At 43.9% G+C, this 70,573-nt stretch overlaps 3 protein-coding genes across 6 annotated transcripts; 1 reads left to right on the plus strand and 2 right to left on the minus strand.

Annotated features, from left to right (window-relative positions):
* Positions 1 to 1,479: 1,479 nt before the first annotated feature.
* Positions 1,480 to 30,972, minus strand: C1QTNF2 (C1q and TNF related 2). 2 transcript variants are annotated; one of them, XM_081091785.1, is made up of 3 exons: positions 30,555 to 30,972; positions 3,606 to 3,858; positions 1,480 to 2,259 (listed from the first exon to the last, which is right to left on the minus strand). In XM_081091785.1, the coding sequence occupies exons 2-3, from the start codon at positions 3,847 to 3,849 to the stop codon at positions 1,646 to 1,648; spliced, it is 858 nt and encodes a 285-aa protein (XP_080947911.1). In that variant the 5' UTR covers positions 3,850 to 3,858; positions 30,555 to 30,972; the 3' UTR covers positions 1,480 to 1,645. The 2 variants fall into 2 exon arrangements, with proteins under 2 accessions (XP_080947911.1, XP_080947912.1); XM_081091786.1 differs by lacking the exon at positions 30,555 to 30,972 and adding an exon at positions 14,424 to 14,517.
* Positions 30,973 to 32,775: 1,803 nt separating this feature from the next.
* SLU7 (SLU7 homolog, splicing factor) lies at positions 32,776 to 51,345 on the minus strand. Of its 2 annotated transcripts, none has more exons than XM_081091788.1 (16): positions 51,193 to 51,345; positions 44,356 to 44,541; positions 43,562 to 43,715; positions 43,168 to 43,248; positions 42,699 to 42,863; positions 41,736 to 41,804; positions 39,876 to 39,923; positions 39,533 to 39,664; positions 39,182 to 39,279; positions 38,778 to 38,845; positions 38,525 to 38,664; positions 37,505 to 37,666; positions 36,105 to 36,209; positions 35,874 to 35,945; positions 35,643 to 35,759; positions 32,776 to 34,722 (listed from the first exon to the last, which is right to left on the minus strand). In XM_081091788.1, exons 2-16 carry the CDS (start codon positions 44,523 to 44,525, stop codon positions 34,543 to 34,545), a joined length of 1,761 nt encoding a protein of 586 aa, XP_080947914.1. In that variant the 5' UTR covers positions 44,526 to 44,541; positions 51,193 to 51,345; the 3' UTR covers positions 32,776 to 34,542. The 2 variants fall into 2 exon arrangements, with proteins under 2 accessions (XP_080947914.1, XP_080947913.1); XM_081091787.1 differs by lacking the exon at positions 51,193 to 51,345 and adding an exon at positions 46,721 to 46,834.
* PTTG1 (PTTG1 regulator of sister chromatid separation, securin) lies at positions 50,551 to 58,455 on the plus strand. 2 transcript variants are annotated; one of them, XM_081091789.1, is made up of 6 exons: positions 50,551 to 50,651; positions 51,224 to 51,324; positions 51,825 to 52,009; positions 53,220 to 53,313; positions 56,610 to 56,768; positions 57,508 to 58,455. In XM_081091789.1, exons 2-6 carry the CDS (start codon positions 51,234 to 51,236, stop codon positions 57,585 to 57,587), a joined length of 609 nt encoding a protein of 202 aa, XP_080947915.1. In that variant the 5' UTR covers positions 50,551 to 50,651; positions 51,224 to 51,233; the 3' UTR covers positions 57,588 to 58,455. The 2 variants fall into 2 exon arrangements, with proteins under 2 accessions (XP_080947915.1, XP_080947916.1); XM_081091790.1 differs by having other exon boundaries at positions 50,564 to 50,651; positions 51,207 to 51,324.
* Positions 58,456 to 70,573: the final 12,118 nt, after the last annotated feature.

The raw sequence follows: 70,573 nt of genomic DNA on the forward strand, positions 1-70,573 counted from the left end.
TTTGGGTCCCAGGCCCCTTCCTGGGTTTCTCAGATGCATCCTAACCCCATACTTTGTGTGGTCCAGTGAGAACCGAGTTATTTAAAATAAACCCCATTGTATTTATGAAGGGGGCCGCCCCTTCCTCGATCATCCCAGGCAAGGTTCCCTGTTCCTGGGTCCCCACTGGCTCCTCCTTTCCTGCCAGAGGTCCGTGAGAGCCATCGGCAGGGAGCTGTGGCTCCATCGGAAAGTTCTCTCCAGCAAGTGACCTGTGGGCCCTCTCCCCACCTGCCACATTGTACTGTGGTTCCTTGTCCCTGGCTCCCTGCACACTGGAACCCCGGGGGCTGGAGCAAGACTCGTTTACACGCTACCACCGTCTCAGAGCTGCAGTTCTCGGGCACGCGGGGATAGCCTGGTGTATCGCCCTGGTTGACAGGTGGGCCTGCAGGTGACCTCTAACTAATAATCAAGTGCTTCAGGGTGAGACAGACTTGACTCATGCACAGAGCAGATTCAAATTTACCCCTGCATTAATGTCATGCTCTCTCCCGCATCCCGACAAGCTTTCTTGAGCGGAATGAACTCTGCCATAGCCTGTGAGGTTTTGTATAATCCTCCAGCCTCTCACCTCATGCCTCCATCTCCTTTGTCGCTTCACTCCATCCCTCTGGACTTCAGCTATGCCAAGTTCTCCCCAATGTCAGGATCTTTACACGTGCAGCTCCTTCTGCCAGAAGACCCCTTCCCCCAGCTCTCTGCATGGCTCCCTCTCCTGTTTCCATGCTCAGCTTAAAAAGTAGCCCAGCCGGTGTGGCTCAGTGGTTGAGCATCAGCCTACGAATCAGGAGTTCATAGTTCAATTCCTGGTCAGGGCACATACCCAGGTTGTGGGCTCAATCCCTAGCAGGGTGCATGCCGGAGGCAGCCGATCGATGATCCTCTCCCATCACTGATGTTTCTATCTCTCCCTCTCCCTGCCTTTCTGAAATCAATAAAAATATATATATTTTAAAAATTAACCTTTTCCTAAAAAAAAGAAAGAAAGAACCTCTTCCTGGAACTGACTGGAAGCCTTGGGTAGCTGGGCGGCTGGAACCTTGGGCAGCTGTAGATTTTGTTCCTAATCTACACAGAGCTTACAAAGTGTGCACATATATAAAAATTCATTAGCTGTCCATTTAAGATGTGTAGACTTTATTGCATGTAAGTAAACCTAACAAGATGAAATCCAAAACAAACTTCCACCTCTTCCCTGTCTCCTGTTATTCCAATTACCCTTGGCCATGGCGTGTGCATTTCCATCCTGGCACAATAATGACATTACTTGCTTGTTTATGTGTAAATTGTACCTCCCACTAGAATGTAAGCCCCATGAGGCCAGAGCCTCTGTCTGTCTTGTTCACTGTGGTACCTTCCAGAGTATAGCATGGTGCCTGTCACACAGTAGGTACTAAAAGAAAAAAGAAAAAATCAGAGAATGGAGAAATGGGAGGATGAATAAAAAAGCTTGGGTTTAATGATGGAGAAAAAGGGGGCAGAGAAGGCCGGCCTGAGTCCAGAAGCCCCCGACTCCCGGCCCCAGCAGACAGTTTAGGGGTCTCGCTCGGTAAGCGCCAGACCAGGAGTGTGTGCCCTCCCTGGAGACGGAGCGCCGGTCTGTCTACACCTCATTGGGGTCGTCCTGGTCGGCGTAGATGAGAAAGCCTGTGAAGAGGCTGTCGGTCCAGTAAGGGTCGTAGAAGAGCCCGTTCTGCTCTGAGTAGAAGATCTGCAGCCAGACCTCGTCCCCCTGCTTGAGAGCCAGGATGGTGGAGCCCGAGGCCACGTCGTGGTTGCCCGTGTTGGCGTCGAAGGTCCGGATGCGGTACTGGCCGTTGTGCACCAGGCCGATGGCCAGGTGCTTGTTGGCCAGCGTGATGTCGTAGGTGAAGTAGTAGATGCCCGGCACGCTGCAGATGAACTTGCCGCTGGATGCGTTGTAGTGGCCGCCCTCGTTCATCAGGATCTTGTCGAACTTGATGGGCAGCCGCTCCCGTGGGTAGCTCTTGGTCACCGCCACCGAGAAGGCTGACCTGGCCTGGCCACTGCCGCAGCTGCAGGGGCCCGGGAGGCCCGGCTCCCCCTTCTTGCCCTTGGGCCCCTTCTTGCCCGGTGTGCCGTGCTTCCCTGGGGCACCACTCACCCCTTTGGGGCCGCGAGGGCCAGCCTTCCCAATGGCCCCGGCTTTGCCCTTTGGTCCTGGCTTTCCCCGGTTGCCTGTCCGGCCAGGTGGACCTGGAAGACAGAGCAGCTGGTGTGATGAAGGGGATTAGAGAACTAGCAGAGGCTGCGGGCCCTGGCGCTGCATCTTTGGAGCACAGGCCTTTGGTAATGGGAAGAACAAGAGGGCAATGGAGCCGCCTGGAAATGGTTGCAAATCTGATGGCGGAACCTGGGGCACGTGTCCCAGTCCCATCTGGAAGCCAGGAACGGTAATGCTTACCTTCCAGAATCATTGAGGATCAGGGCAAAACTAACATAATTTGCAGCCTTTCCTTTTTCTTGTCTTTCTTTCTTTTTTAAAAAATATATTTTATTGATTTTTTTACAGAGAGGAAGGGAGAGGGATAGAGAGTTAGAAACATTGATGAGAGAGAAACATCGATCAGCTGCCTCCCGCACACCCCCTATTGGGGATGTGCCCGCAACCCAGGTACATGCCCTTGACCGGAATCGAACCTGGGACCCTTCAGTCCGCAGGCCGACGCTCTATCCACTGAGCAAAACCAGTCGGGGCTCTTTCTTTCTTTTTAAAAAATAAATTTTGTTGATTTTGGAGAGGAAGGGAAAGGGAGATAGAAACATCAGTGATGAGAGAGAAGCATGGATCGGTTGCCTCCTGCACGCCCCCTACTGGGGATTGAGCCCATAACCCAGGCATGTGCTCTAACCGGGAACTGAACCATAACCTCTGGGTTCATAGGTCAAGGCTCAACCACTGAGCACGCCAGCCGGGCCACACCTTTTCTTTTCCTGCCTTCTAAGGAAGAGTCTGGTTTGTCGGGCAGAACAATCCTTCGATGGGCTGTGCTGGTCACGAGTTGAGAAGAGAATTGGAAGAAGCCTTTGACCTCAAAACACTGATCTTAGTGTGATCCCTGCCTAGTGCCCAGATCCCTGCACACATGTGCAAGGGTGGTTAGTACAGTGCTGCTGCTTCCAACAGCAAACACTGGGAACAACGTCTAATTGCCCGTTCAAAGGAAAATGATTAAAAAATGATGGTCCATCCATAAAGTGCAATTCTATGCAGGAGTTTTTGAAAACGAGGCAGATTTATGTGCACTATACGAAAACTTCTCTAAAATATCCTGTGAAGAGGAAAGAGAAGGCGGCAGAACCGTGTTTTGTTCAAAGGAAACCACAACGCTCTTTCTATACTCATTTAAGTGCTTAGAGGAGTGCCTGGCCCACAGTAAGCACACGCTAAATACACTCAGCATGCCCTGCAGAATGTTTCCTGTGGAACGCCTTTCGGTCCTTAAGACTCATGTTTCATAAAATGTGCATTTCTCTCAAAACAACATTTTTGGCCAATGATTACATAGAAAATCTTATATTCATGTCCCCTAAACTCTTACCTTCCTCTCCACTGTCCCCCCGGTCCCCGTCCTGGCCATCCTGGCCGTCTTTACCGGGAAAGCCCATCCTTCCCACCATTCCTGAGGGCCCTGGGGCTCCTGGGGGGCCGGGGGGACCCTGGGGGCCAGGTAGGCTGCAGACAAGTTGAGGGGAGCCCTTCTGGAAATCCTTGCGAGCGAAGGCATCAAGCAGAGGGTCGGCCGCACAAGGGAGCGCACAGGCCAAGAGCATCCAGGGGATCATGGTGGTCACCTGTAGGAGGCAAGAGAGCTGTGAGCAGGTGAGTCCCACTGAGCGGACTGGGGGTCAGTCGGAAAGGCACCCGGGGGGGAGGAGGAGGAGGAGGAGGAAGCTGGGAGAAACTATATTTCTGACTCCTGCTCTCTCCTACGTCACATACAAGTAGCTGGACAATGTCTTGAGTATATATATGGATGAGCTGAATCATGGGCCCAGAATACACCTTGGAGGGGTCTTGGGGTGCAGCACTCATCATCACACCATCGAACTCTGGAGTAGCCGGACTTATGGCCCAGTGACAGCTGGCTGGGGGGAGCTGTGCACAGAGAGAAATGATCCATGGTTTCCTTCAAATATGTGGCACAGCCCGGCCGGTGTGGCTCAGTGATTGAGCGTCGACCTTTGAACCAGGAGGTCATGATTTGCTTCTCAGTTGGGGCACATGCCCAGGTTGCGGACTTGATCCTTGGTGGGATGTGTGCAGGAAGCAGCCAGTTAATGATTCTCTCTCATCATTGATGTTTCTATCTCTCTCTCCCTCTCCTTTCCTCTCTGAAATCAATCAAAATATATTATAAAATAAAGTTGCAGTATGATGTAGCTGGGGTCACGCATGCTCCTCACGGGTGGCATCAGTGATAGCAGGGGTGGTAGGCAGATGGGGCGAATGCTGGGGAAGTGTTACACTCATGATGTGCTGTTGGAAAACGGTGCCCTAGACACTGCCCAGGCCCCAGGATCCCCTCTCCTTCCCTTGCTGACTTGCTGAGAATCTAGGGAAGCGAGTCGGGGTGACTTATTAGCTGGGACACATCTGGGCCCCCCCGAAGAGAAACTGAATTCTTCAAGCAGGTTTGAACTGGGTTAGGAAGTTGTAATTTTTGGACAAGGAAGAGGGGAAGGAAGCAGTGGGAGCCAGTCTCCCAGGCACGCTGAGAGTTCTGTGAACAGCTGGATGAAGACAGGCAGGAGAGAGGGGAGCCATGGGCTTCAGTTCCCATCCTCCCCCCCCCCCTCTCTCTCTCTCTCTCTCTCTCTCTCTCTCTCATCCACTCTCAGTCACACATTCTGGGCAAGGGGGAGGAGGGCCTGCTGCCCTGCCCATGCCAGCCTCTGTGAACAATAGGGACAATGCTCAGTGAGAGCGGGGCCAGGGCAGGCCCCAGTGTCTGGTGGGCGGAGGAGAGGGCTCTGGAACAGGCAGGGAGCGAGGGATTTCTCAGAGCTGGAGCCTGGAGGTTCCCACCGGTGCCAGGAACTGTTTTGGAAATAAAGGCGGGGTGACTAGATTCTGGTTCCAAACCTACAGGGAGGGAGAGGAGAGTCTCCTTGGCCCCAGGGCACCTCCAAGAAAAACAAGGCTCCAAATAGCCCGCTCCCAGCCTGTGCGCCCCCCCCCCCCCCGGTCTGACCCCCCAGTCTTCTCTCCACACTGAAGGGGTGAGAAAACCTGGGTGGTGTGCCATGGCCCCAAGGAATCCAGACAGGTTAACTCTTCCAGGGCCTCTTAACGAAATTCACAATCACAAACTTGGGGAGGGCCCCAAGGAACGGTCTCATCCCACCTCTTCAGTTACAGACCGGGGAGCTGAGACAGAGGCACTGAGGGACTCTCTTTACCTGAATTCTCTTTTTAAAAAAAAAATAAAAAATCTATTTTTATTGATTTCAGAGAAGAAGATAGCGGGAGAGAGATATAGAAACATCAATGCTGAGAGAATCATTGATTGGCTGCCTCCTGCTGGCCCCACACTGGGGATCGAGCCCACAACCCAGGCATGTGCCCTTGACCGGAATCGAACCTGGGACCCTTCAGTCCGCAGGCTGACGCTCTCTCCACTGAGCCAAACCGGCCAGGGCAACCTGAATTCTCTTATGTGAAGTTTATAATAAATCCTACGGAAGTGGAAAACGGATTGTTCCGTTTTTCAGAGGGAGAAACAGAGGCTCTGAGAACTCCAACGATTTGCCCGCAGTCACACAATCGGAGCAGTGGGGACAGCGCTCGGACCCGTGTCCGAGGGGCTCTGAAGACCACCCTTCAGCCACTGCACCTTGCTCCCTTCTCCCGGTGTTCCTTTCCTGTTTTATAGAAGAGGAAAGTGAAGCTCAGAGAGGCCAAGTTGGCCATGTTTGCGCAACCCGTTCATGGCAGGAGTTATATTTGAACTTGGGTTTGGCTGACCCTAATGTCCACATGCTTTCCATTATGTCAGCGTTTCTTTGATTTTTTTTCCTCCTGAATTTCCCAAATTACAGAAGAGACCTTGAAGTGTGTGGCAAAGCTACACAGAGCAATGGAGAGATTTCTTTGATATGGTGTATTTTACCATTTCACACACACTTCACACACACACACACACACACACACACACACACACACACACTTTGGAAATGTAAGCGTGATGCTTTTCCTCCCTCAGGATCCGATGCTTGGAGAGAACCTCCTGTTCTGTGAGAGATCCGCACCGGCTCTGGGCGTAGCCAAGATGATGGGAGGGGGGTGGGCCGCCTCCTGGGCTCTGACTCTCTGCCATCAGCCTCTTCGGAGTGTTAGCGAGGTAGTTCCAGGGGCTGAACCAAGAGCACGTCCGGAGGCCATCAGCTCAGTCCATGCCTGGACCTGGCAAGGACCGCCCCCTGCTCAACCTTCTGGCCCTTTAAATACAGTTCCTCATGTTGTGACCCAACCATAAAATTATTTTCGTTGCTACTTCATAACTGTAATGTTGCTACTGTTATGAATCGTAATGTAAATATCTGATATGCAGGATGGTCCTAGGCGACCCCTGTGAAAGGGTCGTTCCACCGCCAAAGGGGTCACGACCCACAGGTTGAGAACCGCTGCCCTGCTCTCTTGCTCCGCCACCGCACTCTCCCAGCTGAAGCGGAGGGATCCTTGAAAAGCACAGCTCAGCCTCATCACTTCCTGCATGATCTTCCTCCACTGGCTGCGGCTGCAAAGAGCAGTATCATAACCCCTGAGGATGTGGCCCAGAGGCCCTAAATGACCCCCGCCCCAACCCCAGCTCCTCCCCGCTCCCCGCTCCTCCAGACACCCCTTCTCCATCAGACCAAGCCCCATCCTGCTCCTCTTTACAAAACTCTGGGCCCCACCCTTTGGCATGCCGGCTCTTTATCCCTTGTTTCCGCTTAAATAGCACTTCTTCCAAGGCCTGCTAACAGCTCTCCCTTTGGACCCCAGCTCCCTGCCGGTGTCTTTTCAGCCCTGCAAGCTCACCCCTATTGGTTGTAGTTGCCTGTTCACCTGCTAACCGGGCCTGTTGCCTCTCCCATGTGCCTCCCATGATAACGGAAGCCCCTTGGGAGCCGGGACCGCAGCTAACCTGCTCTATCCCGGGGCTTCCAACTGTCTTGCACACAGTGGGTGTTCAAGAAATACTTGCTTGATTAGTGAGTATTTGAGAACATCCACAGCCAAGGGAAAACAAGGCAGTGGCCTAAATCAAAAAGGGCACCCAGACTGTTGGATTTAAATAAGTTTCCTCCCTTCCCGTTTTGTGTGTGTGTTTCTAACCCAAACCAGATCTAACCCCTTCTTCCTTTTGCCCTCCCACAGCACAGGGCCCCCACCCCGACTCCAGGCAGGGGTGTGCAAATATTTTACATATAGCAGGTGCTCCATAAATATCCATTCAACTGATGACAGAAAACTATTGGTCCTTCCTCATCTTTTAAAAATTATCTCAGTTCCTAAAGGTCCTTTCTGGTGTGAGTTGAGTAGGGGAGGCTGCATGACAGCCTTCCTGCTGCAGGAAAAAAATGTTCCACGTTCAAACCCCAAACACAGAATCATGGGGTGCTAAGCTTGGATGGAGTTCTTCAGTCTGGTTGTAATTTGCCTGGTCCCTTAACTCATCTCTCCATCAAGTAGCTAATGATTCATAAATACACAAGTTCTGGGAAAACGTTAGGCACAAAGGGCCCCAGCCTGAACTGTCAGGGAATCAGCCTTCCTCCTTCTCCCATTTCCCCCACCCTCAGGGCACCCTACCCCCTCATCCTCCACGCCCCCCCCCCAAGGGCCTTCCCAAGGGCCCTCCATCCAGACTGTGACGTGAGAAGGATGTCTCTTTTGTTGACTCTGTCTACCAGAACATGGTCTGCCAGTAGAAACTCTGGGGACCCTCGTCTGGGCCTTGAGCAAGGCCTGAGTTCTGAATAATCTCACCTTGCAGATCAGAGGAGGTAAGTCATGCACAAATATAATTGACCTGTTGGTTATCAGGCTGTGACACATGGGTAGGTAGAAACGAGCCCATGAGAAACCAGCCACTAAGTGTCCTCAACTGTCCAATAGAAATTATACCTCCCTCGTGGAGTTGGAATAGGAATAATGAGACAATGTCCCCACAGCTTCTTGCTCGGTGTGTGAAGCAGTAAATGCTCAGCAGTTGGAGAGAACTCTGCCTAAAATGCCCCCTGTTGCTAATCTCCCCTGTGCAAAGCCCTCAGAGAGCTGCCTGCCTCATCCTTCAAGCCTCAGGTCTAATAACCTCTCCCCGGAGAGTCTTGCCCTGCTGATTTGCTCAGACCACCCTGGTTGTCCTTTCAAAGCACGTGGCTCCAGGGTGGTTATAGATTTCTTTGCTTCTTGACTCGCTAACTGCCTGGGTCTTTCCCCTGGAGAGGAAGGTCCAGAAAGCAGAGGCCCTGCCCGTCTTGCTCTGTGTGATGTCACCAGAGTCTAGCACAGTGCCTGCCCCGAACGCAGCAAGTGCTCAACTCATAGTGGTTCCAGCCTTGAATGAAATGGTCACTCACATAAAAGAGCAACAGGATCCAAAGGTTTCAGTAAACGTGTGGATAGCAAAGCCACACTTGGCTACGGAGGGAAGCCCAGGGAGATGACTGGACTTGGATTGGGAAGACGGGGTCCGTGTCCTAGCTCCGTAACTCATGGGTCACGTGACTGTAGAAAAGTCATTTCCTCTTATCTGGGCTTCCATCTCCTCACCTACAAAGTGGAAGTAATAACACTCATCCGGTCTGCCTTACAGGGATGTTCTGAGAATCCAACCAGATAATGGACGTTGAAAGCAAAACATGACACAAAAGTTAGAGCCCTGTTTAAAATTGCAATTGCCGCCAACTGCAGCCCTGACCTCACAGTAGGGGCCCCTGGAATATTTCACAGGGAGGCCTAGTTCTGATGAGGAGAGGATACCTGAATCTGACCCAACTGGGCAACGGAAGGGCTGGTGGTTGGAATGGGGTGGGGCCTGCTTGCAGATGAAATGCTCCAAAAATTGGCTTTAATGGGAGTGCAAATTCTATAATGACAAACACCCCATGCCCTCCCTGAATTCCAGAAGCAAATTGGAAACAGCCCTGTCTAGCTTCATTTGAAGAGTTGAGACCCTCACCCACGGATATTCTTTCCGCCCGGAGGAGAGAGGAGCTGCTGCAGCGGCTCACACAGCACTCACCCACGCCCCCTCTCCTGGGTCCCCACGTCTCTTCCTGGAAACACTCCAGCATCCAGAGTCAAAATACAGACCATTAGAAGTCATGGGATCCGCTTGTCAAAAGGCCCCAGAAAAATATTTGTTTTCTCTCTTTCTACCCCTATTTCTGGCTCAGTCTAGACAAGGGGTCCAAGGCCAAACCATGATCTAGTGAGGTCTCAGGAGCCAAGATCTTGTGGGGTTTGTCTCAGTGGCACTTCGGAGAGCACGCCAGCAGTCAGTCTGGTGGCCACTGTATTATCACCCCAGATCCTTAGAAACCAGCCAACGTGGCTTGTGATGCAGAGGACGTGGAGCACACCCCTTTGTGCCCTGTGCCCTGTGCAGTGAGGCCCAGAGTCTGGCTTCGGGTGGCTGAGGCCGAAGCCATCAAGCTTTGGACCTGCCCAGCACTGCAGTGAGCGAGAAGAAGGAAGCTGATGGGCCAGATGTGAGCTGTGGAGGGGGAGGCCCGAGGCGGTTCAGAGCCCTGTGTCCAGCTTCTCCAAGCGGCAGACCAGAGGGCTGGGGACCGTGTTTGAACAGTGCTGTCCAACAGGCATATGACAGGAGGTCACATGTCATTTTAAACGACCTTGTTGGCACATTAAAAAGGTTTTTTAAAAGCAGGTGAAATAAATTTTAATAATATATGTTGGTTAGACTAATATATCTCAAACATCATCATTTCAACATGTGATCAATGTAAAAATTATTAATGAGGTATCTCACATTCTTTAATTGGCACTTGGTCTTAGAAACCTGGTGTGTATTTTACACCTGCAGCACATCTTAATCCAGACTGGCCACATTACTTTTTTATTATTATTTTTAAATTTTTTTGTTAAATCCTCACCCAAGGATATTTTTTCCATTGATTTTCAGAGACAGAGTAGAAGGGAGAGGGAGAGACAGAGGGAGAGAGAAACGTTAATGTGAGAGAAACACATCGATTGGTTGCCTCCCACATGCACCCAGACCAGGGATTGAGCTTGCAACTGAGGTACGTGCCCTTGACTGGAATAGAACCCAGGACCCTTTAGTCCGCAGGCGGAAGCTCTATCCACTGAGCCACACTGGCTAAGGCCAGACCGGCCACATTTCATGTGCTCAACAGCCATGTGGCAGCTACTGCCTCAGCTCTAAGCATAGCTGCTTGGGTTGAAATCCCACAAACTAGCTGTGGGGCCTTTTACGAGTGACTTATCCTCTTTCTCTCAGCCTAGTCCTCTCCAAAATGGGGATGACAGTAGCAGTAGCTACCTTAGAAGGCTGTTATGAGGCGATAATGCTCCTAGAATAAGGTTTGGCATATGGTAAGAGGTATAAAAGCATCACCTATTCTTATTTCATTATTTCTTGTCCTTATGCAAATTCAGCAAGATAATGGATGTTGGAAGTAAAACCGGATACAAAAATTCAGACCTTGTTTAAAATTTTAATTGTCACCAACTGCAGTTGAACTAATGAAAAACAGTCCTGAACTCCTTCCATGAGTCCTATGGCATTTCAAGTGGAGGCCCCTGAAGTCTTAGAATAAATTCTCCATTTTCACTTAAGCTGGTTTGAATAGTGTTTCTGTCGGTTGCTATCAAAAAAGCATCCTAGTGAGGGTGGGCCTTCGCTCCTGCCCAGCCATTCCATGCTGAGGGAAGTTGTGGGGGTCCCTGCCTTGGCCCCACACACCTATGAGCCACCTGGCATTGCCATGATCCACAATACAGGTGATTAATAAAGACAGGGGACTCGATGGGTTAGTGCTTAGCTCTTCAAGTGACAGAAGGCCAATGAGACATCATGTGTGCTGGTGCTTGGCACCATGGCTTGGCGAGGATGCCCAATCAATGGCGTCACCTATTTTTATTGCCTTTGAGGCCAGACACTGGAATGAAAAGATGTGGTTGCTGCTCTTATAGGGCACAAGGTCTGGTTCTAATGAGGATCCAGCCTGGCATACCTGTATGACCAGGCTCTAGGCAGGAGCGGGAGTAAGCCTTGCTCCTCTTTTCTCTTTGTAGCAGGTTCTCTCTCAAAGGGCAGCCAGGACTGCATTGAAGACAGGAAAGGAAATGGGGCTAGGCGGTTCCTTGGAATGGCATAGAGGGACCACACTTGAAGATCTGGAAACTGAGGGAGAGGAACAAAGTCTGAACTCTGAAGGGTTGGGGGGCGGCAGCGGGGGTAGGGGAGCAGGCTAGGTTTTCTTTGACTTTCCTGTGCTTGCTGGTCTCTATGCAGTCACTTCTGGTCAGGCCCTGACAGACATTCGAAATAACTCTAAAGATCTGGCCTTGAAGAAGCACAGAGCTGGTCTCGTGGTTAAGAGGTTAGGGATCATATTCTAGCTATTTGACCTCTGCTATCTCTGAGCCTCAGTTTCCTTGCCTGTAAAATGGGAGAAAACAATACTGCATGGTCATATTTGAATCGTTTGAATTTGAAATTGCATGAAAGAAACATATTTATGGTTTCAATTTATGTGGGAAAGTTTGTCGAGGACCTTGCAAGGCAGCAGGAGTTGTAAATTGTAAACTGTGTTTATGCTGTAGCCACAGGATAGCCCTATACTAATCGGCAAACGGAAATACTGCCTTCCTTCTTTCGGCAGGTGAGTTTTGAATTATACGAGTTTGAATAATATAAGGTCTTTAGGAACGTCTCCCTGAGTAATTTGATGGCCTGTGCCTCCCTTATAGAGTAATTATGAATATTAAATGAGATAATACAGCAATAACCAGCCCACAGGAAGTACTCAGTGACAGTAGTGTTATTCCATATAATAATAATGTGTGAGAACAAGGAGAGATACGACGGGAGGTTAGAATGCACAGCCGCGGTTGGTATGAGTTTGCAACCCCTGATCTAGAGGGAAAGAGAATTCTCCGTGTATGTTGTGTGTTCTTATTTCAAAGCTTTGACGTTCATTTTCTCCTTTAACCTCCCACAGTTCTAAGAGGCTGATACTATCATCCCCATATGGCAAAAGAAAAAAAAAAAGGCTAAAAAAAAAAAAAAGAAGAAAGAAATCATTTTTCCAAGGTCAAAGCTGGATGGAAGCCAGGCCTGTTGACTTGGGGCCTAGGGCACAGAACCCATGTGCATAAACCTTGCCAGGGCAGCTCTCTAATTAAGCCATCTACAGAAATGCACAAATCCAATGGAGAATTGTTTCCCTGAGAAAAGCTTCAGCATAGAATTCCTTCCCAAAGTCCACGTAGACTAGAACTTGATGAACAGAAATCAAATTTCTACAGGAGCTCATTTCACAGAGGCAAAGCCAGCTGGCTGGCCTTCGTGAGGAGGGCGTGCGGGAAGCTGTGAGTGTATGCACTCCATCACCCCGCGGTGAACACTCGGGATCGTCAGAGACTGGGATGGTGGAGGAGAAGGTCCAGTCGTCTGTGTCCACTCAGCAGACAGATGAGAGCAAGAGCAGCGAGACAGGGAGGAAGGAGGGATTTGCAGAGAAAGAAGTAACTTCTTGGGGATATTTGCTGAATGGAGGGCGAGTACCTTCAAAGACGACCCCAGACTTGTGAACCAGATCTCGATTCCTTGGTACAATGACACACTAAGACAACGTTATAAAAACAGAGTGAGTCCGTATCTGCACATATGGAAAGATGACCAAGATACACAGAGTGAGAAGGGCAAGTTGCAGCATGGAATGTAAAGCATGCTTATCTTTGAGTTAAAAAAAAGATAGACACTCAAATATATAGATATATGAAATTTCCAAACGACGTACCATCTTGTTAAAGGGGTTACTTTTCAGAATCAGGAGGTCTATGGGCTTTTGCTTTTCACTTTCTACCTTTTTGAAGTGTCTGAATTTGTTACGATGGACATTGTTAGTTTTATGTCATTTAAAACAAAAGGTAATCCTAACGCTGAAGGATTAGAAGGCGGGCAAGACTGGTGTCCCTGCTAGGGGCTGAGGGAAGTCAGGCTCTGGGAAGAAACAGAGTGTGGTGCACTTGAGGGGTAGGAAGGCAGGGCAGGAGTGAAGTTCTGAAAGTGTGGATGCTCTGACGGTAGGCAGCTGAAAGTGGGCATGATGGATCTATAATTGCCAGATACCAGAATAAGTCAGAGGAAAACTGGGGGGGGGGGGGGGGGGGAGGTGTAGAAAGGGACAATGGGAGAGGACAGACTTCAAACAGTGCTGAGACCAGCCTTGGGTTGACATATAGAGGACACTGTTGACACTATTGCTACTGGTTTAGTGTGGCAGGGGTGGGAACGTCCCCGGGAGATGGCCAGTCTAAGGAGGGGACTCTTGAAGGCTCTAGGCACGAATTTTGTTGTAAGAGAACAGAGGAGGACCACACTGAGGTTGTGCAAAGCACCCACGGTGTTAGGGGAGAGGCCTGGGCTGGGAGACCACCGGGACCATGCAACATTCAGCTGCCATCCAGTCCTGGCATGGGGCAGTGGCGGTGGGGACGGAGAAAGAAGAACACAGTTTGGGGGAAGGAGGGAGAGTGACAAGAGTTGTCAAGAACTGGGTGCAAATCTCAGCTTGCCGTTCAGTACCTTTTGAGCTTAGTTTGCGGGTATATATATATATATATATATATATATATTTAATTAAGTGTTGTAAAGAGTAAATGAGATAATGCGCTCGATAAATGTCAGCTACGATTGTTAGCTCGGGTACTAGACTCAGACTCACCAGGGTTCAAATCCCTTTGCCACCAGTTACCAGGTGTTCAGCCCTGAGCAAGTCACTAACATCTCTGAGCCTGGTTCCTCTCTCGCAGAGGCAGATAAGCTGTTGTCATGGAAATGAACCAGCGTGCGCAGAGGGCAGGCAGGGCATGGCACGAAATAGGCGCTCAATAAGCAGTAGAATTATAAAACTATCAACAGGTAAACCACGAGCACACAGTAAGCGCCCAGTAAATGTTAATTCATATGGAATATACTCCAGAAGGTGGAGGTCAAGGGGTAGGACTCTGTGGGCTGCCCGGCCTGCAAAGAAGGGGCGTTCGCAGTCCTCCCACTCCTACCGACTCCCACCCCGCCCCGCGCCCCAGCACCGCGCGTCCTCCCCTCTTCCCCCCGCCCGCACTCTCCCCGGAGAGTGGGCCGCCGGCGGACACTCACCCTCGCTGCCCCGGGCGTCCGGGAGCCTCGGGAGCGACCAAGCTGTCGGCCCTGCTCCGCGTCCAGCCTCCCGCGTCCCGCGTCCCGCCTCCCGCCTCCCGCGGCGACAGCAGCCCGCCCGGCGCCCGCCCCAGGCATACTTTTCCCATCCCGTCACCGGCGGGAGCGCCTTCCCCGGTCACGTGGGCCGGCCCGCGGCGCAGAGCTCTCCCGTCCGAGTTGGTTTGGAACAAAACTTGAAGCGCTGGTGGCAACTTGGGTGCATCGAGGCATCTCTCCGCGTGTAGAACCTGTCAGTGTATTTGGAGGTTTACGTGCAAGAAATGATGGTTACCCAGGCGTTTGCAAGGGTATGCGTATGTCTGTTGCTTGCGCGTGAGCATTGACATCACTGTGGATGTGAGGGTGCGTGTGGGCATGACGCTTACAATGGAGTACATTTCTCTGGGTACTGACTGTGCGTGTGGTTGAGAGTAAGAATCGCGAGCGTGTGTGTGTGTGTGTGTGTGTGTGTGTGTGTGTGCATGGGTGGGTGCATTTGTATGCACTGGTCCATGCACATGTCTACTCTTGCAGCCTGGTGTGCAGCCGGTGTGTATGTCATTTGCTGGGTGTACACAGCAGTGTCTGGATATCTGTTGGGTACATGCGTAATGTGTATACGAGTATGCATAACCATGCACCAGTATGTATGTGCACGATGTCTGGGGCACCTGTTTGTGCAGTGGCTCGTTCGGTGTGTTATATGTATGTATGCCTTGGTGTGGATTTTGTCCAGATGTGAATGTGCGCATACATAACAGTGTGGGCAGGTGCCCCTGCCTCTCAGCCCTAACCTCCCTCCTCCCCAGAAGAAAAGGCTTTGCAGGCCTCACCAACTCTCTGACCCAGCCCTGCTCTAGGGTCCCAGCTCCCAGAACACGCGGAGTGAACCCATGTGGGTAACAAGCAGATACCAGGGGACAGAAAGGTCATCAGAGGCCTGGCTTGTGCTTCTCCCTCTTCCTTCCCCTGCTGTCTTCCACTAGCCACCAGCATTCCCTGGGCTGCCAGAGCCTCTGGTTAACAGATGGTATATGACCCAAGGTTTACAGCCCGTCAGTCAGGTATGCATTCCAACTCTCACGCTGGTTCTACCACCTTAGACAAGTCAGTTACTTCATAGATGGTGTCTCATTTTCTGAGAAGTTGGGAGAATAATGATATTCCTGCACTGTCCTTCCCCCCAAAGTTGGGACACTCACCCATAAAAGTATTTGGTAAGCCACTGAACTACGTAGAGAATTATTACTAATATTACATAAGTATTATTTGAGGATGAAAGTTAGTGGGCTCAACAAACATTCATTCAACAAACATTTCATGAGCATCTATTATGCGTCAGTCCCCAAGCTAGGTGCTGGAGATACAGAGATATACCAAATAGGTTTGGTGCCTGCCATCCAAGAACTTAGAGTCTAGCGAGGATGGTGCAAGTGGTTTCATGTGAAATGAGTGTTACAGAAGAGAAAAGCATTAAGTATAAAACTGGGTGGTCAGAGAAAGCTTGGGGAAGTGAGGTTCCAGGTGAGCCCCGAGGGGTGATTGAGACCTGTCTGGGTGTAGGGGAGGTGAGAGTTCTGCACATGCATGAAAGATGACGTGTGAAATAGTGTAGGATGTTGATTTGAGGATGGCTAGAAAGGGGACCTCCATCCACCACCCCATCTCAGAAAGTTGGTCTGTTCCCAGATGTGTCAGGAATGGAAAAGATGAGGAAACCCTGGTTAGGATGCCCAGAGCCCATTCAGAATCTAAAGGGCTCAGGATAGCCCCTCTCCTAGGGTAGAGTAGGAATCTCCATGTGCTACCCTGAGGGCTCCACTGTAACTGTTCAGATCCCTGGCCTGCTCTTGCTGGTAAGAAAATAAATGGTTAATTAAAAGTATAGGAAAAGGCAGCGGTGCCACACTTGGCACCCAGCAAGCGTTTAATGAACGTTTCCTGGCCGAATAAATGGAAGAATGGGGGAGGGGTGGTGGTGGTGGTGGTGGTGGATGGTTTTCCAGTTTTGTTACAAATCAGCAAATGCTACAAATCCAGACTGTCTTCCCCCCAACTCAGTCCCCAGCCTGTTTACCAACTCATCACTGTCTAAATCCCTGCCCAACTGTACCACCGACTTAGATATTAATAACGTACTGATTTGCAACATCTCTTGCTTTTTGAATACAGTGAGGTTGGGAGGATAAGTGCCCCTGACCTTCACTCCATCTGAATCTTCAGAATCTCAAAGCAGGAAGGGTCCTGGGAGATAATTTGGTCTGTAGTCTTCATTTCACACACAAGGACAAAGAGGTCCAGAGACCTTCAGTGACTTGACAGTTGTGAGTCAAGATAAAGCCCAAGATCATTTTGTCTTGCACCCATTATTAAAATGTAGACTTTCCGACTGTTGAACCTCAGAGGGAAGGCAGGGGAGAGTGGGTGGGAAGCATAACACGTGGACACAGACAATGGGGTGGTGAGGGCCTGGGTGGAGGTGGGGGGTTAGGGGGTGGATGGGAGCGGGCTGGAAGAAGTTAATGGAGGAAAAGGGACCTATGTAATGCTTTTTACAATAAATGTAGACCTTCCTGTTTGCCTTTTTTCAACCCTTTCTTTACTCTGATTTTGGTACAAAAGCGTGTTTAAAATGGCTGTTGAATCATTCCAAACAGCTAATGGCCACGATCCAAGCTGTCAATATTTACTTGCAGCAAGGGGCTTTGGGGCTGCGAGGCTCTCCAGCATGAGATTTTCGCTAATGTCGCAGTACTGGGAACAGCTGTAGTTGGAGAGGACTTGCTGCCATTCCACAGGAAGGCTGATGGTGGAGTGAATGTTGTCACTTAGAATGGATCAAGATGACAGCGAAACTGCGAGGAAAGCTTTGCAGTTTTATAAAAATGAAAACATAACACGATTTATTTTTTGACATAGCTGTTTTCTTTCCTGTAACTTATCCTGGGAGTATGAGGATGTTCTTGGCAACCTTGTTTGAACTGATAAAAGACTGTAAACAATCAAAATGCCTAGCAATAGGGACTAACTAATAGAGGCAGACCTCTGTGTACTATTATGGAACTATCTCCGAGACAGTGAGAAAACAGTGTGTTTCGTTTTCGACCATGCAGGTTCCATAAAGAAGAGGTGAGGAACCCTAACCGGTTTGGCTCAGTGGATAGAGCGTTGGCCTGCGGACTCAAGGGTCCCAGGTTCAATTCCAGTCAAGGGCATGTACCTTGGCTGTGGGCACATCCCCAGTAGGGGGCGTGCAGGAGGCAGCTGATCGATGTTTTTCTCTCATAGATGTTTCTAACTCTCTATCCCCCTCCCTTCCTCTCTGTAAAAAAAATCAATAAAAAAAATATATATGTAAAGAAAAGAAGTGGGGAAAACACACAAACACATGGGTGTAGGAGTATAATCGAACTCCAGAAGGATGTACAAAAAACTGTGATACAAGATGTTGTCTCTGGACTGGGGAACTGGAAAACAGTGTCAAGAGGGAGACATTTTTCACTGTATGACTTTTGGAACAGTTTATTTTTTAAAACCATGAAAGTCTATTAATTATGGACACCCCTTTCCTCAATAAACATTTAAAAAAGTGTTTCTCTTTCTCTCTTTTTCTAAAAGTCAATTAAAAAAAAAACACCCCAATATCCTCAGGTGAGGATTAAAACAAAGTAGCCCTAACCAATTTGGCTCAGTGGGTAGAGCGTCGGCCTACAGACTGAAGGATCCCAGGTTCGATTCCGGTCAAGGGCATGTACCTTGGTTGCGGGCACATCTCCAGTAGGGGGTGTGCAGGAGGCAGCTGATCGATGTTTCTAACTCTCTATCCCTCTCCCTTCCTCTCTGTAAAAAAATCAATAAAATATATTTAAAAAAAATAAAACAAAGTACATGCTGTGTTCCATTTCTTGGAAATTCTTCCTTTGCTGCTATGGATAAGCTGGACCTGGGGACATGGCAGAGAGTTTAGAAAATTAATAATCATAAACCCTCAACTATTATATACTTGTATTTAAAAAACACACGTTTCAAAGAGCAGGCTGTTCCAATCTTCCAAGGTTGGGACAAATATTTCTCCCATTGTACAGTTGAAGGAACCAAGGCACAGAAGCGGGCCATCTTCCCAGGGTTACACAGGGAGTGGGGGGCAGAGTTGGGCTGTGAGTGCGGGTCTGGCCCAGTCATAGGTTCCTTCCACAGGACCATATTTAGCTGGACAGAGCAGTTTTCCTGAGAAGAAAAAGAAGAACCAGGGAGTTCTGAGAGGCTTTTCTGGCCTAAGGTTTCATGAGAGTTAAAGCCCTGAGGCAGCTAGAGCCCCAGTACAAACGAAGTCAGACCAAAATAGACATGATTCACATTCAACGGGAAATGACCCAGAAAAGATCCAGCTCATTTCCAGATGTAACTCGAAGGGCCTCAGTTGGGGAGACCTCGTTTTGGAATCTGATGCAATAAGTTCTTGATGAGGTTTCACAACTCAGTGTGAGGATCCGAAATGAACAGACGTTTCATTTGAGGAAAAGTCCCACTAAGAAGGGCTCGAGGCTCCTGCTTTATAGAATCACGCTTTGAAAAAGCAGCCTATGGATGAGTAGAGAAACTAAGGCTTTCCCAGCATCATTTTGGGAGGAAATATTAGAAATAAAGGGTCTAACCCTGCCTTTTGGCTTGGAAGAAAAGCAGAAATCCCAGACTGAGAAAATGAGGCATGATTAAACGGAATAAATGAAGTTTAGCCAGCGGCTAGAAAGAAGTTTTTTATCTTTAGCTGTTGTGACTGGAGAAGTTTGTGTCTCCTGACTGAACCTTGACTGATCAGGAATTTGTACCAGGAGCCTCAGGAAACAGATCCTCAAAGATGACATTTTCTCAGGTGTAGGGGTTTGTCTTTAGACTTGAATGCAATGTTGAGCTCCTTGTCATGGAAATGAAATGTGGTATCCAGTGGCATGGAGTGGCACTGATTAATTACTGCGATGAAGAGCCTCCTGAAGTAGGTGCCCTGGGGGACCAAGTGGCTGCTGGGAACAATGATGACTACAAGGACTGGGGCAGGTGGCTCCTTCTGACTGCCCTGGTGTGCATACAGAAGGGAAAGGACACACTCAGCCCTCTAATATCTCAGCTCAAGTCCCAGTCAGAGAACTATAGAGATTCTAGGGGGGGGGGGGGGGGAGGTCCTAAAAATACTGTATTTTTCCCTGTATAAGACACTATTTTTTTCTAAAATCGTTAGACTAAAAACCGAGGGGTGTCATACATGAAGTCGGCCGAGGAGGGAGCCATGTGGGTGTGTAGCTGTCCATACCTTGTCAAACAGGCCTCCTCCAATCACGAGCCTTATTGTTACTGACATCAGCTGATGCCATAATTGGAGGTGGAGGTGGAGAGTGTGCAGATACAACAGGGACCTGAACGTTCTGAGCCCATAAAGATGTCAAAAAATAAAAAGATAAATACCAGTAAGCGATTGTCTTACTCTGAAAACTTCAAACTGAATGTAATCAGCTATGCAAAAGAGCATGGAAATAGAGCTGCGGAGAGACAATTTGGACTTCCTCCCACTGAGTGTTTGATCAGACAGTGGAGAAAACAGGAAGAACAACTCCCTAAGATGCCAAAAAAGAAGAAGGCCTTAAGAGAAAAACCAGGAAAATGTTTAAAATATTGATTTCTTAATTTTGGGTTGGAAAAGTGGGGGGCTTCTTATACATGGGGCATCTTATCCATAGAAAAATATGGTATCTCAAATCTCTTGTAGCTGCAAATTCAGATACAGCCCAGCCAATGTGGCTCAATGGTTGAGCATCACCTTATGAACCAGGAGGTCACAGTTCAATTCCCGGTCAGGGCATATGCCAGGGTTGCAGGCTCAGTCCCTAGTGTGGGGTGTGCAGGAGGTAGCCAATCAATGATTCTCTCTCATTATTGATGTTTCTAACTCTCTTCCTTCTGAAATCAATAAAAATATTTTTAAAAACCCAACAAATTCAGATATATTTTTGAGAGTTGCTGATTAAATGTAAATTGAATTCACTGCTTACAACTTTCAGCAGAAGTTAGAATGAGGGTTGGGAAAGTGTCCCCAAGACTTGGAATGAAGACATCTGCATGGCCTCTGATGAAGCTGAAAATCTTAACCTCTAAATCAGCTGTCGCCAACCTTTCAGACCTCACGGACACCAGTGGTCCACGGACCACCAGCTGGCGACCGCTGCCCCAAATCACTGAGCCTTCCTCGCCTTCACCTCCCATGTCTGAGATTCGGCTTCCTTTGCTTGAAGTCCCTCTAAAAACCTCACCTGAGGCAGATGCCTTTCAAGGAGATGCCTATACTTCTTAAGACCTACCCCAACTCCTTGCTGCCACTAGACCCATAAGTAGGGTCAGATCCAGCATATTCCAAGGGAATAAGTACACGATCTGCCAGAACGTACTCTGCTGAGATCTTGATCATCACAACCTTTCACAGTACATCATACTGGTCCACTTCACGGATGACATGCAGATTAGTTCTGATAAGAAGGCAGTAGCAAGTATTTTAGACGCCGTAGTAAAATGCATGCAAGTCAAGAGAGTGGGAGACAGACTCCATACAAATTCAGGGGCTCACCCACCTGGGTGGTGTTTCTGATGGGCTAGTGGTCTGGAGCATGCTGCAGTAGTTCAAGGTGAAGAACAGGTTGCTGTACCTTGTATCACAGAGACATAATGCTTGGTGGGCCTTTTTGGAGGCAACACTTACCACACTTGCATGTGTCACTCTGATCCACTTTCCGTAACACTGACAGTCCTGAGTGGAGGGAAGAAGGCCTTGCAGGGAGCTCATGCTGTGGTGCCAGCTACTTTGCTGCTTGAGACTGAAATCCCTGAAGGTCTAATATCACCTGAATGTGGCAAATAGGGATTCTGTATGGAGCCTCTGACAAAGGAGAGTCAAAGCATGGGCCTCTAGGACTTTGGAGCAAATCATTCCCTCTTTTGAAGATAACTATTGTCCTTTTGAGAAATGGCTCAGTGGGTCTGGGTGCTGTGTGGCCCAGTAAGCCATGAATTGGAGTGTGCACAGCAACAATCTGTCATCAAGTGGAAATGGTATTCAAGGGATAGAGATCAAGCAGGTCAGGAAGGCACAAACAGGTTGCCTGAGCAGCTGGCCCAACTGCTTTAACACCTAATCCTGTTGCAAGGCTTCCTTTTTCTCAATCTATAACTCTGGCTGCACGGAGAGTTCCTGATGAACAGCTGACTAGAACAAAGCAACTTAGGCCTGGTTTTCAGTTTAGTCCGCCCAATTTGCTAGCACCAGCTGGTTTTTGCCAAAACTGCTACAACTTTACAACCCTCATTAGGTGTCTCTGAAAGATCTAAATGAAGGGAAATCTTAAGTGGGAGCAGAATTTTGAGCAGTGCATTTGGTTGTCTACTGAACTGAATGCTACCCAGGAGTACCAATCTAAACTCCAATATTCAAAGGCAGTTACTAATAACTTGATGAATGGCCAGGGACTTGAAATGGATTTAGAAGAGAAGAGACAAGAAGGTCTGGGGGAGAGGTATGTGGATGGATCTTGCAGAAAAGGCAGAGAATGGAATATTATTGCGCTCCAGGTGAATGCTCATCAAAGGACACTGCGCCATCATGAGAATGTACTGTGCATACAACTATAGCAAATGTAATTACCCATGAGTCCCGGCTACTGCACTCTGAAATTCATCACTGTACCTGGACTGCTCCCAGCAAGTAACCAAGAGTGGCAGGAATACTAAGGCACATACGGGTCTCCTGTGACAGCCGACTTTCGCTTGGGGACTTTCTGATGGCTTTGCTGAACCTAAATTAACAGAGGAGTCTCTCAATAATTGTGAGGGCATGATGATGTACTTTATAGCTATTAGTCTTTCTCCAGCCATCCTAACAATTGCTCAACAGGCCCCTGTAAAGAGTGGTCATGTTGGCAAGGATGGAGGCTTACTCATAGGGTCATCAGCATGGACTTCTCCTCATCAAGACTGACCTACTGAGTGCCTGACCTGCTAACAGCAGAGAGCAGAGGCCAACACTGAGCCCTGATACGGGCATTTGGTAGCAGGCTAATTGTATTCTACTCCTTCTATCATGGAAGGGGCAGTAATTCACTCTCAATGGAAAAGACACATAATCTGGATAAGGATTGCTTTTAGTACTTCTGCCAACCTTATTAACTGTCACGTATCATGTACCAATTGCACCTCATCAAGGACTAGCAAAGGAGTGTATGCTATTCTGCTGAGAGTGCCATAACAAAATACATAGACTGAGTCAACATTATTTCCCACAGTTCTGGAAGCTGGGAAATCCAAGATCAAGGTGTGACAAGGTAGCTTTCACTCTGAAGCCTCTTCTCTTAACTTGTAAGTGGTCTCCATCTCTCTCTGTGTTCATATGATCTCCTTTGTACTCCAGCAAGCTCTCTGTTGTCTCTAATGAAGGCACTAATCTCATTCAGCCAGGGTCCCATCCTCATTACCTTCCAAAGGCCCCACCTCAAAATACCATCACATCAGGGGTTACGGTTTTAGCGTATGAATTTTAGAATGGACACATTTATTCCATAACAGAGTGTGGAAACAAACTGCTTCCTGTGCAATTTATTGGTCTTGTCATGTACTTCATCACCCAGAAAAACCTGGTCTGTTTGAATGACAGAATGATCTTAAGAGTCAGACACTTGCTGTTGGGAAAAAATAACCTAACAGGATAAGAATCTTCTAGGATGCAATATGTGCTTTGAGTTGGTAACCAATGACTATGGTTTTGTTTCCTTTCCAAGGCAGAATGCATTGGTCCAGGAGGGTTAAATGTGGGAGTGACTTTGACTATTGTATCTAATAACTCAAAGAATTTTTGCTTCCCATTGATGTAGCTCTGAACTCATGGTTTGGAAATCTTGGTTCCCAAGAGAGAAATGCTTTCACCAGGGGATGTAACAGGGGTTCAACTGAATTGGAAGCTGAGACTGTCACTGACCGTTCTGGGCATGTGCTGTGAGGGTTAGTGCCAGGGGGCCTGAAATTGGCCTGGTTAAGGCATGACACATCCTGATGAATAGTGTTGTAACCAAGTCTCAGAAGAATTTCAGGGTGGTTTGTACCAGTGTGTTATCATTGTTTATTTTAATACAGGTGATTTATACCTAGAGACCTCCTCTACACCTGCCCCCACACCCCCAAAAAACCAAACTTGGCTGTTGGGGCTGGTTTTTAGGCAACAGATTAATGGGACTACTACTAAATTTGAGTGAGTTGAGACTTTGTGTCTCCTCATTCTGGAGAGAAGGTGAGCGCATCCTCATTTGTACAAAGAATAGTTACACCTTAAAACCCCCACAAAGTTATGTTTATTGTATAGAAATTCAAATAAGGATAGAAAGGGCTGAATGGATGCTAAAATAGCCCAAGGGGTAGAATGTGCTGGTTAAATTATTATCTTTCATCTTCAAATCCATCCTTCTATACTTTCTATAATCTGCTTTGAGATGCTGGGATTATAACGCACTGAGTCCATTTCTTCATCACCTAGATTTCTGTAAGGCTGTGCGAGTCAGAGATGCAAGAGAGAGAGTGTAAATCTAGAGGGAGGGCCAGGGGCTCGTTTCTTCTTCTTCAGCTTCCTGTTGCTGCATCATCTCCGCAGTGGTTCTTCGCCCTGGCATGAGCATTAGTTCCAGTTGCAGTAGAAACTAATTGTTTTAAATGTTCAGTTTTCACACTTCCAGAGCCAGCCTCATCATGCCAACATATCAAGCATTATACATACTCATCCAGATTTTTTCCTTTATTACCTTTGGAAATTTCCCCAACTGTCTTTGACATTAGATTACACTAGGAACAATGAAGACATACTTTGTAACTACATTTTAAAATGAAAGAAGGCATGTATTTATTGACACAAGTATTTTGATGGTGATGTTTAGTTTTGTGTAGACAATATAAACTTAAATTTACAGTTTTCAAGTGGTAGTCACATTCCATTCCCCTCTAGTGCCCTCCCGCCCCCCAAGTTTTCACTATTATCAAATGCTGTGATCACCCACCTCATAAATAAAACTTTGTGGAAATCCCCGATTCTTTATCCCCATGCGATAAATTCCTAGAGGGAAAAATACTCAAAGAGCTATGAATAATCAATAGAGGAACTAAAATTAGTGTCATAATAATAAAAAAAATTAAGAGTAGCAGGAGAGGAGATGGATGCTTTAGAAATTCAATCCTTACCTATTATCTAGAGGAGTCAATATATAAATTCTAAAACTGATAAATCAAAACTGGCATATGTGTTTGGTATAAACATATTTCTTAGCTATATGGGTGGAACCACAGAAAGTTACAGCAGAAATGCTTAAAGTAATTGGGTGGGGGGAGACTGAGGCTTTTCTTTTTTTCTTTCTTTTTTTTTTTGTTAATCCTCCTCAAAGATATTTTTCCATTGACTTTTTTAGAGTGGAAGGCAGGGGAGAGAGAGAGAGAGAGACATTGACTGTTTGCCTCCCACAATCGGGATCGAACCTGAAACCCAGGTACGTGCCCTTGACAAGGAATCCAACCCGTGACCCTTCGGTGTGCAGGCTGACGCTCTAACCCAGCTGTGGGCAAACTACGGCCGTACCCTTTTATGTAATGATGTTTACTTTGAATTTATATTAGTTCACACAAACACTCCATCCATGCTTTTGTTCCGGCCCTCTGGTCCAGTTTAAGAACCCATTGTGGCCCTCGAGTCAAAAAGTTTGTCCACCCCTGCTCCACTTAGCAACACCGACCAGGGCCGACAGCAGCTTTTCATTATAGGACTCGTTTTTCCCCCCCAGCCTTGAGCATCCAGTACTTTGATGAAACATTACAGTTTTGGAAAAAAAAAAAAAAAAAGTAAATGTATTTAAATTAAAATATATTTTGCCAAATTATCATTTAGAAAGAGTACATCAACTTAAACTCCCAGGGCTAACTTTTTGATGACCCTTAATTACTATAATGACTTCATGTAATTTATTTATTATTCATATTCTGGTCCATTTAAAAGTTTTAAACTATGTTAAAAAATATACAAAGATATAAAATAAAAGAGAAAACTGGGATAAAGGAAAAATAAGTGTAAAAGAAATAAGATGAGGCCAGATGACCAACAACTCCATCCGAACATCTGGAAGGCTAGTTAAGAATGAGGATCCTTGCTTATATCCCAGACCAGCTAAATCAGAATCTCTAGCGTAAGGCTCTGGGATCGCCTTTTTAGCAGCCTCCATGACTTGGAGTCCTGATGTAATTTAAAAGAAGGCAGAGTGACTAACAGGATATTAGGATGTTTATTAATGTCATATTTAGAGCATGGCAGCTAGAGGATTGGACACTGTGGGACTAACTCCGAAGAATACATTTAAAAATAAATCCTATACAAACTAGAATCATCCCTTCTCCCACAAGAACAGTGGTCGGCAAACTGCGGCTCGTGAGCCACATGCGGCTCTTTGGCCCCTCGACTGTGGCTCTTCCACAAAATACCATGTGCGGGCGCAGACGTACAGTGCGATTGAAACTTCGTGGCCCATGCGCAGAAGTGGGTTTTCAGAAAGGAGATAGACGAAACAAGTATACAAGACGAGTGTGGATGGGAGAGTTGGAAGGGGTCGACCTCAGCGAACGTACCTCAATCAGATTGAGGACGATTTAGCAAAGGCCAGCTTAGGAGTACCCTAATTAAGTTAATAACAATGTACCTACCTATATAGTTTAAAAAATTTGGCTCTCAAAAGAAATTTCAATCATTGTACTGTTGATATTTGGCTCTGTGGACTAATGAGTTTGCCGACCACTGCACTAGAACATTTCATAATCATCTTCTGATTTTATTAACCTGCCTCTAACAACCCTCACAGACATAGGAAGACTCAGTCTGTCATTTTGTCCTTTGACTTTTACTCTTAACATGAAAATGGGTGTTCTGGGGGGGGGGGGGGGTCTTCTCTTTTTTTCTTGGCTCCACTCCTTAGAATACTGCACCATTTAGCTGGATATTCTAGGACTTGGTGTCTTTTCTAATGTATCACATCAACCGTTAGACAGATACTTAGAAGTATCTGTCATAACTTGAATCCTATGTATCAACGAGATAGTGGTACTTAAATCTTTTCTGCTGCTTGCATTCTTATTATTAAAACATATTTTCACATGACTCATGTGAAAATTAAAAGTTAAAGATGCCAAATTTTTTAAACATAGGATTCGGTATACCATCAAAGAGACAGAATTAGTAGCTTAATTTTACAGTGGAATTAAGAATATATTAAAACTTATACATTAAAAAGGCATAGCAGTTTACAGTGACTTCTGCTGTAGCTGCAGCTTTTGTTCAATGATGTCTGAGAAACGAGGAACTTTTTTTGAAATAGCCACACGAATGTCATCACTCATATTAAAGCAGCTTCTGGACTTTGTTTTAAAATGTAAAAGTGATGAAAATCCCAATTCACAAAGGTATGTTGAGGCAAATGGTATAAGGATTTCTAGTGCTGTCTTTGCCAGGTTTGGAAACACTGTGAATTGCACACACCAGAAATCCTCAAGCTTCATTGTCTCAAATTCCATTAAAATTTGGCCACTAGCTCGTAATTCAGCAAGATCATTTTTCATTAAATAACCATCATCAACAAAATCCAGATTAAAAAGAAACGGATCCAGTATCCATTTACTCGCTTCCTCAAGATCTCCCACCGAAAAATACCCATGGAAGGAGCTGCTCAGCAGTTGCAGATGCAGTGTTATTTCAGCTGCAACGCTTCCTGCTTCATCATCTGAAACAATTATTTCTTCGAGAAAAGGAAAGTTAGTGAAATTTCTTTTCTCAATTCGCTTTAGCCAGAATGGAAACTTTCGAACAAAAGCAGATAACTTCTCTCTAGCTGATACTGTATTCATCCCAGTCCTTTGCATAGATGCGCTAAGTTCATTTAGGTGTTTGAATAAATCTGCAAGGTAGGCTAGGTGAATTTTAAACTCTTTATTTTCAAAGCCATTAACTAAATTACTGCTTTGGTGGTGAAGAAACTGATTTATTTCTTCATACATTTCAAAAATATGAGTAAGTATTTGGCCTCGGGAAAGCCACCTCATTTCCGTATGGAAGAGGAGGACATTATACTCGATTCCAATCTCTTCAAAAAAAGCCTGAAACAGGCGATGATTCGGAGCTCGGCCTTTGATGAAATTTATTACCCTCACAACAGTAAACAGAGCATCCCTCAGCTTTGTAGGCAATGTCTTTGTGACAAGTTCGTGAGGGTTCAACAGACAATGTGTGATCACAATATGAGGTACTTCTTTTTTCATGCAAGCAACAAATTCTGAGTTTTCTCCTAACATAGATGAGGCACCATCAGTACAAACAGAGCCACATGCATCGAGTGCTATCTTATGCTTCAAAAAGAAGTCTCTGAAGAGATTGAACACATCTTTTCCTTTCATTGTTAACTGCAATGGTTCACAGAACAGGAATTCTTCTATGATCTCTCTTTCTTTTATGTATCGCACAAATGCCATTAGCTGACTGCAGTCATCCATGTCGGTGGTCTCAGCAAGCTGAATACCCACTTGAAGAGGACTGGCTTTGATATCTTCTAGAACTTGCTGTAAGATATCCTTGCTCATTTCATCAATTCTAGAATGGATCACATCATCTGATAAGGGGACCTGCTGAAGCTTCTTTTGTGCATCTGGTCCCAAAACTATATGTGCTATTTCCAATGCACAAGGTTTCACTAATTTTTCAGCTATTGTATGAGGATTCTTCTCCTTGGCACATAAATACGCAAACTGATAGGATGCTTGTAATAAGGTATCCTCTTGAGATGCAACTCCAAATGCTTTCACGGTTTGGTTCTGGTCAGATGGTGTGGGCATATGCTTCAGGCTATTGAGGTCATGCCCACCGACACCACCATGCTGTCTGTTGAAATGGTCAGACAGTTTTGATGGTCTGAGGTCAGCATTTGCAAATACCGAGTTACACAAGACACATTGTGGGCGTTGAGTTCCATCAACCTCCGTTGTACAGGTGAACCAGTAACGAACATAGTCATCATCCCATTTGCGTTTCTTCGACATGGTACCCCCAGATTTTCAGGTAGTGTTCCAGAGATGCTGCAGAATTATGCTTTGGGAGTAAAATATAACCCACGCATTAAAAATCAGTGGCTAACCAAATTAAAACAATGCCACATTACATGCCACCCTGTCAATCTGTGTTCATGCCAAGAAATATCCTGTAAGACAGATGTCAGTTCAAAGTAAGCCATGACGGCATGACAGTCCAACTGAAAGCCAAAACTCACAGCTAAAGTCCTGGAATATGTGACTTGCCAGCAAGTTATATATGGGAGGTTTGGGTTTATGCAAGTTGTGAATACCCTTAAGTCTTCTACTGGTGAACTGCAGTTATGGCTTAATTTGTTTTCAAAGATGTATGTTCCAAACATATCTGGTACATTTTGTTCTCCCAGAAAAGGGGATCTCACTACCACCCACTCCTTCCATCTTGGGCCAATAATGTATACACACCCCTGTTATGAAGCACTGAATAGAGAAGGAAATAATTCACTAAATACTTTAAGAAAGGGCAGATATTTTGACAGGTGGCTATTTCTTTTTAATAGTTAAGGACTAAACAGGTCTGTAAAACCACTTGATCCTTGAGTGGCTTTGACTCCAACTTAAGCAGAAAATTTCTTACAGTTCTGAGTAAGCCTTTCTCCACATGGAAGCAGGACACAAATTTGGCTCAGAGATTCCTGCTGCTAAAGTGTAACGTGACTCATACTGTTTATAGAGAAAAGCAAAACAATTTGCTTAGGAGAAGCACAACTATTCTTGTTACCAAGACTTCAGAAAAATTTCTCTCATTCTCTTCATTACGAGCAATCTCATGATGCTTTTTCATGTAACTACCACTTAGTAAAGGCAGTTAAGAAAAGCCACAACAACAAAATAAACAGCATTTCTAAGATGTGGCTTAATCCAAGGCAGTGGTTTTCCAGTTTAGTAAATGGAGGAATCATCTAAGTCTCGAGCTAAAATGCAGGTTCCTGGGCGTCGCCCCTGGAGATCCCCATTCTCCCGCTCTGGAACAGGGGCCCAGAATCTGTGTTCAAAATAAGCATTTTTAGATCATCCTTGCGAAGAGTAACTAGAACAGTAATCTCTAACAAGAGATGCCCATCATACTCACTGGGATCCCCTTTGAAAGTATACATGCCCATGTCCTACCTTAGAACTAACAGATCATCTCCAGAATAAGACAAAAGAATAAAAAAGGAAGTTGTCCAGACGACTCTGATACAGATCCTACTATACAGTCAGACTGAGAGGAATGAAAACGTGCCGTTCCGGCCAGTCTCTAGCTGGCAGGTGTTCTAGGTTGCTAAGTAAACAGTCTAAATGCTTTAATAGGCATTTAAGTTTTCTGAATTGATGACAACTTCCTTTCTTTTTTCCCTCCTGAACAATGAGCAAAGGTATAACACAAAGATAGGCTCAAATATACCTTAGAAACAATTTTATTTCCCAGGTAAATATAAGTGATCCCCAAAGTTCCCCAAATTCTGTAACACAGACTTCTTTTGAGATTCAAAACGAGAGACCTGATATAACAAAGTAGAATGTTTTTTTGCAGGTTTTTGAAGCAGAAGGGTAGATATGAAAAAGTATTACGATTGAGAGAGAAAAAAAACCAAACAGTTAAAAGGTGGACAGTCACATAACAGAAATATTTGGGGAATGCTAACACATACATATCTCAGCAGTGACAACACCAAAGTACAGCTGTAAACCTAAAACTCCAAACCAAATTCCATTCAACTTCTATCAGTCTATGCGAGTCCGCGGGAGGTGCGGGTGTCTGGGCAGGCAGAGGATTTAAATCATTTCATTTTACAGTGAAAAGCAAATAGCCAGGAGAAAAGGGACGAGCAAACGCTCCAGAGGCAAAAGCCTGCAGTCCTGGCTTTGTCCCCCACGGGCTGGGGCTGGGGCTGGGGCTGGGCTGACAATAGTACCTACCTGGGAGGGTCGCTGGGATGTCTAGTACGGAGCATGCGCGGAAAGCACACGCAGCTCGGAAGTGGCAGGAAGGACCTGTTGGTGCTATTATTACGGACGCTGCTTAGGAGGCGGCCCAGACGAGCGAAGGGCGCCGGCGGCGAGGAAGGAGGACCCGCTCGGTCTGCACCCGCCCGTCTACGAGCGGGAGGCACAGGCCCAAAGGACGCTCGGGCTTCTCGGAGGCGCCCGTTTCAGGCCCCAGGTCCGCTAGTCTGAGGCCCAAGCCTCTGGGCGCCGGAACCAGTCCAGGCGGCGGTTCCTTAGGTGTGAACCCGGAGCAGGAACCCGGGTGACACAGACGTGCCCGCCGCCACCTCCGCCCCAGCCGCTCCGGGCTTCCATCCGGGTCGTGCGGTGGCTTCCCGCCCCGCAGACTGGGCGAGGCGGCTCCGGGCACGCAGGCGCGTTAGCAACCTGCTGAGGGCCGGGCTGGCTCGGGTAAGGAGCATGCGCGCTGGCCGTCCCCCCCCCCCACCTTCCCCCCCCCCCCCACCTTCCCTCACCCGCTTTTTTTAGGCTGTGTACGTGGAGCTGGAAATTTTGTGTGTATTGTATGTGCCAGAAAAGTAGAGTCTAAAAGAATGGCAGGCAGTGTATAGTCTACACAGTTCTTCAGAGCACTGGAAATAAAATTTTATAGCGTGTCAAGCTTTGAACTTGTAAAGCTCTAATAATTTACCATTTTCTACGTGTAATCAGTGACGAATAAGAGGAGGCTCATTATACTCCCAAATCAAACATTCAGGCAAAGGGGACAGAGCTTAGGTCCTCTTGCCCACGCTGGTCACCCCCCCCCCATCCTTCCATAAATTTGAGTGTGGATGAATTTCCTGAGAATTATCCTCCATCTTAAAGATTTTTATTTATACTTCTCTTAAATCGAACTTTAAAGTAGTAAGCTAGATCAGAGAAACTAGAAAACATTGTTTAAACAAACAAACCCAGGCCTTGCCGGTTATGCTCAGTGGATAGAACGGGGTTGCTAGCTCCATCCTCAGTGGGGGGCATGCAGGAGGCAGATGATCAACGATTCTCTCCTATCGTTGTTTCTCTCTCTCCTTCCTTCCTTCCTCTCCAAAATCAATAAAAAAATATTTAAAAAAAAACCCACAGACCCAATTATAACCCTCTTTCTTATTTGGATGGTATTTTCATCCAGAATTCTTCAGGAAATGACATTTCGTTTTTTGGATAGTCAGTCTTGTCGGAAGCATCCCACAAGGCTGGGGGACTAGCAAGTGCTCGAGTGTGGGGCAGATGCATCCTTTTCAGGTGCTGAGGGTGAACTTGGTCAAGACTGAGGGCCTGCTCAAGGTTTCTGTTAATGGAAGAAATTGCAACAGATAGCATTCCTGGCCCAGGAACCAGGAACTTAAATACTAGAGAAGAGTTGGCTTTGGAGTCAAGAGATACCTGGCTTCCTGTCCTGGGGCCAACACTTTGAACTGTTAGGTCCTGAGCAAATGACTTGGATTCATTAAGCCAAAGTGCTTATTGTAGGGATACCATCCATTACCCCATGCAGTTTTCTTTCTTTTTTGTTAATCTTTCCCCAGGATATTTTCCCCATTGATTTTAGACAGAATGGAAGGGAGGGAGGGAAACATTGACGTGAGAAAGACACCTTGATTGGTTGCCTCCTGCATGCATCAGGATGGGCTGGGCATTGAACCTGCAACCTCAGGTACGTGGCCTTAACTAGGAATCAAATCCACGAACCTTCAGTGTGTGTGTGTGTGTGGGGGGGGGGGAGGGGGTGACCCATTAACCAAGGAGCCATACCAGCCAGGGCCCCATGCCGTTCTTTTGAGGAGATGTTATATATGAAAATTACAGCACAGAGTGCCAGCACTCAAAAAGCAGCTATTTTTGATAAAATCAAAGCACATTATGTTGAGTAATATTTTGGGTATTACCTTTTTTTCTGAATTGAAACAGAAATAAGACATGATTTCAGATATTACAGAATTCTTCCTAAAATCAGAGTAAATTAGGCTTCACAGAAAAGGGAACAGAGGCCCAGAAAGGATAGGTGACACATTTTTTTTTTTTTTTTGAGTTAAAGAACCCTGAAAATTTCTGATTCAAACTCACATAAGCTAACACAGGCTTCCTTGGAGCCCTATCAGCAACCAGTTTTCTACCAAATATTTGAAATAATGCTACAAAGCATTCATAGTTAAGTATTCTCAATTATAAATCTTTATTAACAGAAGGTAAATAAGATAAAAAATAAACACCAATCTCAGATTTATGCTGAACTATCCTACGTTAAAGTAGGAATATGAAAAAATGAACTTTTGACATTCTTAAAGTGGGCAAGAATTAGATCTATTTGCATTGCTGTTTTAATTTCATGCCAGCCTGAATCTAGATACCATGCAAATATCCATAGTACTTGACAATTCAGTTACTCTCCCACCAGAATTATTTCTAAGATGCTAACTTAATGCAGTATCCTAGTGGATTTTGGTAGCTCAGAAAATCCAACGAGGTGTTAAAAGTCAATATTCTCATGTCAAAGGTTTTAACTAGTTTTTTTTTCACAGACCCTGTTCTCCTTGTATTTTCACAATGTTCTAAAAAGAGGCTTGAGGATCATGGCATTTGCAGTTGCGAGTAGCCCTACAGGCTATACTTATAATTCTTTGAAGAAACCGTTAACTTTAGGTTTTGCTTTTGCAAATTTTACAGTGACACCTGCTGGCTACAAAGATTAGGTACAAGGAAATTCTAAACGCTTTTAAAATCAAATTTAGTATTCATGATTGTTACATAAAAGCAATCACAATTAAAATAAAATATAGTATCACAAAGAATATCCTCTAGGATAAAGGAAAGGATTTCCGTGTCTAAACGTTTTTATCAAAACTAGAGGCCTGGTGCATGAGATTTGTGCACTGGGGGCAGGGAGGGGTATCCCTAGCCTGGCCTATGCCCTCTTGCAGTCCGGGACACCTCGGGGGATGTCCACCTGATTGGGCCTAAGCTGGCAGTCAGACATCCCTCTCACAGTCCGGGGCTCTTGCAGTCCGGGACCCCTCACTCCTTACCATCTGCGGGCAGCGGAGGTGGGAGAGGCCCCTGCCACCACCTCTGCACTTCCAGCCGTGAGCCCAGCTTCTAGCTGAGCAGCACTCCCTCGTGCGAGTGCACTGACCACCAGGGGGCAGCTCCTGTGTTGAGTGCGGGTCAGTGCGCATCATAGCGACCGGTCATTCCACCGTTTGGTAGATTTGCATATTATACTTTTATTATATAGAATGGTAAGAGACCTAATTGGTCAACTGATTGGTCAACTCTGACTCAAGAATGACAAAACAGCTATTTTTCCATTCACAGGCTAACACGTTTAGTTCTGGGTGTAAAATCAAAATTTTATAAATGAGTGAAAAACAGAACTACCACCAAAGTGGATAAAGTTATTCACATGTTCTACAAATTTCCTTTCAGATAGAATTTTTTTTTAATTGCAAACCAGGAAAACATTAGAAAGCAAAAAAAACAAATGACTATAAAATAACAATTATAGTTACTGGCAATTTTAAAAAAAAATGAAGCCCTAGTTTTGAGAAAAATTAATCTACCGTTAAAAATAAAGTTTAAGACTTAACTACTGAGTGGAAGATGGGGGGGGAGGGGGCAGGCACAGAGACAAAAAGATATAAATATACTGAGCAAGCCAGCCAGGGCCTCTTTCCATATCACTAATATAAAAATGGAAATAAAAATCTTAATTTGCTCTTAATGTACCTCCTCTTTGTTTTTCTTCTATTCCTTCAGCATGGCAAGGAATGAATTTACTAGTAGACTTCTGGAGACTTTATTAAAGTCAGGCAGCAAGATGAGCAGACACTTGACTTTTCCATCTACAGTCACTGGCAAGAAGCTGAAAAGAATATATCTTCAGCTGTGTTTATCATGAATGACCATCTGCAACTAGTTACTACTGTCCAAGGAAAGAGGCCATGGGGTCATCCGGCCTCTGACGCTTCATTCTATAGGCCTCCATTTCCTCCTCGGTGGGTTCCCGAGTTTCATACAGGATATTGTAAGGCCGTTTCCTCTCATCAACCTGCATGAGCTCCTTGACATGAAGAAGGCGGGCCTCCTCTGCATTCAGTGCCTGCAGAAAGAGAGAAAACATGAGTGCCATGGCTCTCCATCAGTTCTCTTTTGTTCCAAAGTGGCAGAAAACCAAAAGACTCCACTGAATATGAACTGCTACATCAAAAACCTAGATTACCTGAAAGGGCTTGGGAGTCAGCCCTTCCTCTATCAAGCTGCAACTAATCACTATTTGGCTCATATGATTATTTTCATAGAGCCCCAACCATTCTACAGTATTTTCAATCTTAAAGAATTTTTACTTAAGATGATGAAGGGGGGGAGGGGTGCGGGTAAGTGGTGATGGAAGGAGACTTGACTTGGGGCGGTAAACACACAATACAATATACAGATGATATATTATAGTATTGTACACTTGAAACCTATATACATGTTGGGTGATTATGATGCATCAATACAGTTTCATCAATTTTAACAATGTACTACTCTGGTGGGGGATGTTGATAATATGGGAGGCTATAAATGTGTTATTATAGGAAATAGCTATACCTTTTGCTCAATTTACTTGGATCTAAAATTGCTCTAGTAAAATAAAGGGTTAATTAAAAAAAAAAAGAACTTTTACTTAATAGCAAAAATTGAATGATGTTCATTTTACTGGCAGAAGCCCACAAATGATGCTTCTGGTGAAGAATGCAACTCTGACTTCTCCCAAGGAGTTGATGAAACTTACAGGTTATAGAGCTCGAAGGAAACATTTTAATAATTCTAAAATTACACGGCACAGTTTTTTTTTCTGTGCTTTAGTGTATTTGTCAAATATTCCAAAAAGCAGGCAATACGGAGACACACAAAATCTTCCTTCTCGTTCTAGACCTGACACAAGGTGACATGAGCAAATCACCCAGAAGAGGAGCTCATTTCTTCATTTTTAAAGAATACTGGTGTCACTTTTACTATTTAGACTTCACAAAGTACCTTTTTCAGTTTTTCATGTTTCTTTTCTTCATCATCACTATCTGAGCTGCTCTTTCGATGCTTCTTCTTCTTCTTCTTTTTCTTCTTTTTATCCTCTTTTAGTTTTTCCTGATGTATCTGACAGGGAGGATTAAAAGATAGTGTTTTTAATGCAAAAACAAAGCTCTACTGCAAGTTTGAAAGTCCTGCCTCAGAGATTTAAAAACTCAGGACAAATTATGATAGACTTACCTCCATGAGGGTTTGAGGTTTTTTCACAGATTCTTCTCCAGTTATATCATTTACAATACATTCCTCTGAATTCTGTGGGGAAATACATGTAATTGGACTTGAGTATCATAGTTATGAATCATGTAAGAAAAAGTTGAAATTTGAAGCATGAGGATATATATGCTTCACAAAGAGTTGACTTAGGAGATTTGGTTGTTTTACAATTTTAAGAACTAGAGGACAATTACTTACAACAATCTCCTTCCCAGCTTCTCCAGTGCAATAGGAATACTTGACAAAAGAGTGACAGCATTTGTATCCCCATCGGCCTTCTTTCCAGTAAGATCCCCAGATATGCTACAAAGAGAGAGAGAGAGAGATGTTACTTAAAATGGAACCTGAACTAGGGCCTCTCACATACTGTTGATAGAAGTATAAAATACAGTCCCTTTAAAGGTAATTTGGAAGGAAAATTATAGGGATTCCAGGGCTAGCTAACAAGCAAAGGCTGGCCCGACCTCAAGTGTGAGAAGCAGGCATTACAGGACAGTGCTCTTATATTCTATTCCCAAAACGTATTAAAAAATTTGGATAAATGACTTCCCCTGAAAATTTAAGGACTAGGAAATCCTGGACCCACTTTCCTGCTTGGAAAGAATTGGCTGTTGTTGAACAGTGAATGGTCCTACTAGACAGGGTTTGTGCTCTCTACTTTGTACAGTGTGCCTGGCTCACCTCACTTATGTATGTTTACCAGCCTGGCTCCTCCAGGCAGTTATCAACTTTTAACCCCTAACTTAGAGAGCCAACTGTAGCTTGGGTGTTTCAAGAGTACAGCAAGTGACCTTATAAGCTTTATAAAGAGATGTAATATGAAGAATTCTGTATCACCTACGAAGTGTCCTTGTCAAAATATTTAACATATCTAATTAAACCTTTAAGTCTGAATTCCTATTTATAGGAAATATAGGAAATAGAGGAAAAGTTATAACATCACTAGAAACCAGGCAAGTACAGAATATGAGACAGTTTACAAACAAGATAACTGGCCTGCTCTGTTAAAGAATCACTGTTATGAAAAAGGAAAGATACACTCTGAAAAAAAGAGACATAACAACCAAAATAAATTTTGATTGGATTCTGACTAAAATAAAACAAAACTCCAAAGAGCTATTTAAAGGCATTTTGGAATGTGTTTTGAAAAATGTGAATAAGGCCAAGAGATTAGATGATATTAGGAGCTAATGTCAATTTTCTGAATTGTTAATGTAGCTACAAAAAAGAATATCCTTAATTTTAAGAGCTACATAATATTGTGTTTATAGGTGAACTGTCATGGTATGTGTAATTTCCAAATGTTTCAGTAAAAAAAATACACACACACACATTTTAGTATGTGTACATGCACACACCTGGACGAAGCATGTATATGGCAACATGTAAAAAAAACTCTGAATCTAGGTGGTGGGTATATGGGTGAGTAGAAGAGTATTCTTTTACAGTGTTTCTATTTTTTGGAAAAAAATTCATAAACTTAAAATGTAAAAAAAAGAAAAGCACAGCAATGATTCAATAATGAAGTCATAATATAAAAATACAATCCAGAGCATAATTCCAACAAGGACACAGAATGGTTCTGGCTTAACACATACCGTGTGATTGTGGATCTTCACATCCTCCTCATATTTGGAGCAGGCGACAGCCCGCTCCTGTCCTTTAATGACTGTCCCATGTCTTGAGTACTCCACATAGTCTTCTGTCTGAGCTAAAAGCAATTCAGCTGGAGGAGCATCCAAATGTTCTTGGCCACCATACTAAAAAAAATTGAACATTGTTAAATACATTTTACAATAAAGATTTGCATTTAACTCTCTACTGATGGGTTTATTTCCAATCAGAAAGATTAAAGAAACACTCTTTATAGGCCCTGTTATACAAAACACAGTGAAAAAAAAATGCTACCAAATTTTCATAGGCAAATACAAGATGTCTCAGTTGCTATGTATCTGTTGAATGTGGCTACACTAGTACATTCCTCTTATCCTGTACACGTGCCCGCTTGCCACATGACTTTGCTGCTCCTTCCCTGAAGAGACAGTCTGTTTCTCCATCCCTTGAATCTGGGCTTGGCCACATTACTTGTTGTGACCTATGGAAAACTGACAAATGTGATGCATGCAAAGGCCTGGAAATCACTCATGCACTGGGGCATACCTATTTTGTGACTAGTCTCTGGTATCCAGAGAATGCCATGGAAAGAAGCTGGACTAGCCTTCTAGAGGAGAGCCCAGGTGGGGCAGAGATGAGCCCCCTTAGGACAACCTGCCTGCTAACTGCTGGAGATCAGAGTCAGGCCACTCTAGACCACCCAGCCTCACATGAGCAGGCCCAGATCAGGAGATCAAGCTGATACACAGATTCATGAAAAAAAAAGAAAAGAAATGTGCATTTTTAAGTTACTAAGTCTTGGGGTGGTTTGTTTTGCTACCAAAACTCAGGGACACGGCTATACTGATATTATTTGCCAAATGATTAAGTCAATGGAAAGAAAGTACTATTCCTGATGGATTGAAAGGGACTCTCTTCGGATTGTATTTCAAATGTAGATCAAGTGATTATTTACTGGTCATTTATCTTTAAGAAACTTTCTTTAACATTTTAGTCAAAAGTACCTTTTCCAGGATGCTTTCTTTCTGCTGTTCTTTGAAGTCTTCTTTTTTGACCTTGAAGGACTTATACAAGAGCTCTAGTTTGGTGGGATCGGCCTGCAGATGCACTTCAGATCCCTTGTCATAGGCTTCCCATGCAAACACTAGGGCAATTAAAAACATCTTAATAAGTCGTCAGCTCTATACTGTTTTTAAAATGCCCCCAAATTTCTTATGGGCTGATATAAAATGCCTTGACAAAGGAGCAAATACTTACACTGTGTCTGAGCCATTGAAATGGTATCACCTGTGTATCTAACAAAGTTGTCTCCTGCATAGCTCACTCTGTAAATAAAAATTGGGAAAAAAAAGTTTCAGAGATTGATTTCTTTAAGGAAAGTTAACTCTTTTCTGATCCAATCATAGATAATGTTCATTTTAATTCAGATTCAGTATTATCTTGATATCTATACTTTTTTTGGGTGTTTTGAGTAGTTTTTGAAAATGTCCCCTTTGTTTTGTTGTTTTTTTCCCCATTGACTCCCTCCTCCCTACACCTGCCCCTCCCAAGCCTTTATCACACTACTGTCTGTGTCCATGGGCTATGCATATGTTCCCCGGTTAATACACACACACACACACACCCAACCACGGAATCTGTACATTTAACTCAATACTTACTCATCTGGATTCTTTCCTGCATTGGCATAGGGATTTTCTCTCATCGCTCTAGTTTTGGGATCATAGTAAGCAGAATTTGGATCTAAATTCCGCAAATACTAGAATAAAAAAGTTTGAAGGCTGCATTAACATTTACTCCCAACACTAAATTTTTCTGAAGTTGATCACAATCAATTATATATGTGAATGCATTCTGGGGCACAGATGAAGAGAAAAATCCAGAATGATACCTAATTTTGGAATGACTGATTATATTACCCACATACTGCCCAGATATCAGACAAGTAGGTAAAATTTAAGCTGGGAAGACAAATATTTGTTGAATGTGTACATTAAGTTGGCCAGGCTTACTTTTGCAATATCTTCTCGAATCCTGAGATTCCGAACAGTAATCCGTCTCTTAGAGTCAAAGTTCTGTCCAGGCATGTCAATATCATCTGCATATTTATCTTCATCCTCATCCTCACTATTATGATCTTTTTCCTGAAAGAGGGAGAGAAAAAAAATAGTAAGAAAAAAAGAATAGCATTTAGTTGTTTTCCTTTCATTTCCCTTTAACCATACCCTTATTCACTTGTATTCTTTAAGGCTATTATTAATTGTGCTAATATAATTAGTAATAATGGTATTATTATAATTGCCATCAGAAATGGAAACATTTAACGTATACTCAGATAGGGCAAATATTCATTACCATTTGAGAATTTGGTTCCTCTTCTCCCCACTGGTGTTTTGGAGAATTCTGCATTATGACAGAAGGAAAAAAATGTATTTTATTCTATTAAACCGATTGATTATTAACACTTTAAAAACATAAGATAATATAATAACTCTAACTGAACAAATTCTCATATTTCTCACTTATAATGAGCACATAGTTCTTAATACAAGTATGTCCCTGTGAATAGTTTATCTTATTAGAAGCCAGGAAATTTCTAGAGAATTTGTCGATATTTATAATAATAAAAGTGTAATATGCTAGTTAGACCGGACGTCCTTCCTTCCGGACAAAGCCATAGTGGGCGGGGGCTCAGGCAGAGGCAGAGCCCGCCATGGCAGGCAGGGCCAAGGCCCTTGCATGAATTTCATGCATCAGGCCTCTAGTAAAATTATAATCACACAAAGGAAATAGAAAGATTAAAATGACCAATGTACACAATAAATATTCATTTCATATGTGTTAATCTTAGACATACCATTTTCATTATACCTCCCTAGTTTTCTACCAAGTCCAAAAAGAAAATGTTACTAGGATCATGTAAAAAGTATTTTTAGAGCCCAAAGAGCCTCTTATAAAATTTAGGCCATGAAGAAATCTACTGAAGTAACACCATACTGTGATTTAAGGAGAGTATGAAATCTTTGTTACAGAGACACACTTTCTTCATTAGCAATTGTTCAGGATTTTCTAACTCCACAGAACACCTACAGAGCAAAGTAATCAGTATTTCGTCATGTTCATTTAAAAGAATTCAAAGGTAAAAAGAATACTTTATAGCATTAGTAGGGGAGCATAGAAGTGTATGTGGGCCCCAGCTGAGTAGCTCAGTTGTTTAGAGCATTGTCCTGATATGCCAAGGTTGTGGGTTAGATCCCCAGTCGGGGCACATACAAGAATCAACCAATAAATGCATAAATAAAACAACAAATTGATGTTTCTCTCTCTCTCCCTTCTCTCTTTCTAAAACCAATCAATCAATAAATAAGAGTAAAAAAGAGAAATCCTTTATAATAATAAAAGCATAATACGCTAATTAGACCGGACGTCCTTCCGGACGTCCTCCCAGACGAAGCTGGGGCTGCAAAGGAAGCCCGGGTCCCAGGTGTCAGAAGGAAGCCGGTGCTGGCAGCTGGGGGAAGGAAGGCCTACTCTTGCACAAATTTCCCGCATCAGGCCTCTAGTATCAGGCCTCTAGTATATAACAAAAGGCTAATATGCAAATTGTCCCCTTGACTGGGAGTTCACCAGCGGGCGGGGCCAGCTGGCCAACCTCCTGCGTTCCCTCCCCCTAGCCCCCACCAGGCCGGCCAGATCCCACCTGTGCACGAATTTGTGCACCGGGGCTCTAGTGTATATAGTATATTACTATATATGTATCATATAGCCTTTCTGAATGGAAGCTAAGTGACAGGTCATCAAAATTTTAAATAAACATATTAACTGCATCAACAATTACACTTTTAGGAATTTATCATAAACAAACAATATGTCAATTATATAGAGGTATATACAAGAATGAGATTTGCAGTATTAAATATAATTTTTCTTTTAATCCCCACCAGAGGATATGTTTAGAGAGAGAGGAAGGGAAGTAGGGAGGAAGAGAGGGACACATCAATTGGTGTCCTCCCACAACCACCCTGACTGGGGACCTGGGGATCAAACCTGCAACCTAGGTACATGCCCTTGAGTAGGAACTGAACCTGAAACCATTTGGTGTGAGCGCTGACACTCTAACCACTGAGAAATAACGGCCGGGACTAAATTAAATGTTTGTTTCAATTTTCTTTTTTACTAAGATCTGAAATTTTATTGAGCATTTTTATTACTTACAGCCTGTTCCACTAACTTTCCTGAGGCTAATTCTTCTTGGAGTTTCTGGGCTTTCAGTGTTCGTTTTGCCTGACCAAAAAAAAGAAAAAAAAAACATTTGCAATTTACTTACAACATTCAAATGAACATTTAAATTTTGTAATATATTTAAAGAGAGTAAGTTTATTGTTTTCAGAAAAGCTCAGTGGACAAGGTCATCCCTGAGATTTCCTAGAGCTCCAGACTTATGGTTCTCTAAGGAAAGGAGTTACAAACTCCTGTTTGAAGTAGGCATGAATGGAAACTGAGCCAGACAGCACCTGTGGTAAACTGCAGAGAGCAAGCCCTATCTAAAAGGGGCAGCTGCCACCTGACTCCATTGACTGACTCTTGTCAGGCAGGCCCAGTATTTACATATATTTCACTGTTCAAGAAAAGACAAAATTCAGATTATGTGAAATCCCATGAGTCTTAAATGTTATCTCCCCCTTAGAAAAATAAAAAGGCAGTGTGACTATGGATTTTAAAGAATGAGGATGAGTAGGTGAAAACATAACAGAAGAAAATTGAAGTTTAGTTAAAGAAAAATTCAATTTTCTGAAACAGGTTATCTTAGTTCCCATTCTACCACCCTCTAAATGCTCTGAGACAATTGTAAAATAGGCTCTGGGCAAGATACAGTATGGGAACCAATTTTATAACCTCAAAAAGCCAAAAGCCTGGACACTAATCTGTTCTCACATTTCCAGTATTTTTTTTTTACAACCTAAGTCAGGGAGTAAAGGACAACACAGAATCAAATAAAAAGAAATTGCTACTAAATGGGGCCAGTACACTGTTTATGTTCACTATTGAATTAAGCTTACATAAAAATGCCTCCGTTTTTAAACTGCTTGAAGGCTTGAAAAATAGAGGAGCTAAATTAGTGGTAGAGCAGTATGTTCATCCTTTAAGGATACTAGGAAAACAGGGAATTTTGCTCACCAGATCAACTTTGGCATATTCTTCTACAATTTTCATGTGTTCTTCTGGATTGTAGCCATTCCACCGATCCCTCTTCCCATCATAGTCAAACATCAGCTGAGGCTGGACATGTTCGTCTGGAGCTATGTTAGTTCCTGTAAATTTTGCTCCAACTCGCCTGGGTCTCTGGAAAACAGAATAAGATTACATCTTTCCCGAAGTACCTGTAGCCCAGAGGAAAACTTCCTATAATCTTTACAGAGCAGGTATGAACATACACCATGGGACTTTATTGTCTATTTCTTAAATCACCAGTTAGTCTTCCAGCAGAAAAACTTGATAATGTTGAACTATGTCACGCAAATTAATTTTTATCTAACTGGTAGCTAAGTTTAGATAATTTTAGAAAAATAGAATCAAGCTCTCTGATAAGGAATCAAGAAAGAAAGACCCAGACAACAGTTTCCACAATTCTCAAAGGTGAATTTACCTCAAAGCAGTCTTTCTTTTTGTGTGTCATGGCCCCACAATTTTCACACGCTCCTTCACGATATTTAGTAGTTATGGAATTCTATAAATGAATGTAAAGAAAAACAAAGGAAATATTTCATTTATCTGAATAAGTTAGAAATAACACTGGCTCTCATTATATTGTCTGAACAAGTTAAGAGTCTCCTATACTTTTATAAATGAGAAAGTTTAAGGACTTCAGCAATATAAAATTTATAAAATAAAATACAGAAGCTAATGTCATATGTGTGAATTTTAATACCAGGTGGAAGGTATATAAGCTATTGCTATTTTATATAGTATTGTATTAAAGGTTGTTATATTAAGTTCTTAATCTCCATTTCTACAGGGATATATATAGGATGCCTACATACCTCTTTTACACCCCTCTTATACCATTCAACAGATGAGCTGAACTGCTTCTGCTTTTCTGGTTGTGGTCTCTGGTGCTTTAAAGTAGGTCTTTTTGATGGATCAATATACCATGGCACTGAAGAAATATACTGAGGAATATGAGGGTTGATGTCTCTGTAATTAAAAAAAAGATTTTTTTTTTTAAAAGAATAAAGTGCGAAAATAATTGATATTACAAATTACTAAAGATAGCCTATACAGAATCTAAGAACAGAGATACTGCAGTGGGGGGTGGGGTGGGTAAAGGATACAGTTGGTATTTCTATAACATAATTTAAATAATTAAAAGAAAACAATAAAAAATAATTTAGAGTGAAAAATTTCCCACAAATAAATTAAGAACAGTGATATTATAACTGAAGGAAGAAGAGAGATGTATTTTAGTGAGATAAATCTTGTAGCAGAGAAAGAGGTAAACTAGTAATATCTTAGAGTTGATTAAAATAATGGGTTAGGTATATTATTTAGACATGTGTAGGTACCAGCCAGAAAAACTCAAAACTACAAAGATTTATAATTAGTCACTTTTTTACAGTGGGGCAGGGAGTGGGAAGGGTTGAAATGGACTATAGCCATTCATTATAAATCCTTCAATATTACTTGATTATTAAACCTTACACATGAGTTTGATAAAATAAATAAAACAAACATGACGTAAATGGTAAAAATAGCTTCCTGCCAAAGGATGAGGAATTGATAAAGTTAGACATGAATCTGAATTGTGAATGAAAAGATCATACAAAAATTTACTTACTTTCCTTCTTCATCAACTTCTGCAGGAGCATTACCCAGTTTTCGCTGTTCTTCTAGCTCTTTCTTCTTTCTCCAGTCCTCTCTGGTCATCTTCTTTGGTTCCTCCAAACTCATTTCTTTGGACCCTGCCACGGGGGCGGCATTAACTGTGTCCACAGCTGCAGCCGCCATTGTTATCTGGCCTCCTCTTTAAAAGGGAAGAAATCTGTATTAGTATAAACTAGGCCTTCATGAGTTCATCAGTGAAACTATCAAAAGTATATCTTACTAACACATACTGTGAGTTATAAATAAAGTTTCATATATTCTTATTCTTTCATAGTATTTGTAAGGGAAGGTTTTCTTTCCCGTAAATAAAAATCTCTACTGTAGTAGTTACTCCCTCAATTCTAATTTACAAATGGAGAGACAAAGACACAGATTTAAAATTTCATAAGACTCTCTCATATACATTCCTGAATTCCTCTCTATGTAAATGTTAAACTTTTCTACCACACAGACTCTTAAACAGAGTCTGCTCTTTATTACCCTAAAGACTGGATGTCTTAAGAGTTATCTAGCCGAAGCCGGTTTCGCTCAGTGGATGGAGCGTCAGCCTGCGGACTGAAGGGTCCCGGGTTCGATTCCAGTCAGGGGCATGTGCCTGGGTTGTGGGCACATCCCCAGTGGGAGGTGTGCAGGAGGCAGCTGATTGATGTTTCTCTCATCGATGTTTCTAACTCTCTATTTCTCTCCCTCTCTCTCTGTGAAAAATCAATAAAATATATTAAAAAAAAAAAAAGAGTTATCTAGCCCAGTGGCATGGCTCAGTAGTTGAATGTCGACCTATGAATGAGGAGGTCACAGTTCAATTTCAGCTCAGGGCATGTTCCTGGGTTGCGGGCTCCATCCCCCAGTGTGGGGACTGTGGGAGGCAGCCAATCAATGACTCTCTCATCATTGATGTTTCTCTCTCTCCTTCTCCATTCCTCTCTGAAATCAGTAAAAATATATATTTAAAAAAGAGTTATCTATATTTATTACCTCTGTTTGGTCATCTACTTCCCTTCTCAACCACTCTAATTTAGCTTCCAACCCTTACCACTCTGAAGAGTTACTGCTAGGTGGACATTCTTTTCCGTTCTGTTCCCTTTCTCTTTTATGTATTCTTATCCCTTGGCTCATGGCACACTATACTCTTCTGGTTTTTCTTGGACCCCTCTTGCTCCTTCTCCTGGCTCCTGTGCAGGTTTACCCATTCCTGCCTAGTTAATTTTGGATTCTGCAAATCCTAGAGCCTCTTTCATCACTGTGAACCCCACTAGTGGACAAGCTCATCTATGTCCAAGGCTTTAGTAGCTACATTCCAACCTCGGCTCCAATTTATTTCTCTACTCTAGACCTTTTATCTGAGCTTCAGATACATATATTCCAAGTGCTTACTTCACAGCATCTCCACTTAGAGATCTCAGAGACACGTAAACTCAACAAATCTTAACTCAAATTCATGATCTTCTCTATGAAATCTAGTCTCCTTCCAGTTTCCTCTCTTAATAAAAAAACACCACCATTCATCCCTTTACTTGTTCCAGCTAATTCCCACACCTATTTCATCATTAAAAATTTTTCACCTTCTGAATATCATCCATATTCACCTGTCAATGCTACCACCGCAGTGTTTACTTTTTCCTACTACATGTCATTTTAAATATTCCAGTAGCCACATTAAGGCAATAGAAGGAAACAGGTAAAATTACTTCTGCAATATTTTACTTAACCCCATATATCCAGTATATCATTTCGCCATAAGAAAAAAAATAAACTGTCTTTAAAATCTGATGTGGATGTTACACTTAGACTAGCCACATTTCTAGTGCTTAAGAGCCACAAGCAGCTAATAACTATTATACTGGGCAGTGCAGTTCCAATGACATTAACTTTTATTTTAAAGACCACGAAAGACACAGTCCTGGTCTGACTGGGCACAGAACACGTCTAAGGCTTCATTTTTGGCCCGCGTTCCCTGTTCCCTCAACCTGATATTCATCAGCCCCTTCAGAATTAGAAGTTTCCGGCCCATTTTCCGGGGTTCTCCGACCTAGATTCACCTTCCTCTTCTGGTACCCGTCTCCGCGCCCTCCCGGCCCACTCCCCCTCCCATCCCCGCGCCCGCCCGGCCCCCTCCCCCGCACCGTCTCCGCGCCCTCCCTGCCCACTACCCTCTACCGTCCCCGCGCCCGCCCGGCCCCCTCCCCCGCACCGTCTCCGCGCCCTCCCTGCCCACTACCCTCTACCGTCCCCGCGCCCGCCCGGCCCACTCCCTCGCACCGTTCCGCTCCCGCTGGCCTCCTCAACCTCCCACCCAGGTTCTCAAAATAATTCCTCACCAAGTCCTGTCGCAGCGGACCCCCAAACCACCGGACTGAAACAGAGCCAATACGTCAATGTTTACTTCCGGTTCTCAGCGCTTCCCAGCAGCCACCGCGGGACACATGCGCAGTAACAATTCTTTGGGTCGCAGGATCCCGAGACGTTGGTCTCGCGAGATCTCGAATTTTGCCACTCTTCCCACTCCCTTGAATCAGGAGTCCACGCAGTAGTGATATTTTTTTCAAAACCCTAATTTGTTCATATCACGTCCCACCACCCAAGCTTAAAACCCTTCAATGCGACGTCGTCCAAGAGTAATATGCCAGCCCTAGATGGCATATTAAACATTCCAGTAGCCATATTAAGACAATAGAAACAGATAAGATTACTTTTGCAATATTTTGTTTAACTCAATATATCCAGCATATCATTTCGCCTTAAGAAAAAAAGCAAAACGCCTTTAAAATCTGATATAACATCTTATAATTTTTACTTTAAAAACAACTGGAGACAGTCCTGGTCTGACTGGACCCATGTCCGAGGCTCAGGGTGGCGGCTTCCTTCAAGGTCCCCGTTCCCTGTTCCCTCCTCGGCTTGGCGTTTCTCTCCCCGATGAGGATATATTTATGAATTGGAAGCTTTCGACCCATTTTCCGGAGTTCTTCAGCCTTATCTTCCTTCCCCCATGCCCCTCCCACTCCCTCCAAATGGATTTAATTGCAGTTTCAACCTTTCCCAGAAATGTAATCTCATTCAGTCTGGACTTTCTCATCAAGCATATCAAGAAAAAGAAGACTTGAACTTTTACAGACTTAGGAAAAGAGATTTATTTGGGCACATCTGAGGACATTGCCTGAGAGCAGAGTTCAGGGATATTTATATAGGAACAAAGCAGAACACAGCTGTTTTGGTTAGTTACATATAGTCAAGGAGTAATGGCTTTCCATCAGGTGGAGAGAATATACAGATAAGGAAGGGTCATTCAGCACTGGAATCTGGAGCTATGGGAAGGGTTCTGGAAGCAGTTATGTTTATATTTTTATCAGGATGTAGAAAGAACAGTCACTGCCTTCTACAACCATTTCTCTTTTTAATGGATACTGTTGGAAAGGATATGTGGCGTGGTTAGGAATTTTCTGTTCCCTTGGTTACTGATCAAGTCCCAGCAGCAGCTTAGACATCCTTTCCTTTCTCAGGCACCAGTAAGGTTGTCTGTCATAAGGGCCCTGTTCATCTACGATCCCCACAGAGACAGTCCATCTGCATGATAAAAATCCTCCCCTTCTTCCTCCAGCATCCACCACCCCCTTAAAAAAAAAAAAAAAGATGTCCTGGTCCCCAAACAAACCGTTCGTTTTTGTTAATATCTCCTTGCTCCATCCTTCTTCCTATAAAAACTTCCACAGTGCTCTTGTAGTTGTTAGATGGGATGCTGCCCAATCCAAATATCATTTAATAGAGCAAATTAGATCTTCAAATTTACTCAGTTGAATTTTTTATTTTTTGTCCCATCTGTTCTGGTCACATTTAAAATTTTTCCCCCCAAAGAACCTATATTCCTTTAAAAGGTAAAAGTGAAAATGGCTAACATTCTTACCTCAATAAGATAGCCCATTACAATGTCATTTTTTTCTTATTAAGAATTTGCAGTGTCTAGAGTTTAGGAATGTAAATGTTTTGATTCTACAGGGCAATAGATGAAGGAATGGAAAGTGTCAGAGAATAGCCTGACAGTCTAGGAAGCACTCACACTTGTTGTTTGTCTTCTTAAAATATTTACTGGAATTTACTTGGAAGAGTTGAGGTCTATTAAGTTCAAATCACCAGGCACAAGCCAGGGAGCTCATCTCCCAGGGGAATCATAGAATGTGCTGGACAAGCCAGAAGAATCTTATGTGGGGTTTGGGTTCCTCCCTGGAGGACTGATTCTGAGGAGGGTTTAAGGAAGCAGTTCTGGAAGGTCGCTGCTTGTCAATCAGGATTAGTCTACACTGGGGTTGCTTAGGATGTAAGTACCCGTATGAGGTGAGGGAGGGGTCAATTGGATAGCCCACTAATCGTTGGAATAACAAAGTGGGTCTGCGGCTCATTGGTAAGGAAACAGTGGTCACTCCAAGAGGAGGTGGTTATGGCATTTTCAGTTACCGAATGACCTTGGGAGACAGTGCTTCCTGTTGTAAGGGGAAGGTTTACCCTAGGGAAATATAAACCTTGCAACCAAAAACCTTGGGAGAAAGCACCCCCACTTGGAAGTTGTAGGTGTTGTATGGATTTGGTTTTAAAAATCAACACTTTGGTGTCTCGTTGATATAATATGGAGCTGAGATATGTAGGAAGTGATACTGGGGAAAAATAAGGGAAGGGGTGGGGGTTCAAAAGAAAAAGGACAGGACATGGAAGGGGTAATAAAAGCATGCAAGTTTTTATTGATTTCAAAGAGGAAGGGAGAGGGAGAAACATCAATGATGAGAGAGAATCATTGATTGGCCGCGTCCCGCACGCCCCTACTGGGGATTGAGCCCACAATCCAGGCATGTGCCCTTGACTGGAATCAAACCCAGGACCCTTCAGTTTGCAGGCAAAGTTCTATCCACTGAGCCAAACTAGCTAGGGCTATGCATTTTGTGTCCTCTCTCTTTTCTTCACCTTCTTGAGTTAGGATCCTTTCTTCTTCTTTAAAAAAAAAATATTTTTATTGATTTTGGAATGGAAGGGAGAGGGAGAGAGAGAGAGAAACATCAATGATGAAAGAGAATCATTGATCATCTGCCTCCTGCACGCACCCCACTTGGAATCGAGCCTGCAACTAGGGCATGTGCCCTTGACGGGAATCGAACCCCGGACCCTTCACGCCGCAGGCTGAGGCTCTATTCACTGAGCCAAACTGGCTAGGGCTAGGATCCTTTCTTCTTGATGTGTTAAACAGCATTCAATAATTATTTGTTTAGTGAATGAATCATTCCGTGGTCAATTTTGGTCCTGAAATGCCAGGGAAGAAGAGCCGATGAGCTGGCATATATTGAGAACCATATCTATGACAGTCCCTATTATAGAATTTTTAAGGAAGCCTGAATTATGTATTCATTAGGATCATTATTTTGTCCCTTAGCCAGAGATTTCTGTTGCAGTACTAGAAACAGCATCCTAGCCTGAAATATTGAGGAAAGGCCTTCAGTGAGGGAATAAGCAGTCCATTCTTAATCACAAGCATAACAGAATGACTCAAATATTGCTGTTTGATCTATCGATACTTATATTTTTTCTTAACTTTTAATTCTGCTCTGCTAGTGTTCTTTAGACTTAATGGGTTGTTTCCCCACTTGACTATGTATGTATTTTTTTATATCTCTAATTGAAATACAACTGTTGGTTATGTATCCATTTTTCCTCAGTTATTTTCCTGAAGACTATAATGCCTTTTCTCCAGGATACCTCTTCTTTTTGAATTTGATCTGGTGTATTTACTCTCTGGACAAATAGTTGATTAGTTGAAGACTTTAGGTAAATAGTTCAGCTGCCACTTAGCCTTGACTTTTCGAACTTCATAATCTTTTCATTTAAAAACCTCTTGGCCCCTCCAGTGTCTCAGGAAAAACAAAACAAAACTCTGTATCTTAATATCATAACAAATGGTGACCATATTCACTCCCCTTCTATCTGTTAGTAAAAAACACACCTAAAAGTCCATTATTAAAGTGTCACGTGGTTTGATTTTTTTTTTTTTCTTCCCAAGAAACAAGCTATAATCTTCTTGGGGGAAAAAGCTTTCGGGGCGGAGCCTGAGGAACGTAGGTTCTTCCCATTGGTTCTTCCTGGGAGTCTCCACCCCACTCCGGTCCCGCCCACTGGGCGGGTGAGCCAATAGGGATTTGAGTTGTGGTTCAAACGCCGGGCCGGGCGCGACCGCTGAAGGCTGAATCGTGGGAGATTTTGGCTGTGGCTCCTAATGTGGGTGAATGGAGAGGTCGTGAGTGGTCGGGCGGGGACGGGGACGGGAGTGCGTGGGGGAGGATGGTGGTCTGGTGAAGAAAAAGAAAAAGGCGTGTTGGGGACCGGGTCCCGGGGGGTCGGGGTCGGGGGCAGGGGGTGGGGCGGGCGAGGGCCGGGGGCTGGGGGCGTGGGGTTGCGGCTGGGACTCCCCGGGGTCGTCTATAGCGCCCAGCCCGGTTGTCGGCCTTGACTGCACGGCGACCCTCCACGGTTCGGTTCTTCTGAGAACCAGGGTTCCTGCCGGCCCCAAACCGCCAACTCGTCTGGAATTTAGAGGCGCTTCCGCGGCCTTGAAGAGTTAAGAGCTGGATTTCGTGCCCGTGGGCTCGAGCTCGCGCGTCTCCCTGCGCCTAGCTCTTGCCGTTTTTTGCGTGGACGTGCCCCGCGTGGAGAGTTTGGTCGGTGCTGCCCCTTAGGCTCTCTCGTCTTCCCTAACCCCCAGGGTTTAACACATTGCGTACCGCATAGAAATCTCTAAGACATACGCCAGGGACCTTACCTTTTTGTTCATAGGTGTTTCACTCCCCTAGTTAATCCAGAATGGCTACTGTGATCTTTGTGGATAAGGAAAATGGAGAGCTGGGCACTCGTGCGACTCCCAAGGACCGGCCGAAGCTGGGCTCCCGGCCCCGTAAGTACACAGGCTGCAGTCACACGCAGGGATTGTGGACCAACGTGGCCCGCGCCTGGGGAGGCGTTGGGGAGGCTAGGGAGGCGTACGTGTACCGCGTAGGCAACTGCAGTCAAGTTTGCCGAGGACAGGCATAGGTACCTCCTTTTATTTATTGCACTTCGCAGATGTTGCATTTTTCACAAATGGAAGGCAAGACCCTCCCACCAGCAAAAGGCTCATGCCTCACTTTATTGAGGCACCTGCTTCCTTGCTTTGATTTGCAACCGAACTCGCAACATCGTCTGTGCTCCTGTTACAACATGCTTGTTATGAGTCTCTTTTTCATGTTCCATAGTGCAATGAGATTGACAATGGCCATGCCACTGTCAAAAATGGGGGTTGAGTTAGCGGTGAGAATTAGGCCAAGTTTATACACAGTCAGCTTTCTAGTTGCACAGACAATGTATGGCTTGAATAATCTTATGGTCTTTTTTTTAAAAAAAAAATTTTTATTCCAGCAGTCAAAGCGTTAGATGGGAGATCTCAGGTTTCAGCACCACATGTTGGCAAAATGTTTGATGCTCCTCCAGCCTTGCGTAAGGCTCCCAGAAAGGCTTTGGGAACTGTCAACAGAGCTACAGAAACGTCAGTAAAGACTAATGCACCTGTCAAAGAGAAACAGACCGCCTTCCCTGCTAAAACGGTAAGTGTTGTCTATAATGACACTGTTTAAACACGTCAGCACTTTTGGCTCTTAAAATGACGATTGGCATCCTCTCTGGCTTTCTTCCCAGTGAGCAGGTTAAATAGAGGCTGGCAAACAGATTGGCAGGAGAGAATCACACTGTTTTGGTGGACTTCCTCTGTGCCTTGAGATCAGCAGCCTGCAGCAGCAGGTGAATATTTTTGCCTCACCTGCCCTTAACTAATATCGTGAAGCAGATTTGTTGGTAGCTCAGGCATACCTCAGAGAGGTCGAGGATTGGGTTCCAGGGGCGGGAGCGGGTGCGGGGAGAGGTCAGTGGGAGAAAAAGCAGACATATGTAAAACTTTCAACAATAAAGAATTAAAAAATACTAATAATTGGGTTTCAGGCCACCATAATAAAGCAAGTATCACCATAAGGTGAGTCATCGTTTTAATGGGGGAGGGTCTCACCTTCAATTTGTTTAAAAAAAAAAAAAAAAAGGAACATTTTGGAAATCCACCAAAACAGTATGAAGTGCAATAAAGCAAACGGTGATAAAATGAGGAATGTCTGTATCTACTTACACATGTAAGTACTGAGAGGGAGGTACTTTGCAAGAGGTCACATTACTATAATAGTCAGGTGCCGCTGTCGTCCTCCGCACCTCCCAGAGCAAGCACCAGCTCCTCAGGTGATAATTTGCTAGCATGCTGACCTTTGTGTGTGTGATGAGCTAGGGCTGCAGGTCAGTGCATCCCAGACTGAGAGAACTTGGCTGAGAAAACGACTGGGGTGTGCGGATGACCACTTTGTTTGGATAATTGTTTTGTTTAATGTGTATTAGGAAAAAACAACTAATTAAGATAAGGCTGAGGGAAACACACGGAAAATCACACTTCCAAAAGCCAAAAATGGCTTTTAGGGTTAACTTCTATTCCAGCTGACTCAGGCCCCTTTCCTTCATTGGTAGCTTGAGTGATTGAGTTAATTACCAGCGCTGCACATTCTTGATGAGTTAGGCTGACTTAAATCTCAAACTTAACGGTTGAGCCATGCTACTAGAATTGTTGAATTGTATTTGTGTGTAATCATGAGAACATAATCATAAGGATTATGGTTCTTAGAAGTCAGCATGAAAATGAAAAAATTTAAAATGTGGTGAAGAAGCCCTCACACATCTTGAAGAAGCCCTCTCGCTAACTCATGTTTTCTTGGATTGTTTTAGGTGACCGAGAAGACTGTTAAAGCAAAAGGCTCTGCTCCTGCCTCAGATGACACCTATCCAGAAATAGAAAAATTCTTTCCCTTCAATCCTCTCGGTAGTATCTTTTGGTATTACAAAAATTCTTTAGCCTAGAGTTTCTCTTAGAACCCAATGCAGCTGCAACTTGATACGGCTATCAATATGATACATGACCCAAAGCTATAACCAGACTGTCTGAATCTGGGTTGCTTTGAACAAATATGCTTGTTGGTAGATTTATTTCTAAGGTACCATCTAAGGTCAGAAGGGGAATTGGAGCAAGGATGTGGAGAACATTTTCTCCTTTCCTCAAGAGCTTACCTCCTAGGGAGGAGATGTGTTCACTAACCTTGAAAAAGTCTGCAGTGGACAGCTCTAGCAAGCCTGTTAGAAATGGGGCTTTATGTCAAATTGAACAATGCCAGTGAAAACATGATTTGCTTACTCCTTCAAACTGCTACATCTATCTGAAATATTTTCTGTTATAGAACGAGCTTGTTTCGCTTTAATTTGCTCACATTTGAGGAGGGGCTACTGTATGCCAGGCCCTGCCCTGAGGGAGCCCATGATTCTGAGGGAAAGTGAACAAATCATCTTACTGTGAGTGTGAGCAAGCAAAACCCAAAAACCAAACAAACAAAAAATACGGCCTTTTAGGGGAACAGCAGGGAAGCTTTCACAAAGGCTATAAGGAGACAGCTGGATGAAGAAGGGGATGGGCAAGGCAAGAGCCTTGGACACAGTGTGTGCAAAGATCCTGAGGTGGAAGGAAGGAGTGGAGTGGTTCTGGGGAACCGAGAGGCAGAGTGAAGGAAGACACAGGTGAAGCAGTGGGGGCTGATCAAGCAGGGCCTTCTGCTTTCTCAGCTGGATTTTTTGCCTTTTCATTCAAAGGGCAGTTAGTCATTCTCCTGGTACACATCCTGATTGTTTCTGGCTTTCCTACCTTAAAAACAATTCCACAATTAGTATTCTGGAAATTACACTGTTGCGAGTTTGTGAGTTTACCCAGTGAGTAAACTTTTAAGAATTGCTTGCTGAGCTTCTAAGGGTGTGTGATGACATTCTGACAGTATCCATGCTAATAATTACCATTCATACATCAAGGAAAATAAGGCAGATTTAGGCATATTGGCCAGGAAGGAGGACTACAGTATGCTGTGTTTCAGGGAAGAGACAGGGCCAAGTTGTCCTTTAAACAGGAGCATGTGTAACCGAACCCACCTCCTGTGGATGAGGATGCCTGCTTCCCCCGTGCTCCCTAACTGCAAACGTTTTAACATTAATCTTGATCAGAAAGGCAATGGGTATCTTTTTGTTTTAAATTGTGTGTGTGTGTGTGTGGGGGTCGGGGGGGTGTGCCTCAGTGAAAGCATATTTGATAATTGGCCTTTTGTAGTTATTTTAACTTCTGTTTGTATCTTTGTTTGCCTTTGATAATGTGACTACTATTTTAAAAGAGATCTTAGTGGATAAAGGAAATTAGCTCTTTATAGTGCAAACTTGTATCCTCTTGAATCTTTTTTCTGTTATGGTTCCCTTTACAATTCAGTGGTTTTAAATTAAGTAGTCACCATCACTCAATTCCTTCTTGACCGGTTTTACCAGGATTCAAAAGGAGCAGACAACTTTCTAGTATATAGGCTTTAGAGACCTTTTTACACTTTACAAAATGATGGTTCTTCATTCTTAGCTTTTTAGAAAACAGTTAGAAAAAAGTTTTATTATTATTATTATTTATTTTAGAGAGAGATAAGAAGGGAGAGGGAGAGAGAAACATTGGTGTGAGAGTGAAACATGGTTCGGTTGCCTTTCCATAGTCACCTGAACCTGGGATTGAACCTACAATCTGGATATGTGCCCTGATTGGGAATTGAACCCACAACCTTTCGGTATAAGGCACAATTTTCCTACCAACTGAGCCACACTGGCCAGGGCAAGAAAAACCAGTTTTAAATAATTAACACTGTGGTTCTCAAATTTTTTTGTTTAATCACTCTTTTATACTCTTAAAAATTAGTGAAGACCCCAAAGAACTTTTGGTTGTATGTTCTGTTTATATTTCCTGTATCAGAAATTAAAATGGAGGTATTTAAAGTTATTATTTGGTTAAAAAATAATAAACATATTACATTAGCATAAATAACTTGAAAAAACATAAAATAACTTTTCCAAAACAAAAAAAACTTACTGAGAAGACTGGCATGGTTTTATATTTTGAAAATTTGCTTAATTTGGCTTAATATAAGATAGCCGGATTCTTATCTGATGTTTGCATTCAATCTGTTGCAACTGTTTGGGTTGCAGTATATGAAGAAAATCTGGCCTCATGCAGATAAATAGCTAGGAAAGGGAGAAGCATTTTAAATCGTCTTTTCAGATCAGTATAGATGGTTTTCTTTGGTACTACCCTAAAATTCAATTGGTGGCTGTTTCTGAGCGTATAGATGCAATGTGAAACCGAAAACCGTATCAATGAATATTTTATACTCCGACAGTAAAATTCATTGGTCTGTTTTGCACTTCAAAGTATCTTTTATCCTAACATTCATCACACATTGCTCACCTAGGCATATTGGTTTATTGAAAAATGTAGATTATCCAAAGGCAGCTTCATTATGCAATTTTAAAAGCATGTTCATTAATATCACCACTTATTGGATCAGAAAAATCTTAATTATGAGGAAGCTGTCAAGCTAATGATCACAGGTAAGTTTTTCAAAATCCTGTTTTTTTTTCTTGAAATTGTGAATTTTAATCATTGGCAACAAATACTGTTTTCCTTGAAGGGGTAGACTCCTTTCATTCCTCTGAGAAAATGTGCAACCAACACCCAGCTCTGAGTAACCAGTTTGTCTTTTAGGTGCTCTTTCAACTAACTGGTGTTCGGGAAAAGGCCTCTAGTTTAGTTTGCAAAGCAAATATTTGTCCAAATCCTTTTTCTTTGAGATCACCATTGTACTTCAGTAGGCAGCAGAGTGCTTCCTGACATATGTCTCATTTTGTCATACAAAATATAAAAAAGACATGTCCTCAAAGATCGAGAGCTAAGAAAGTTAATACTTTTTATGCATATGGTAAAGTGAAGTGTGGAACTGCCTTTTTTACTGCAGGTGAATGGTAGTGAGGAATATGTGACTACTAAATATAGTGTCTTGCCCCTGCCTTGTCCATGTTAAGGTACAGTGATTTTTATCCGCCGTTGCTTTTGTGCCATCATTGCAAGTGTCAGCACAGTGGGGGAAAGGTGTTCACGTTATTAGAAAAGTGGCTTTGACCTCTTGGACCCGCTGAAAGGGCCTCAAGCTCCCAGGAGTCCACTGTCCATACTGAGAATTGCTGTCCTGACGAAACCCTCTCCCTTTGTGGCAGATTTTGAGAGCTTCGACCTGCCTGAAGAACACCAGATCGCACAGCTCCCCTTGAGTGGAGTGCCTCTCATGATCCTTGATGAGGAGAGGAAACTTGAAAAGCTGTTACACCTGGGCCCCCCTTCACCCCTGAAGGCGCCCTCTCTGCCCTGGGAGTCCGGTAAGTGAACAAGGGCCCTCCTAGAAGGGCCGCAGACAGTTTGTGTCATGACACTGGCATTACCATGGGGATAGAGTTATGGGGGAGGTTAGCCTGCAAGACATTTCTGTCCTTCAGACTTCAGGGCAAGGTTTCAGAATAATGAAAACCCTTCTCAGTTGATATTGCTGTTTAGTTCCAAATGCTCAGGTAAAATCAAGTCATTCTGGAATCGAGAGCCTCAGATATAGCCAAACAAGATTGAACTTAGCATATAGTTTCTTAGATTGTACGTTGAAGTATAGTAAAACTTGCTTGGAATGAGAATTCCAAGTCGCTCGTTCAGGATCAAGACACCTGTGCAATAACATTGAGTGGCAAAACCTCACTGCACAAGGTTTGTGTTCTTGGTTCAAACTGGTGGTCAGAAGCTGCCAGTACGTTTTCTGTGTGTTAACTTAGACACTTACACTGTTTCATACATTTACATTAGTGATGTTGTTGGCTCTTACTTGGACCTCTAATAAGAACAATAGTTTCAGGAACTTCTAAGAATCATTTCCTGATATTGGTTAATTCTGGGACCACAGCCACATTCCAGGAAATGAGTGCATATGAGTGTAGGTGGTATGGGCATAGAGATTCACTAGACAAAGGGAAAAACAGTGGATGATTAGAAGTGATAACTAATGTCCATGTTGAGATGGACAATGAATCAAGGCAGTTTGCAGGTATTGTCTAAGAAATTCCTGTTTTCTAGATCCGTTCCAGTCTCCCTCAAGCCTTCTGTCGACTCTGGATGTTGAATTGCCACCTGTTTGCTATGACTTAGAGATTTAAGTTTCTTCGTGCTTTATAGTTTGCATGTATGAATAGTTTGTATTAATAAAGATATTCTTTAACAGACTCTTCTTAATATTGCGGTTGGTATTTGTAATTTGCTTAAAACAGTATAAAAACTCGTAGAAGTGTTCTTAGTCAAAAGTCTATAATATGACAATAGACATTTGTCTGATTTGAAAATTTTACCTTAAAACCCTTTGGTTTGTTTTAACAGCTTATTTTAGAAGTTGTCACTGTTTTCCTTGAAGCTTATACCCCTTAATGTGTATTTTATTGTGTTCTTGTGGCCATTAACTAGTGACAGTTATTAGATTTCTTAGTTAGAAGAGCCACTTCAAACTCATTAAGTATCTATTGCTAGGCATTCTTTATTGCTTGTTCTATTTACAGTGGAACCTCGGTTCTTGAACTTAATTCATACCGGAAGGCTGTTCGAGAAGTGATTTGTTCGAAAGCCAAATCATTTTTCCCCATTAGAAATAACATGAATTGAATTAATTTGTTCTAGACCCCAAAATGATTCCCTGTTTTAACCTTTCTTATATACAAAACATGTCGAATGTAATGTTCGGTCTATAAACAAGCACTTCTTTTCTTAAATTCATTGAATCACCCCCTGCTAGCCTTAAACGAATCACTTTCAGCACCATAGTGGAACGTTGGTTCTCAAACTTAATTTGTTCTGGAAGGCTTAGAGGAGCAATTTGTTTGAAAGCCAAATCATTTTTTCCCATTAGAAAGAATGTAAATTGAATTCATCTGTTCCAGACCCCCAAAGGATTCCCTGTTTTAACCTTTTTATGTACAATATATGCCTAATGTACTGTTTAACCTACAAATAAGCACTCCTTAAATTTATCAAACTACCCCTTACTAGCCTTAAGTGAATTTTTAATCTATTCCGGCCTCGGAAATGCTAGCACTGACTAACTGCTTTATGGTTATCCAATCAACAAGTTTTTTTTCCTGTTCAATTGCCTGAGATTGTTTTGTGAGCCCTTTCACAGCCTTAGCAACATTGGCGCTCTTGATGGTCTTGTTTGCCCAGTTTCTGATATACTGCACAGGGTGACACTCCATGGTCCATCTATGGAGAGTGGGTCTAAACTTACAAGCCGGATCTAGGGCAAATTGATTGGTACAATACAGAATAGAAGAGAGTGACTGGATAATCATCGTATCCTGAATAGAAAATACAGTATATCTTCTGTGTGCTATTGGGACAGACTGCTGCTTTTGAATTATGATAGACTAGAGGCCTAGTGCATGAATTTGTGCACCAGTGGGGTCCCTTGGCCTGACCTGTGGGATTGGGCTGAAACTGGCTCTCCGACATCCCCCAAGGGTCCTGGATTGTGAGAGGGTGCAGGCCAGGCTGAGAGACCCCACTGGTGCATGATTGGGGCCGGGGAGGGGCCACAGGAGGGCTCCAGGGCGTGTCCAGCCTGTTTCGCTCAGTCCCGATCAGCTGGACTGCAGCAGCAAGCTAACCTACCCGTCAGAGTGTCTGCCCTCAGGTGGCCAGTGCAAGTCATAGCGAGCAGTTGAGTGGCCTTAGCATATCATTAGCATATTATGCTTTGATTGACTGAACGGCTGACTGGACACTTAGCATATTAGGCTTTTATCATATAGGATTCTTTGGCTACCTGTTTTCAGTTGTGCGTAATGTAGTTTGTTTGTTTTTTATTTATTTGTTGCGTAATGTAGGTTATATTACCAATGTTAGCAGGAGACTGTTTCCTCATGCCAGAGAAAATGAATTGTCATCATCAAATAGTGTTTTGCAAACTTGGTAGTAGCAGCTTATCTTCCCTTCCCTTAGAAAGATGATAATGTAAGCCACGTAGCATAGAATTTCCCTCAGTGATCTTAGTGCCTCTCTTCATACTTCACTCAGATGCAAAAATCGTTGTTTATTCTTTAGCATAAGTTATATTCTGCTCCTCAACTAAATGTGTGTGTGTGTTTGACAACTGATCTGAATTAAATTTCCTGTGACACATTTTCATCTTCAAAAAGTCTTTTAAAAAAAAATCATGACTTTGAGCCCAGCCAGCATGGTTCAGTGGTTAAACATTGACCTATGAACCAGGAGGTCACGGTTTGATTCCCAATCAGAGCATATGCCCCGGTTGTGGGCTCGATTGGAAGCAGCCAATCACCGAGTCTCTTTCATCATTGATGTTTCTATCCCTCTCTCCCCCTCCTTTCCTCTCCGAAATCCATAAAAATATATTTAAAAAAGAAAAAGACTTTGAGAAGCTGGATTTACAGGCCCCAAGTCCATCTTGCAGCAAATCTCTCCCTTCTTCCTGACATCACAGTCTGCTCTGAGCTCTCCCTGTGCGTCAGCAAGATCCGTGCACACTTCCACCATTGCCCTTTCCACATCGTCTTGTAATTGGCTGCTGGCTAGTTTCCACTGAAACACCGACCTTTGTGTCCCCAATGCCTGGCACATAATAGGTACTCAGAAGGTAAATATTCATGTTTTCATTATTTACTAACAAAAAGTGTATGTAGATGACTTAATCCTTTTTATTTTTATTGTTTCAAATCTGCATTGTCCAATTCCCTTCATTGAAGTAGAAAAATATCTATTGAGGGGTCACTGTATTGGGGACTGTTCTAGATACTAAGGATATAACACTGAGCAAGACAGATAAAAATCTCGCCTTCACCCTAGCCAGAGGAACAGATTATCTATGAAATAATAGATAAGTTACGCGATATGCTAGAAAGAGATAGGTGCCATGAAAAAAAACCAAGTGGGGAGGGGGTGTGTCTGTGGGTGAGTGAGTGGATGGGTGGGAGCCAAACTCTTCAAGGAGGAAGGGGAATGAATGAAATTTTAAATAGAGAGGTTATAGAGGGCCTCAGTGGGAAGGTACTTTTGAAAAGAGATACTTTAGAACAAAGATACTTCTGAAGGTGTTGAAGGGGTAGCCTTGAGGATATCCAGGGCTAGGACTATCCAGGCAGAGGAGAGAGCAAGGGCAGAGGCCCCGAGGCAGGAGTGGCCTTGGTGCGTTTGAGCAATGGCAGGAAGATCAGCAGGACTGCAAGGCAGTGAGTGAGAGGAAGAGGGTTGGGAGACAACGCCAGAGAGCAGAGCGGGAGAGATCGGGCCAGGTCAGATCTGGAGGGCCATGGAGATGAGTTGGATCTTTAGTGTAGGCCCCTGGGTGGGGAGCAAACGATTGTTGGGGACAGGGTAGTGTTGAGCTAGGAAGCTGGTGAGTGGGTGCTCGGAGATCAGATTATGGAGAGTTTGCAGTTATGGGCAGTGATCAAGTCTAGGAGATGACCACAGGAGTGAGTGACCGAGGCAGGTAGGTGGAGAACAAGCTCATGGGAGGAGAATCGTTAAGGAGTGTTGAGAGTGGGCCCTGGAGGTGATGGAATGAAGGCGTGGTGTAGAGAGAATGGCAGTGAGCTAGGAGCCAAACTCTTCAGCGAGGAGAAGGAATGAATGCCTTGGTTGTTTGCAGTAAGACTGTCAATGGAAGGTGCAGTCAGATGACCTGAGATTCCAGGGTTTTAGGGCCGAGAGAGGGAGCATGGTCTGGAGGCAGCAATGAGGGTCCCTGTTGAGGGTGGGGATGAGAGACCAGGGGAGGGTTGGTGACTGGAGCAGGGATGCCAGCCAGGGAGCCAAGGTTCCCTCTGGGTGTGCAATATGACTGTATTTTAGGATACTGCTATTAATGACACATTTATTTATTTTCATTTATTATTATTTTTAAATATATTTTATTGATTTTTTACAGAGAGGAAGGGAGAGGGATAGAGAGTTAGAAACATCGATGAGAGAGAAACATCGCTCAGCTGCCTCCTGCACTCCCCCTACTGGGGATGGGCCCGCAACCAAGGTACATGCTCTTGATCGGAATCGAACCTGGGACCCTTGAGTCCGCAGGCTGATGCTCTATCCACTGAGCCAAACCAGTTAGGGCGACATTTATTGATTTTAACGGAACGTAAATGGGAGTATCACTTCCCAATACCAGGTTTCTTAGCCTGGGTGAAACTGGGCGAGGATTTTTCAGTTCTTTTACTTGGAAGGGAATAATAATTAGGAATGAGTAGTTTCTGCTCCTTGGTCTGTAGAGAGAGGCATCCAGGGTTAAGACAGCGCCCCTTTTCATTGCTCGTGGGAGTCTGTCTCGAGGTTCACCACTGCCCCGACAGGCTGCATCAGGGCACGGAGGAAAGAAAAGGTGGCTTAGAAGACAGACAGTTGCCAGGAGAAGAACAAGAATGGAGGAAAAGAGCAAGAAGCGGCTTTTGCGGAGCCACTAGGAAGGTTTCATGTGGATGCACTTCTCGTTTGCCCTGCAGGCAGCGTTACAGAGCAGTGCTTCCCCAGGGGTGGCTGGAGACTCCCGGGGTCCTGAAAGGGTGTGTGAGGTCAAGGCTGTTTCAACAGTAGTACTCAGGTTATTTGCCATTTTCACACCTTCTCTCACAAGTGCATCCTGGAGTTTCGTAGGAGCTGTGTGAAATGTGATTTCCCAGCAGATTGAATGCAGAAGTGGAGACGAGAATCCAGCTGTTTTCTTTTAAGCCAGATATTAAAGAAACCTGCAAAAATGTAAAACAATATCAGTCTTCTCGCTAAATGTTATTTGGGAAAAGAGTTATTTTTCATGAACATGTTAACTATATTAACATTAAAAGGGGTTGTTACTGCAATGTTTAAATAAGTAAATATTTTTTAAATTCCCATTTTAATTTCTCTTTTAAAAAATTAATCTTCACCTGATAATATTTTTCTGTTGATTTTTAGAGAGAGTGGAAGGGAAGGGGAGAGACGGAGAAAGAGAAACATCGTTGTGAGAGAGACACATTGATTGGTTACCTCCTGCACCCACCCCAGCTGGGGATTGAGCCTGCAATGGAGTTCATGCTCTTGCTTGGAATTGAACCCTGGACCCTTCAGTTTTGGGCCGATGCTTTATCCTCTCAGCCAAACCTGCTAATTTCTAATAACTCTAACTATTGATATGTATTCAATAGTTTATAAATAACAGCTCTTTGTGGTCCTTAGTAAGCTTTAAGAGTGTAAAGGAACCCTGAGACCAAACGGTCGAGTGGATGAGATGTGCTAGCGGTAGACCCAGGCTTTGTTTTTTTGTTATTTTTTAATGATTTCAGAGAGGAAGGGAGAGGGGGAGAGAGATGGAAACATCAATGATGGGAGAGAATCATCGACCTGCTGCCTCCTGCATGCCCGCCACCCGGGACCAAGCTCGCAACCCGGGCATGTGCCTTGACTGGGAATCGAACCGTGACCTCCTGGGATGCTCAACCACTGAGCTATGCCAGCCGGGCCAGGCTTTATATTTTAGGATGTTACTTAACCTCTCTGGAACTTAATACCCTTATCTGCAAACTAGGCTACCTCATACACTAATTGTGAACAACAAATGGAATGTGTTAATAGTATTTTGCACAGTGCTGGGCACAGTTATAATTTTATAAGTGTTGATTATTTCATCAAATAATTGATTTGATTTCATCAAATAATACATATAATAGTATATGCATAACCCCGTGCTAAGTGCTGTGAAGGATGTGAAATGCATAAGTCACAGTTCTTATTCTGAAGGGGTTTACTGTCCCAGAGGGGAGAGATTTCCGGATTTCTGTAGTTGGTATGTTTGTGTTCACTTCCCAGCTCTACCTGACCTTGAGCAAGCCGCTTCCTGTGGGGTAAAGTCAAGTAATAAAGGCATCCAGCTGGTCCACTGAGGCGACATAAGTTCCCCCTGTATCTTTCAGGCCTCACTGCTGCTGCCTCAGTTTCACACCTGGTTTTGTTTTTCTCCTTGAAAACACCAAGTCCTTTCTTCTCGGCTATTTCCAGAACCCTCTTTTCTTCCCGAGATAACATAAGCCGTGCCACTAGAGGGCGCCTCCAGCCTTCCTAGTCACTCACTTGCTGCTTTCTCTAATTTGGAAATGTCCTTTTGGCTGAGATGATGTCTTCATGGCTCCCTCAGCTTGGTGAGTGTGGTAAGCTTGGCCCGAGAAACCTGACTCTGTTTGTATCAGTCAATGCATATTTACAGAGACCTCTTTAAGTGAACCTGGGACAGGAAGGGTCGGTGGGAGGAAGATTGTGGGTGTCACCACCGTCATCTGACATTTAGTGAGCATATACTTTATGCCAGGATTGTGCTAACTGCTTCACGCGCATGTCTCATGGAATCTCAGCAACACCATGGGGGGTGGGTATGGGCATTCATTTTTAATAGCTGGAAACCTGAGCTCTGATTGGTTAAGTAATTGGTGCAAAATTCGGCTAGAAGGTGGTGGTTTATAGCCAGGAGGGGTGTGCTGATTGCAGAGGCTGTGAGCTGGAGGGAGAGAGGCCTGGGCTGGCTGGAGGCAGGATTTGGACAGAAGGAGAAGACCAGAGAGAGTTTGGTCAAGCAGGGGAATTACACTTGTACTATGAGATAGCCTCCATTGGGGATCGTAACACCTTAAGCAGGTAGCAGGTCTTACTGTTCGAGGACAGTGATTCTCAACCTTACCAGACACAAAACCCCTTTCTGTAGCAAGTTTTTTGTAACTCTCCCTTTACTATTCTGAAGTGAAATTCAAAGACATTGTATATATCTATCTTATCTATCTATCATCTATCTATCTATCTATCTATCATCTATCTATCTATCATCTATCATCATCTATCTAGATATGCTTGGATATAATATGAAAGGAAATATTAACAATTGAATATCAGGCTTACTTATACATATGTAAGTCTGCCCACACAAAAAGCCACCTGCACAAATTTCCAAAGTGTCCACCAGGGGGCGGCATACCTCTTCCACGCCTGCAAACTGCCCACAGTCTGATCCAGTGACATTGGCCTGTTTCCTCTGCCATTGAAATGGCCTCATGTTAGCGTACTACTGTGGCATGATTGTCTGCCTGAGGTCCCCTGAGAGGTAAGGGTGGGAAGTGGGGTATAAAGAGAGGAAGTCACGGAGGATGGAGCTGACCCTCAAGTCATTTTGATAGGTTTCTAGCACATGAGCACACCCGATGAGAGTCATATGCTTTAAAATCTTAGTTTTGTTTATTGAGTCATTTGCTTTAAAAGTGATTAGGAAGTAACATATTTGTTTTACTCTCATTGAAATTATTTTTGAGGTTTGTACTACAGCAAGCGATACGTATTCATTAAAAATTTTTCTTTAAATTGACTAAATTTTTCTTTTTTTTTTTTTTTTTTTTTTTTTTTTAAATATATTTTATTGATTTTTTACAGAGAGGAAGGGAGAGAGATAGAGAGTTAGAAACATCGATGAGAGAGAAACATCGATCAGCTGCCTCCTGCACATCTACCACTGGGGATGTGCCCGCAACCCAGGTACATGCCCTTGACCGGAATCGAACCTGGGACCCTTCGGTCCACAGGCTGACGCTCTATCCACTGAGCCAAACCGGTTTCGGCTAAATTTTTCTTTAAATGCATATGTCTAAATGGAAACTTTAATATATAAATGGAAAACATGTATCTCTTAGCTTAATTAGAGGGTAATCTAAAAAAAGTGAAAGGGAATATTTCTTTTTAAACATATTTTTATTGATTGCAGAGGTGAAGGGAGAGGGAAAGAGAGAAACATCAGTGATAAGAGAGAATCATCGATTGGCTGCCTCCTGCACATTCCCCACTTGGGGATCAAGCCCACAACCTGGGCATGTGCCCTGACTGGGAATTGAACTGTGACCTCCTGGTTCATAGGTCAGCTCTCAACCACTAAGCCACTCTGGCTGGGTGGGAATATTTTTCTTACTATTTAAGAACATCCACATTATTTCAAAGATTTCACTGTGTGCCCCTAAAATCATCTCTCATACAACAGTAGACAAAACGCCCCTCACTCTGGAGACATTGGTTCGGTGGTGGCTTCCTGGACTTGGAATCAAGGGACCACTTCCTAGCTGTGTGTCCTGCACCTGCCACGTGCCCTCTCTGGGCTTCTCTTGTCTTCACCTGTGAAATGAGGGCCTTCTTCTGGCTCTAATAGTTTAAGACGCGCTGCAGCCCTGGTTCTCACTGGAGGGGGACCCGGGTCTTTGGGAGGACGTCCTCCTCTTTTGTGCTTAGACCCGTTGAAGGGTCTAATCCTAGAGAAAGCCAAGATTCTCAGAAATCTCAACCAGCACCCTCTCTCCTGAGAGGCAATTTAGCCTAACAGAGCAGAGCAGCTAAGAGCTGAGACCCCGGAGTCCAGGAGATCGGATTTGCTAGTAAATCTTCACTCTGCCACCTCCTCGTTTTCTGACTTTGAACCAGTTACTCCACCTCTTCGGCCCCAGTTCCTCTCTATACATCCGGGACAGTCATAGTGTTTGCCTTTACTGTGAACATGAAATAACAGGCATGTCAAGTGCTCACTACAGTGCCTAGCCCCTATGCTAGCAGTTACTCCTGCTTACTCTGCTGATTCCTAAGATTTAAAAAAAATGAAATTGAGGTATCCCAGAGTATGCCATGGGGGGACCCTGTTTGGTGGCCCTGTCCCCAATATTTTTAAACAGGTGAAATGAATACCATAGACACCAAGAAGGGGAGGTCTTGTCTGATAGTGGTGAATGTGAATGTACAAGGCCGTCCCACCCACACACGGCCTTGGTGGTAATGGGAGGGCTGGGTGTCTTTGTGTGGGTTTTAAGAGTTAAAAAAAAATTTTAAATTTTTGTTTAAAAGCACTAGCTCAGTGACTTGTGGCTTCCTAGCCCACAGGTTTCCTGCGTCTGTGCCTGGCTGGTAGGTACAGAGGCCTGCAAGTGGGTAGTGGGATAGGAGAGAGTTTGGGGGAGCTGTAGGGGGACAGAGTTAACCCCTGGTGGCCCATGATCTGCTCTTCCACAAAGGCAGGCCTGTTTTAGCCCCAGGGGGTCCACATTGGGCTGGAGACAATGCTTTGTTCTTGCTGGGAGACACCTACCTTCCAGATCAGGTAGAATTCTCCTGATGAGGATATGGTGTTGGCATGATCATGTGACTGCTACCCAAAGCGTGGAGTTGTGTTCTTTCACCTGCAGAGCTGGAGCAGGAGGACTCTTTTGTAGAAAATCTGGATCCATTGCTGGCAATGAAACCAATTCAGCTACCTGAAGCAGAAAAGGAACTTATTGAATGCATGTCCGATGGTTCATGGAAACGTCAGGAAAGCTGCAGAACAGACACGAGATCAAGGGCAGCGGCAAGGGGGCCGGGCCTCCGCCAGAGCAGCTGTGTGAGAGATGACGCAGCCTCAGTCTGGCGTCGATGCAACTGCCATCAAACAAAGCCAGCTCACGCTGCTGCCACTGGTGGACTTGAGTGGGAGGTGTTGCTGTCGCCACTGCAGTTAAAATGAACTCTCTAGGGCCTCATTTCATTGCACTTGCAAATCTAATTGATTGGACTGGGTCTTGTGCTCAACCATCCTGGGTGTAAGGGATGCTGGGAAAACAAGTGACTGACATCTTCAGCTTCTATAGTGGGAGATGCGGTCTGCTCCCCACCAAGACTCTTAAATGGGGGGTGGTCCCCAAACAATAGAAGGCAGCCCACCAAAGTTCACACACATTTTGCAGGAACAGAAACTAGCCACAGCTAGCGTCAGTAAAAAGACTCTTCTAGCCCTGACCAGTGTGGCTCAGTGGTAGGGCCCACACACCAAAGGGTAGTGGGTTCAATTCCCAGTCAAGGGCACATACCTGGGTTGCTGGTTTGTGCCCCTCCCTGGTTGGGGTGCGTGTGTGAGGCAAGCAATTGAAGTGCCTCTCTCACATTGATTTTTTTCTTCTTCTTCAGTCTCTCCCTTTCTTCCACTCTCTGAAAATCAATGGAAAAAATATCCTTGGGTGAGGATTAACCAAAAGCAAACAAACAAACAAAACCAATAAAAAAATAAAAGACTCTTCTAGTATAGGGTGTTTTATGAAACCAAGAGCAGGAGGGTCCCAGACCTCAGGCATGGCCTGGACCCAGATACTTGAAAATCAATGAACTTTTTCTCTAGCTCTCACCTCTGCTTCTCTGTGCTCCTTCTTCATTTTCTCTCTCTGCGTTCTGACATGTTATTTTTCCAGTCCAGGGCAAAAATCACAGCGCGAAAATGGGGCCTTTGGAGGCCTCCCTGTGGCTCTCAGGGTCCCTGAAGCCAAGAAGGGGAGTGAGGCATTCACTACAGGAATGGCTTCTGCCTCCTTCATGCCTTCATTCATGCCACGGAGAAAGGGTCTCTGCTGTTCCGTAGCGCTTTTACTCACTGTGGAGGTGCCCTTAGACAACCTGAGCATTCCTCCCGCGTCTCTCTGAGGCTGCGGTTACCAGCTCAGATACTCCCAGAAAGTCAGGTCTTCCTTATTTTACTGACAGAGGGCCTGGGGTCTCAGAAACGGACTGACACAGGTTCCGACTGTCCCGTGAAGTAGTTGGCACATATTCAGTGCTCAGAAGGGTGCTTGGCATGTAGAAAACTCTCAGTAGATGTTACTTATGTCACTAGGATATCTTTTCTTCCAAAGCCTATTTCTCTCTTCTCTCTTTCTCTTTCTTGTCTCCCCCTGTCCTTCTTCATTCATTCTTTCCAAAAAATAAGTACTGCAGGCCTTTGGTGTGGTGGTCTCTCATCTGTGAATGAGATTCCTGTCTTCCCAAGGGTCTTCTTTCAGTAGAAAGCAAGTACACCAACAAGGTAATTTCTGAAGGAAATAACAGAGAAGTGGCAGGGCTGGCTCCGGGGGAGGGCTACTGGGCATGGAGTTTGGGGAAGATGCTTCTGAGATGGTGATCATGAACTTGGGAATGAAGCATCAGAGCTGAGGGAAGAGGGACTAGCATGGTGAAAGCTCTGAGAGAAAAGAAAGGGGAGAGAAAGGCTTTGTGGCTGGCACACTACGGGGATGAGTGTGATGGAGGATGAAGGTGGAGAGAAGGGCTTTTTAATGACATAGTTAATCTAGGTGCAAGGGGTGGGGAACCCCTGGGAGCCATTTATATAGATAGGACCGTGTTGTGATCTGATTTATTATTTTTTAAATTAATTTTTATTGATTTTTAGAGAGAGAGAGAGAGGAGGGGAGGGAGAGAGAGAAATCTATTTGTTGTTCCACTTAATTATGCACTCATTGGTTGTTTCTTGTTTGTGCCCTGATTTGGGATCGAACATGAAACCTTGGCATATTAGGACAATGCTCTAACCAACTGAGCCACCCGGCCAGGGCCCTTGTGATCTGATTTAGAGTAAAAAATTATTTTTTTTCTAGAGAACCACAAATTGAGGGACATTCTACAACCAAATTAAAGTAAACAACAACCACAAAGATCACCTAACTGGTCTGTACTCTTGACAAATGTCAGGGTCATGGAAGACATGCAAGGGCTGAGGAAGAGTTCCACCCTGAAGAGACGTGGCACCTCCATGCTGCGTGTGACCCTCAACTCGATCCTGGGCTGAGAAAAGTTGCTCTAAAGAACACCATTGGGGTAACCGATGAGATTGGGAAACGTACTATTTTTAGATGAGTATTGCATCATTGTTCAATTTTCTGACTTCGACAGCTTGGCTGTGGTTATGTAGGACAATATCTTTGTTCTTAGGAAATACCCACAGAAGAGTGTAGATATAAAAAGGCATGATATTTGCAATGCATTCTTAAAAGGTTCGGAGAAATGTGTATATAGAGAGAGTGAAAAACAAATATGGAATAACATTAAAAGTTGGTGAATCTGCCCTAGCTGGGTAGCTCAGTTGGTTAGAGCATTGTCCTGATATGCCAAGCTGTGGTTTCAACCCTTGGTCAGGGCATATACAAGAAGCAACCAAAGAATGCATGAATAGATGGGACAACAAATCAATGTTTTTCTTTCTCCCTTCCTCTCTGTATCTAAAAAAAAAAAAAGTCAATAAAAATTGGTATTTAAAAAAAGTTGGTAAATCTATGTGAAGAGTATACTTGAGTTCTTTGTACTATTCTTGAAACTGTTCTGTAATATTGATACAGAAATTATAGATTATTGACTATTGATATGGTAGAGTTTATCATCTTGCTATTTGCTTTTTTTTATTTGTCTCATCTGTTTTTTGTTCCTTTTTTTTGGATTGAGTATTTTTTTTAAATGAACTTCTTTGTTGGCTTATTAGCTATAACCTTTTTTTTCATGGTTGCTTTGGAGTTTATAGTACACATCTTTAACTTATCTCAGTCTACTTTCAGATGATACTGTACCACTTCACATAAAGTGTAAGAACCTTGAACAGTACACTCCCCCTGCCCCTCCCCCCCTCCAGCCTTGTGCTATTGTCAAAAATTTGTACTTTTGCCCTGGCCAGTATGGCTCAGTTGTTTGGGGGTTGACCGAAGCACCAAGAGTTCACCGATTCCATTCCTGGTCAGGGCACATACATGGTTCATGGGCTTGATCCCAGTAGGGGGCCCTCAGGAGGCAGCCGAAGGAGGTTTTTCTTTTGCATTGATATTTCTCTCTCTCCCTCTCCTTTCCTCTTTCTCGAAAATCAATAAAAACATTAAAAAGTTTTGTACTTTCTAATATGTGATGAACCCCATATCACATTGCCATTATTTTTGTTTAAACAGCTAACTATCTTTTAAAGAGATTATGAACTAATATGAAAACACCTTTAATATTTTTGGTGCTCTTCGTTCCTTTGTGTAGATCCGGATTGCCACCTGGTGTCTTTTGCCTTCTGCCTGAAGACCTTCCTTTAACATGTCTGATGGTGAAGAATCCTTTCAGCTTTTGGATGGCTGAACAACTTTTTAGTGTAGAATTCTAGGTTGACAGTTTTTTTCATTCAGTACTTTAGAGATACTTCTTCTCTTGCATTGTTTTTTCCAATGAAGAGAAACCTATTATTATTCTTGTTACTCTATGGGTAATGTCTTTTTTTTCTAGAAGCCTCCCCATCACTGGTTTTGAACAATCAGATTACGATGTGCTTTTG

The sequence above is a fragment of the Myotis nattereri genome (assembly GCF_964212035.1).
Source record: "Myotis nattereri genome assembly, chromosome: 5".
NCBI classification, from domain to species: Eukaryota; Metazoa; Chordata; class Mammalia; order Chiroptera; family Vespertilionidae; genus Myotis; species Myotis nattereri.

Excerpts from the sequence above, each read along its gene's own strand:
- SLU7 (XM_081091788.1), bottom strand. The coding sequence starts at position 44,525 with ATGGCGGCTGCAGCTGTGGACACAGTTAATGCCGCCCCCGTGGCAGGG. Across the intron at positions 42,864-43,167 it reads AAAAGAAAGACTGCTTTGAG|AGACCCAGGCGAGTTGGAGC; the intron begins GTAAATTCACCT and ends TCTGTTTTCCAG. Across the intron at positions 35,946-36,104 it reads AAGCTGGGAAGGAGATTGTT|AATTCAGAGGAATGTATTGT; the intron begins GTAAGTAATTGT and ends ATTTCCCCACAG.
- C1QTNF2 (XM_081091785.1), bottom strand. The coding sequence starts at position 3,849 with ATGATCCCCTGGATGCTCTTGGCCTGTGCGCTCCCTTGTGCGGCCGAC. Across the intron at positions 2,260-3,605 it reads GGGGGACAGTGGAGAGGAAG|GTCCACCTGGCCGGACAGGC; the intron begins GTAAGAGTTTAG and ends TCTGTCTTCCAG.
- PTTG1 (XM_081091789.1), top strand. The coding sequence starts at position 51,234 with ATGGCTACTGTGATCTTTGTGGATAAGGAAAATGGAGAGCTGGGCACT. Across the intron at positions 51,325-51,824 it reads GAAGCTGGGCTCCCGGCCCC|CAGTCAAAGCGTTAGATGGG; the intron begins GTAAGTACACAG and ends TTTTTATTCCAG. Across the intron at positions 53,314-56,609 it reads CTTTCCCTTCAATCCTCTCG|ATTTTGAGAGCTTCGACCTG; the intron begins GTAGTATCTTTT and ends CCTTTGTGGCAG.